Source organism: Lissotriton helveticus, chromosome 1_2 (genome assembly GCF_964261635.1).
Source record: "Lissotriton helveticus chromosome 1_2, aLisHel1.1, whole genome shotgun sequence".
Classification (NCBI taxonomy): domain Eukaryota; kingdom Metazoa; phylum Chordata; class Amphibia; order Caudata; family Salamandridae; genus Lissotriton; species Lissotriton helveticus.
In genome coordinates this window covers 424,997,911-425,069,999 of record NC_136058.1, presented here as the reverse complement: position 1 = coordinate 425,069,999, position 72,089 = coordinate 424,997,911, and the positions used below count along the sequence as shown (strand labels likewise).

General features: G+C 45.1%; 1 long non-coding RNA gene across 1 annotated transcript; it reads right to left on the bottom strand.

Annotated features, from left to right (window-relative positions):
* Positions 1–26,167: 26,167 nt before the first annotated feature.
* LOC144807997 (uncharacterized) lies at positions 26,168–63,009 on the bottom strand. The gene is made up of 4 exons (XR_013606558.1): positions 62,969–63,009; positions 45,945–45,995; positions 42,339–42,457; positions 26,168–26,821 (listed from the first exon to the last, which is right to left on the bottom strand). It is a non-coding gene; the product is annotated as an uncharacterized LOC144807997 (long non-coding RNA).
* Between the last annotated feature and the right edge of the window lie 9,080 nt (positions 63,010–72,089).

Here is a 72,089-nt window from a genome sequence, read left to right as displayed (position 1 = left end):
ATATTTACTACCCATGATCCTTGGAGAACCTTCCTTAATCTTGCAGTCATTTTTATATACAAAGAGAACATACCAAGTTTATATCTCCAGCCATCAGTTCTGAGAGAAAGACAAGCCTTGTACTGCATTTATCATAGAAATTAAGAGAGTTTACGTGGCTGCTCCAGAAGAAGGCGCTGGTTCGCCGAAACGCGCGTAGAGATTCATTGTGCCACTTAGATTTTTTAATCTTTTTAACCTGTGTTCATATAAAATGTTTAGAATGTTTGATTTCCATTGACATTGAATAATATATGATTCTAATTTTGTCATTTTGTCGTTTTTAATTGCATTTGTGTCATTGATTTTCTTAAATGTTTAAAAACCAATAATAAAATAAGTGTTTTTGCAATAAGCTGTAGCCAATTGTCCTTATATATTATATTGTTGTATGTCTTAAAACATTAGTTGCCTAGGTTGGTTTTTGTCGAAAGCCAAAACAGATCAAGCCATGTCTCTGTAGGCCAAGAGGCAACAGGGACCTCGCACTGCCAGCTACACATCAGTGCATCAGCAAGAGAAACGAGCAGGGCAAAGTATCCAGGATATTAATCTCTGCTCCATGTTTGAGAGAACAAGACACCATGCCAAAATCGCCGCCGAGGTGTATATCCATCCTACCTGTCCGTCGGTACCCCAAGCTACTCCTGAGCCGAGGGAGAGGTACCAGACGGAACAGGAGGGCAGAATATATACACATCGTAATTAAGTGTGTGGCGGACCAAAGAGGAACCCCATCCGTAACAGGAAATGCTTCACATGCACTTCCCGTTACGTCTGCACATGCGCAGCTGTTCGATTCGCCAGGCAACAACTTTGTTACATGCGCAATTAGAATGCGGACCTGAAAGGGAACCAAAAAGGTGTTTCTAACAATTGCGCATGTTCACGAGTGTAGGCGAAGACGGAACAGGAAACCCTCTGTGTTGTTTTAATGACAACCAATCCATGGGGCGCAAACCGGGGATTGGAAGCGGACCAAATAGAAAACCATTTTACAATGTAAAATACAGAGGAATATTGTGATAAGCAAGGGGTAAGGGGCAGCGCGTTTATCAACTTATCTTTCTAATTGCGCGCCCTAGGCGGAGTGTTCGAGGAACAGGAAACCACTCTGTATTTGTTTAGGTATGGTATTCGTAGCACACAAACTACAGTTAGGAAATGGACAAGAGAGGAGTCAATATCAAATAGTTGTGATACAGGGAGATGTTTGTAGCTCAGATATAAAAGATATAATGGACAGCATTGCCTCATGTATCTAGGTCCTGCCACACGCCCTAAGCGGAATAGTTAGGGAATCTCTCAAGCGGAGTTGCTCAAGCTTGTCACACTCGGCTACACCGATCTACCAATGGGCAATTGCGCCGATGTAAGTCAGTTATTACTAGGGTATTCACTATTTGTATTGGATCCACTGGAGTATCATCCAATACAAATAATTTCAGGCCCTGCAAATGTATACATGCATAAGATCAAATACCCTAACTGAAGGTAACGTATTGGGACTTGACAAATACTCGATCATAAGCAGCCTCGATTCGGGGTAGTCAGTGAGTCTGCCCGCAGGGATAGACAACAATTAGTATAAGTGTAGAGTAAACAACAAGCAGTTATATAGGTGCGGATCAAATCATGACTCATGGAATGTCATCATTTAAGCCCTCTGTGTCATATTTAAGCTTATAAATCAATTTTTGTTTTTTCAAAAACAGATAACGTGTGACATCACTGATGTGCTGAGGGATAAAGGGCTGTTCCAGAACCACCCATTTCATCTCTTCTGCTTTGTGTTTTTTGTTTAAGAAGTGGCTAGTAAGGCGTGTTGCTTGTTTGCTACACCTTATAGTACTCTTGTGTTCATTAATTCTCAATTTGACCTTTCTGGTCGTCAAGCCAACATACTTTAAGGAGCATGGGCATGTGACCATGTAGATGACCCTGTTGCTGTTATGGTTGGTATGCTTCTTCAGGATCCACGGTCTTCCAGTCCCTATATCTACTGTAAGGGTTTTCTGTGTCTGAGGGCATGCCGTGCAGGAACCACAAGGATACTGTCCTTGGACAGCCGGAAGGCTCCACAAAGTGTTAGTAGATTCTTGAATCTGCTGTCTTGGTATTGTATGAACCAAACTATCCTGTAAACTCTGCCCCCTTCTGAAGGAGAAGAGTGGCATCTTGATAGTTGTGCCAGCTACATTTAAAATACGCCAATTCTTGCGAACAGACTTCTGTACCTGGGTAGATAAAGTACTAAAGGTGGTAACAAATGTAAGCCTATCCAAGGGAGTTTTCTCCACTGGAGGGCCCAGGAGAGCATCACGATGATTGTTTGAGGCTCTCTTCAGAGCTCTCCGTACTAAGCATTTTGGGTAGTCACGTAGTCTCAACTTCATGGACAAATCCCTGACGTGCGTGTCAAAATCCTGTTTCTCAGAACAATTTTGTCGGACATCCCTAAACATCATTCGGTTTCTTCCTCCCTTAGGGTGCTGCAGTGGCTCCCGGTGGACCACAGAATTTTGTTTAAAACCCTCTGCCTCACTCACAGCGCATACTATGGCCTGGGCCCTTTGGGCTTAAAGACCATTTTTCAACAGTATGTGCCGTCTAGAAACCTGAGGTCTGCAACTAAGAATCACCTTGTGGTTCCTAGGGTTAAAAAGATGAGATGGGGCAGAAGGGCTTTCTCATTTGCAGCTGCAAATGTTTGGAACTCTCTCCCGAACTCCCTTTCGGGACAACAAGAACATTCACTTTTCCGCAAAGCCCTCAAGACATGGTTGTTCCCCTGAAGATCGGTCTATGTAGGATTCGGTTCTGTCTGTAGGATGTCTGTCTCAGCGCCTTGATGCCCTTGGGCTAAGTTTGCACTTTAGAAGTCGCATATTCATTCATTCATTCATTCATTCATTCATTCATGCAAGGTGAAGTGGACGCTATGGGCTGTGCATGACAAGCAGGCTTACACATAGAACATACTCCCCATGGTATTGAGCTTAACTCCATCTTGCTTGAATTTGTTCTAACATTTGTAATGAATAAGCTGCCTCCGGGTAAAACAGACATTACTCCCACCTTAATTGGGTGAGGGTGTGAGACCTTTATTGATTTCACCTTTGTATCTACCCACTTTTACTCTCTGGTTACCGAATTTTCTATGCAGGCGAGTGAATGTAGTGACCACAACCCCATTTGTGTCTTAACAGGCTGGACCCGAACACTCGGGCACCAAGGTGGGTGGGGGGCTGGTGTCCCCCTTAAAGCGGTGGAAACTGGAAGGAGCGTAAAATGGGGGTGTATTTTCCCAGAGCTACTCTACGAGTCCCTTTTAACTCAGTGTTGCAGCGAGTTTGCCACCTGTCTCGACGATGAGGCAAGTGCTCCGGACATCATGGATGCATTTGGATCCATGTCTACTGTCATAATGAAGTTACTACGGGCCCCGGGTGGGGGCCGTTAGCAAACAGGTCCATGATGGTTTTACTTGGCGAGATCCCAGGAACCTGAGACAGGCCTTGGGTGTTAAGCCCCAAGACCGGGTGGCGGTCAAAGGTCTACGAAGAGCATATAAGGCTGCTCTAGCAACTCGCAAGTCTGTCCTGAGGGAAGAGGCCTGGATCGATTTAGTGGAGGCTAGTACAATGCGTAATGGCTCAAAGTTCTGGGGCAATATTAAATGCCCATTTCTATCTGGAAATAAGGCTAATTTACTGGATGCCCATATCACAGAGGACGATTGGGTACATCATTTCGAGGGTATCTTCCAGTCGGAAACACCGCACACTGAGGGGCAGGAAAGGGTGGAAGGCAAGAACTTATTTTCACCACACAAGGTCTCTTCTAAAAAGAAGGCCCCCTGCGCCAGATGGGATTCCTCCCGATCTCTACATCGCCCACGTAGAAACCTGGGAGCCTGTCCTCACAGCTGTTAGCATTGATGCAGTCCAGGTTGGGCGCCCGGATTCTTGGGCTTTATCGATTATAGTCCCAGTATTTAAAAAGGGAGATCGGGACAGGACGTACTGTTATAGGCCCATTAATCTTCTGGACTCTGTGGTGAATGTGGTGACACACTTGGATCCTGGGTTGATGAAAACAACTTTTTATCCGATTTCCAAAACGGCTTTCGCTCAGGGCGTTCCACTGGGAACAGTGTTTAAACCTGTACATGGTTCTGAACAAATACACTGTGGCTTGTTCCAGCCCCATATACCTAGCCTTCATGGACCAGTTCTCAGCATTCAACTGTGTCAATAGGTCCAAGCTGTGGCAGTTGATGTCCTCCATTGGCATTGACAGTAACAACATTTTATTTCTGAGGGATCTTCACAGTGATTCAACCGCGGTTGTCCGCTATTCAAAGGATTTGAAAGTGTCCAGTCAGCTTGACTTCAAGAGAGGGGTGTGTCAGGGGTAATTTTGGCACCCTTTCTTTTTAACCTATATATTAATTCCTTAGAGAAGGCCCTTTTGGCCACAAATGCTGATTGTCCCCAGGTAGACGAGCGTAGCCTGCCAGTCCTATAGGAGGGCAGCTAGGGGCCTACAACTTCTTCTGAATTATTTTGCCCTTTTTATGGAGGACTTGGACCTTTCGTTTAATCATGCCAAGTTGTTCATTATGCAGGTGGGACATCGTAAACCTAAGCAGTTCACTTTTAAACTCAGACTTTTGTCAATGCCGAAGACCAATGTTTTCTCCTATTTGGGAGTTGTGTTTGACGATTCTCTCAGTTGGAGCCCTTTGCTTACTTGGAAGAAAGGGGATCTAGGGAAAGCTTTTGCAGCTGTTTTTAACTTTGCCAGCAGAGGGGGAGGGAAGCCAAAAGGGGCTCTTTTGAAGATATATGAAGCCAAAAATATCTCAAAGGTTAGCTATGGGCTTGAGATATTGGGCCACATTGGGGTAGGGGCAGTACAAAGTGCTGAAAACTCTTTCCTGCAACGACCCTTTCTGTCCCACAAAGCACCCTATTTTATGTCGCGCACAAAGAATTGGGGATGCCTTTCCTATCAGATTTACTGGCTTTCCGTCCCCTGGATTTGTGGCTTAATATTTGGGCTAAGCAAGAAAATACGCTTAGTAAAGAAGTCCTACATGGCTGCCTTTCACTTGACCATGTCTCAAGCATCCAATGGCTCCAGTATATAAGAGTTGGTCTCTCCAGGGTAGGTGGGAACTATTCGTTAACCCTAAGCGCATATGTAAGAGGGACCTTTCTCTGGTCAAAGAGTGTTTTTTAAGAATGAGCCGCTGTGATAGAGAGGGAAATGAGCTGTGTAAGCCTAGTGTGCGTAAGTACATTGTGTTAAAAACTGTACCAACCAACAAACCTTATCTTCTACGGCTTAAAAGCATCCATGATCGTTTTCTATTGACCCGGTTTCGGCTCAACCTCTTCCATTACCTCAAGGCACACCCTCGTGGCTCCCAGAGAGGCCAGTGCCTCATGCCCTGTGGCTGCAACAGTGAGTCTCCTCAGGACATGATGCACGTTATAATGTTTTGTAGTTTTAATGCTGTCCCTAGAAAGTTATTTATTATTCCCATTCTCAAAAAAGTGGGTTTTAGGCGGGTGAGACCAGCTCTTATATTTTTACAACTCGTCTCTAATGACACTGTTTTGCCTACGCTTAACTTTTTTCGGGTCGCTGTTAGGCTCAGGTACTTCTGTACTGTAATTCATAAATTTTTATCTTGTGTTCTGATTAACTTGGACATATTATATTTGTCAATCTGGAACTTGGAAGATGTTTTATCATTTTATGTATGACTTTTATGGTTTTCTTTTATAATACCGAATAAAGTTTGTTGATAATAATCACTAGGGGATTCATTTACAGGGTAGCATGATATCCCTCACAATAACTCCAGGAGTCACAGTCCACACAATGTACATGCTTTGTTCCCCCTACTTCCAACTTTACATGTATCCCCAATCACATGCCCAAACCTCTCCCTGCTGATGCCAATGTGGTCCTCCGTCATCCCGCAGACCATATTTCTGGCCCCTTTGAAAGCGCCCATACAATAAAAATGCTGCAGTTGTAAATGCATATCAACAACCATTTGTTGTGTTTGAAACATTTTATTGAATAATAAGACCTAATAAACATTAGCTGATTATTAAAGCAAAACAAAACATCAGTTGCTATGCACATAAGAGACAAAAGTTGTACATAAAAATCAACATACTGTTACACAGCAAAGTTATGTAGAGCACAATTCTTAATTTCGGGCAATCTTTAAAGTTCAACAACAGAAACGTTCATAAAAAACAGGAAAGGAAAGAAGGTGGGATACAGTGATTTCATTAATGTAATGCTTCCTACATATAGAAAAACAAATACTAATTATTTTCCTTAAGCAATAAAATCCTCACATTAAAATACTAAGAGAAATATATTGAACATCGAAAATTTCATATGTAATTAGAATTCAATGTGAATATTTTAACCTCCTCGGCATTATTTGACTCATGATTACAACCTGAATGCTTTCTGGAAAGGAACCACCTCATGGGGCTCAAAATCATATATTTTGCAACAATACGATTCAAATGATAAACTTGAATTTCAATTCAAGTTATTGATTTAGGCCTTTTTGGAGATCAACAATTTTAAAACTAAACAAAATCCATAAATTTTTGTGAAATTGTCACCTAAACTTTAATTCAATCCACCTTTTGATTAAACACTTCCCATTCCAGCAAGCATCACAGGACCACTTGTTGTAATTTTCCTAATTAGTGATAATTATACGGATGGCTGGGTGCACCCTGATGCCTCATTATGTACGAGGGCCTTTGGTGTTCGTCTGTACTAAGCGAGTGACAGAGTTAGTGGAGTGTTTATTGCTCTCTATGTCACTCTACTTCTGAGCACCTAATACAGCTTGTACAGTGGTTACGGTCATCTGGTCACCTATATTATGCTTAATATAAATAGTGCACTATTTAGGTGTTTGTGTCTGCCTACAACGTGGACCTGATACGATTAGTAGTACCTACAAGGTGGATGGTACAATTCAACAAGAGTCTAAGATACTTCCGCACAACTGACTTTGCATCAACATTACATGGCATCAGTCTTGCTGGCAAGCCAACTTAAAACTTATCAGTATTGTATACATTATTATCAGAGACTATACTTGCCTCTTGGATACCACTTTACAACGGAATTTTATTAATTTTCGTACGGTTGTGTGTGTATAATAAAACAACCTACCCACCATAAATGATCTATCTATTCATCTTTTTGGATTCTGGAGTAGCATGCTACTTGCCGAAAAGCGCTTCAACAATTCATCAGGGGTAGCAGGCGCTATATAAATGCAAACCCTTCCCTCTTCTATCCCTCCACTATCTTTTTGAACCCAACTAACAGACCAACAGACCAACATGTCCAGCTCTAAAATTAATTTTATATTTCCTTACACTAATTCATCACTAACCATTTTTGGATCCTGGAGTAGCGTGCTACTTGCCGAAAAAGCGCCTCAATGTTCGTTATATAATTGCCAATACATTACAATTTCTGTTTGCATCGGGCTGCACTAACATGAGGATAGAAGTAGAGAGGGGCTTAGAGTTGATCTGCCCCATAAAGTAGCATACAACAGAAAGTGTGTGAACAGTCTATATGTTGTGCGACTGGCAGAGAAAAACACAGCATACAATATCTATCGAAGAGTCTATTGGCTCAGTCAAGGCTTGTATTTTTAATACAATTAATGTTCGCAAGCACAAGGATAGGAAAAAAGCTTTCTAAATATACAAAAGAAAATTGGATGATTTTTACACTCCTGGCCAAACCCATCTCCCATGTAGCAGGAAGGATACACTGTGAATGCGATATCCTTTGTGGAAATGTGAGCCTCTACAGGAGTTACATCTGAATTATCAAAAACATACCTCCCCCCAAAAAGAAAATGTTACTGGGGCAACTGGAAAGTAAATGTAAAGGAATAAATAGGCACTGTATCAATACTTAAGGCATTTTGGACAAACCGTGGTTAAAAGTTTCAGATGGCAAATTCGAGGAACCAGGCTACCAAAGCACAGAAATGCGACGGGAGCCTCCAGCTCTGGGTCAGATTCCTGGAATGGTGCACGCGCCGCAGGGAACAGATTTAGGGGGCACACAGCTTTCTCTTAAACTATCTTGACTTATATGGTGCAAAAATCTAGGCGCTTTCATTATTTGGTATTACAACGCATAGATATAGAAAACAGATCCCACGCTCCGGACTTCAAAAGAATGGATTCTTAGGCATTCTGAAATTTTTTTGTGCAATTCATGTTCGCAAGCACAAGGATAGGAAAAAAGCTTTCTAAATATACAAAAGAAAATTGGATGATTTTTACACTCCGGGCCAAACCCATCTCCCATGTAGCAGGAAGGATACACAGTGAATGCGATATCCTTTGTGGAAATGTGCGCCTCTACAGGAGTTACATCTGAATTATCAAAAACATACCTCCCCCCAAAAAGAAAATGTTACTAGGGCAACTGGAAAGTAAATGTAAAGGAATAAATAGGCACTGTATCAATACTGAAGGCATTTTGGACAAACCGTGGTTAAAAGTTTCAGAAGGCAAATTCGAGGAACCAGGCTACCAAAGCACAGAAATGCGGCGGGAGCCTCCAGCCCTGGGTCAGATTCCTGGAATGGTGCACGCGCCGCAGGGAACAGATTTAGGGGGCAGCACACAGCTTTCTCTTAAACTATCTTGACTTATATGGTGCAAAAATCTAGGCGCTTTCATTATTTGGTATTACAACGCATAGATATAGAAAACAGATCCCACGCTCCGGACTTCAAAAGAATGGATTCTTAGGCATTCTGAATTTTTTTTGTGCAAGGAGGGATTTAAAATTAAATATGTTGCCTGCAAAAGGTCAGAGGGCACGGCGTGCCCCGGAGTGTGCATGATTTGGTTCCCATAACTCCTTGCAGGAAGGAGCTCGTGAATTTGAGTCTCCACAGATCTGCCGTGGGATCTCTGACGGGTCAGTTTATCTCTCCAAGCTATCACGCAATTCATTTCTTCTTGGTTACTGCTCAGAAACCGTCAGACGAGGTCCATTTTTCATGGGTTTGTTGTACTCCAATCTGCCATAGCTTCTGGGCACATGGTGATAAAACAAAACGCCTTATTAAAAGAACAAAGATCGGTCAGCAGGTTTTACAGCTTTTTGTTAACCATTGAAAAGGTCTCAAATCAAGAGAGGGAAAGGCAGAAAAGGAGAAGGTGATAAAGAGAGACAGCAAGGATAAACAAGCACACGCACAAACACAAGCATGTGTTCAGAGTTTAAAGCCCTTACTAAAAGCCTCGCAGAGCAGCGCATTCGGGCTGGCTCAAGCGAGACCTAAAAATGGTGTTCGAACCAATATAAGTATAAAGAAGGGTTTTAATATACAAAACCATCCAGTGATCATATTAATCTTCATAGAGTGGTGAATTCACTGGTGGTACCTAAACGAATACATACATAGGAAATATAAGAATGGTTTGAAAAATCTAGGTCAGACATTTGAACAACTGTACTAGCGTTACATTTCAAAGCTATTCAGTCCAGGACATACAAACCTGTCCGAACGGGACACAACCATATAAGATTCACTACAATAACAATATACTGTAGAAAGTGTTAATCCGCTGACGTGGGGAAATGTGCCTCATCTCACAGTGGCAGGCGGCTCATGGTGACTCTCTGCCCAGTAAAAGAATTATATCAAGTGGAGCATGGTAAGAAAATAAGTCTTAAATAGTTGGAATGGCTTTTGGTTGAATTTTATAAAATGTGCAGCAGGTGTCTTCAACCAGTCGATCGCGAGCTACCAGTAGCTCCCAGACGCCACTGGATTATCTCACAGCTTTGAGTTCATTTTTAAATAAGAACAAGGTCATATTTTCCTTTTAAAGTTAAGGGAAGGCTGTGTTTATTTTATATTATTATCATCAGGCTGCAGCTAGCAGAGTCTGAAAATGTAAATGTTAATTTTTTTATCAAGCGCACGATTACCAAAAAGGCATCTTGGCACTAGTGTCATTTGAAACCTGACAGTACGGGATATAAAATACCTAAACATTTGCCTAGCAGTTAGATGAGAACATTAAACTCTAGCCTGAAAAGAAACGTCTTAAGTTCCTTCCTGAACTTCAATAGTTGAGGCTGACCTCAAATGATTGGATAGAGTTTCACCATTTGGAGGTGGAGTAGGAGAAACATCTTCCTACCCAATGGACACTTTTTATTCTGGGTAAACATACCTGCCTAGTATTGCTGGACCATAGAGTACGAGAAGGGGCATGTCATTTGAGCATCTTGTAGGAAGCGAGGGCCAACCTGATGCAGTGCCTTGTGGGCACAGCATAAGGCTTTGAATGTAATTCCTGTCCTAATGGGCAGCCGATGGAGGTCTTAAATGGCTTCAAAGGCTGAGCAGAATTTGGGGAGGTTCTTCATCACTCTTGCTACCACATTTTGGACGGTTTGCAACCTATTGAGCCCATATAAAGATCAATGAAATAATCTATTTTTGATACGACAAGAGCCAGGATAACACTTTTCCTAAGCTTCATGGGAAGGAAGGGCAAGATTTTCATTGAGTGTTTTAACATAAGGAAACAGGAAGAGGTTACCTGATTGTAGTGGTCAATAAAAGTGAGGTTTGAGTCAAGACGACTACCCAAATTTCTAGCCTTCTGGACTGGGAGTGGAAGGGGCTCAAGACTGTGTGGCCACCAAAAGGTGATCCAGAAGGAGGAATCCTTACCAAATCGCATCCAATTAGCGATGCTAGTCATACTCGTTCTAAAATCTTTTGCAACTTTTTCAGTTCTACAGTAACCAATACCACTATTTGGTTATCACTGGCATAAAAGAATGTAGAGAACCAACAGGATCGAACTAGTTAAATAAATTGAGTGCTGTATGCATTAGGCAAAGTCAGCCTTATTGAACATCCCCGAAACCCCACAATGAAGTGAAAATGGAGCAGAGGTCAAATCTTCCAAAGATACCAATTGCTCTCTGTTTGACAAAAAGAACCTGGTCAGTTTGATCGCAGTACCGTTGATGCTTACACTTTCTAAACGGCTTACCAAAGAGAAATGGTTAACCGTATCAAATGTGGCCGAAAGATCCAATAGGATCAAGGCTGCATTAATCTCCTCTATCCACAATGGATCTGTTCTCTTCAGTTACCGCCGCTAAGGTTGACTCTGTACAGTAGTAGGGTCTAAACTCTACTGTTGAGTAGGATCCAGAAAGTCAGTATTTTCAAAAAAGGTGGTGATCTGATTCATGGCCTTTTCTTTAATTTCATAAGGAAGAGGAAGGACCAATTTGGGTCTGTAGTTCTTTACATCTGAGGGATCGAGGGAAATAGTCTTTAGAAGTGGCAAAGTCAAAGCCTTTTTCCAAGCATCTGGAAAAAAGACGGACTTGAGCACCATTGTCATAACAAAGGGAGATGAGCAGAAATGCTAGCTGAAACTGATTGTAGGGCAAGAATCTACAGGGCTCCAAATTTCATAGTGTTGATAAGATTAGAGACTTTGTCTTCAGAAAGTGGGGTGAATGTACTCATTACCAGAAAATGGTAAGTTAGTTTACTCACCATACGTTACTCCACTGCATCTGTCCCTAAAGATTATCAGGTGTTATCTTAAAATTCAGGAATATTTTATTTACTTTGGAAAAAAGAATTTGGTTAGTTCATCACAGCTTTTTGGCTGGGAGTTGCTAAATGTTTATAAGCAAATGATGAAAGTGATTTAACTGTGTTTGAACAATAGGCTGTAATTCTTCCTCCAAAATTGTTATTGGTGCCTACATTTTCTTTTACATTTCTTGAGATCATAGGAGTACCGTGGCGCGGAAGGCGCAGACAGATGATGGGTCTTCAATCTAAAAGGCCCAACTTGACAAACTGTCTGATAACAATGCGCGAGATGATTAGCCTTGAGTAGCTCAAGACTTTCACTGATCAGAAGTAGCTCTCACTTCAGAAAAGGTTGAAGACTCCTGTTGTAAACACTTAATATCCCCAAAATCAAATGATTTGAAAAATGCAAAAAAAAAACAGAAATGTGCTACAAAACAAAGAGTTTCCGTTGGGCCAGTCCTGTGAAAGGGGGCTCGTTTTTACACTTGCAATAATTGTCTAGGATAGATAGGACAGGCATGATGCAAATTGTGAAAGGGAGATGGGCACACGTTACTTACACCCTTTTCAAGTGGGAGTTCAAAAATATGGATCCAGCCCACAAGGTTATGAGTTTCCCAGAAGTGTACTGAACCTTAAAGCAGCAAGAGTATTTTGTAGATACCAGACAGCCCAAGAGCTCTAGAACCAGCAGAATCTACCCTCCAAGACTCTACACAAGAATAACAAGCATTGAAATCAAGGACTGTCTGAGTGCAGTCTTTGCGTGGTTTCAGCGGCACAGCCTGAAATGCAACTCAGACAAGTCTGAGCTGCTCTTTTTCGGCTGTGCCCCTGATCCGGGTTGGAAGACATGGTGGCCCCAGGACATGTTCCCCCCGAGAAACCATCTTCTCAGGTAAAAAATCTTGGAGTGGTGTTTGACGATGATCTTTCTTTCCGTCCACACATTCTGGGATTAGCAGGGAAATGCTTCGGCATCCTTAAGATGCTTAGGAAATTCCTTCCTCTGCTTTCACTGCAGTATCGTAGGAATGTAGTCCAGGCGCTTGTGGGATCCCGCCTGGACTATGCAAATGCGCTTTTTGCAGGCCTTCCTAAGTATCTGTTATCCAGACTGCAAATTGTCCAGATTTCGGCAGCCAGAGCCATCTATGGCCTGCCCAGGAGAGCCAGCGCCTCTGCGCTCCTAGCTAGGTTGCACTGGCTGCCAATCTCTGGGAGAACCAGATTTAAACTCCTCACTCTGGCGTTTAAAGCCCTCCATACGATTGGTCCCAACTATCTGAGGAAGCGTATTGCTTTCTATGTGCCACGGAGGTCGCTGCGGTCAGCGGACCTGGCCAAAATGGAGGTGCCTGTGGTCAAACGTGTCCGGATGGGAGGTCGATCCTTCCAACACGTGACAGCTTGCTTGTGGAACGAGCTCCCACTTTCTCTTCGGAAAGCGAACAACCTCCTGGCTTTTAGGAAGGAGTTGAAGACTCTGCTCTTTACCAAGTAATCCGCTGTGACTGTAGTGTGTATGCCTTTGGTTTCTTGTTTCTCTGGGCCTCTTTGCTAAAGCGCCGGGACACCCTTTTGGGGTAGCCGTGCGCTCAAAAAGTTCGGCTTAACAACATTAACAAAATGCAATAGGTCTCGGATTTATTTGAGTTAGAGCAAATGGCATTGTAAATGGCAATGTCTTTTAGCCATGTGTTATGGAGTGTATGCATGTGGTGTGTAGTGAAATTATGTGGGTTGGATTGGAATTGTTAGTTGTGGAATTGTGTGGCGTGAAATTGGTTCATTGCGTACAAACCATTTCAGTATGGCATCTGTGTCCACAATTTCGATGAAGTGCAATTTGTATAAGCAGGTTAGTCAAAAAGTCCACCCAGGTGTGGATATCCGATTATCAAGTAGTTACATTCCTAAAGGCAGGGGAGAGTTCACCCAGTGCAATGCAATAGGTCTCGCATTAAGTTTGAGCTATTGGCATTGCAAATGTGTATTTATTTTTGTAGCAATGGTGGCATGCTGCTCTTTAGATGAATATGTTTAAAAGTAAAGTGCGCCATACTGCGATTGCTACAATAGTTAATTGTGGATGTGTTAACAAATGATGTGTGCACGGATGGCTGGTGGTGGGTGTGCCTGTAGAAATTGTGCACTGATGGCTGGTGGTGTGTGTGCCTGGTGGAAGTGTGCACTGCCGGCTGGTGCTGTGTGTGCCTGGTGGAAGCGTGCACTGACGGCTGGTGGCGTGTGTGCCTGGTGAAAGCGAGCACTGACGGCTGGTGGTGTGTGTGCCAGGTGAAAGCGTGCACTGACGGCTGGTGGTATTTGTGCCCAATGAAAGCGTGCACTGACAACTGGTGGTGTGTATGTCCGGTGAAAGTGTGCACTGACGGCTGGAGGAGTGTGCCTGCTGAAAATGTGCATCGCCTAGAGCACGACTCAACCCCCAAAGCCTACATCACCACTCAACCCCGACCGCGTTCAGCACCGCTCAACTTCCAACACCTACAGCACCGCTCAACCCCACCGCATACAGCACCAGTCAACCCGCAACACCTACATCACCACTCAACCCGCAACGCCTACAGCGCCACTCAATCTCCACTGCGTACAGCACCACTCAACAAACAACGCCTACATCACCACTCAACCTGCCACGCCTACATCACCACTCAATCCCCACCGCGTACAGCACCACTCAACCCGCAACGCCTACATCACCACTCAACCCGCAACGCCTACATCACCACTCAACCCGCAACGCCTACAGCACCACTCAATTCCCACCGCGTACAGCACCACTCAATCCCCACCGCGTATAGCACCACTCAACCCGCATTGCCTACATCACCACTCAACCCGCAAAGCCTACAGCACCACTCAATCCCCACCACGTACAGCACCACTCAACCCGCAACGCCTACATCACCACTCAACCCGCAATGCCTACATCACTACTCAATCCCTACCGCGTACAGCACCACTGACACTTTATAGGACACCTGTTCTTTCCTGCCCGAGGGTCTGGACAAAACCAATACATCACTAGACAGCGTCTCTGGGCTGTTATCTTACACTGTGTACACAAAAATGAAAGCGGAATATTGGTTTCTCCCATGCTCTCCAGACCGCCATCTTTAGTTGGGTTACGTTTGAAATGCTGTTATGCTAAGATCAGAAACATGTTGAGCAAAACAATGAAGAGCAAAAAGATGGCACTGCGAAAGTCACATAATAAGGCACAGGGAGGCTATTCCTAGCTATGATTTGACTGCATTGCCCTCTCTGACTCCAACAGCTTAAACAACATTGCATCACTTGGCTAGCATCAGTCATTGAAGCTCTGCCCTGTATAATGTTAGGTTACAGTGATTCATACAGCACACATTCTGGTATTTTCAATTTAGGGAAACAACGGCTAATCTGTATCGAGAAGTGAACTGCTGTGATCCACAGACAATTAAAACCCAATAGCAAAGAATAACTAAACAGAGAATATATATATATATATATATATATATATATATATATATATATATATATATATATATATATATATATATATATATATATATATATATATATATATATATATATATATATATAAATATATATTACCTACTGGCGATCGCCAGTAGGTAGTTATAGTTAGGATCTACTTTCCATAGGAAATCCGCAACGTTCTATTGGGAATAACTTTGGCACCAGTGGACGAATCTTTGCGAATTTCTCAAAGTAGGTGGCCCGCTCCGCTCCGCTCCTTCCCTGAAAATGTGGGGGGGATTCGTCAAGCGGGGGCCGAGATAAAAGGGGGGTCCCAAAACGTGTTTTCTCCGTGTTAATTTCCATAGGGCGGTCAAACTCACTTTTAGCCCGAATGGCTGAATGGATTTCCACCAAACTTGGCAAAATTGTAGGGACTGGTAGCCCGATGTACCTTTGCTATGTCTCAAGATATATGCTCCAGTGGTTTTTACGAAAATTAACTTTGAAAAAATATATATTGGGCTACATTGGGCTATATATATGTTAGAGCCCAAATGTAGCCCAATGTAGCCCAAAGTTGGCCACCAGAGACAAAAAAAAACAAATGTAGCCCAAATATCAGCCATATGTAGCCCAACTATAGCCCAATGACAGAATGTCCCAGAGTGTTCTAAAGACCAACTAGAGCGCTAACAGTCTTACTTATAAAGTGAGATTTATAGTTAGGAATTAGCATTTAAAAAACCTTTGAAATTCACTGAAAAAAACCATAGGTTTCACACCAGTTATAGTTAGGAATTAGCATTTAAAAAACCTATTAAATTCAATGAAAAAACCATAGGTTTCACACCAGTTATAGTTACCTGGAAATTTTACTGACATAAAACCATTGAAATTCCCACGTTATAGTTAGTTGGACTCAATATAACTTGCGCGCCTGCAATGCACTGCTGATGACGTCACATATTACATCACTCATGACATGGTCAGTGACATCACTCATGACATCACTGATGACACCATCCTTGTGAGAAAGTGACAGATATCCTTTCAGTGTAATGTAACCCTTGAAACACATATTCAAAAATAGAAACTAACATTTTCAAAAAAATGGAGATACCCATACCAGTTACAACAACCAATTCAGTAATTCTACCACGTATATACACATCCACTCATTCACCAACAGTTCTATATAGTCACTCATACATATACTCACTCATCATATGTAGTGATACACCTATACATCCTGTTACACACCGACAGTCATCCAAAAGTTACTCACACATGCAAATAAACTATTGAACATCCATTTATTTGCATATACAACTATACACACACTACCACCTTACTTCTAAGGAAACTTACACATACTTACTCACTTAAACAATCACTTATAGAAACACATACTTATTTAAACAGGAACTCTTACAATCACTCACTCTCTCATATACTCCCTTATATACATCAATACTCACATATACTAGATTAAAACATATCTTGTTACTGATAAAGACACTAGTGAGACAGTCATTCACTCACTAACACACACATATACACACTCATCCACCCATACAGTCCTGCACATATGCTGTCTTCAAAACACATACAAACAGTGAGTCAGTCACCAACCCATGCAGCTACTTATACACAAAGTGAAACACATACATATATTACAATATTTAAACGTTACTCGCTAATATATGTATTCACTAAGATACACTTAATAAGGCAGTTAACCAATCAATTCTTTAAAAAAAAACATCCATTTACACACTTATTTAACCATTTATTCTTCCATCGTCCTTTACAAATACATATATAAAACATATTTATTTTTCAAAAAGACACACATTCACTGGATGGTGTCATGAGTGATGTCATGAGTGATGTCACTGACCATGTCATGAGTGATGTAATATGTGACGTCATCAGCAGTGCATTGCAGGCGCGCAAGTTATAGTGAGTCCAACTAACTATAACGTGGGAATTTCAATGGTTTTATGTCAGTAAAATTTCCAGGTAACTATAACTGGTGTGAAACCTATGGTTTTTTCAGTGAATTTAATAGGTTTTTTAAATGCTAATTCCTAACTATAACTGGTGTGAAACCTATGGTTTTTTCAGTGAATTTCTTAGGTTTTTTAAAGGCTAATTCCTAACTATAACTGGTGTGAAACCTATGTTTTTTTCAGTGAATATATATATATATATATATATATATATATATATATATATATATATATATATATATATATTTATACATATATATATTCACAGAAAAAACCATTGGTTATAGACCATATATAGTTAGGGATTAGCATTTACAAAACCTTAATTTACTCGCATAAAACCATTGAAATTCCATATATAGTTATAAGCGCTAACTATATATCGCGCACCCGCAATCCACTGCTGATGATGTCACATATTACATCATTCATGACATGGTTAGTGACATCACTGATGACATCACTGATGACATCTCAAATGACATCACTGAAAACATCTCATTTGACATGACTGATAACATCACTGATGATATCATTCATGTGATAATACCATGAACCTCTTCAGACTCTAATATAACCTTAGATACAATCAGTGTAAACAGACAGTCACAGACTGTCACTCATCCATGGAGTTACTCACACACCTAGTCAGTTATGCCAAAAATCAATCACACCTCCATTTTCTCAACTATACAGTTATACACACCTTACTTATTCAAACATATACTAACACATATTTACTTTACTCTCTTATACAATCCCTGATACAAGTTCACAATGATCCATACAGCCACTCACACATTCACTGACTCTTATGCACAGTTATTTATATATGTCAACTCTCACATGTACTGTGTTTTACATATGTACTTACTTTGACATGTAGCACTGAGATATCCATTCATTCACCAATACACTCATGCACACAGTCAACCGTCCATACAGCTGTTTCCACATGCACTTTTGAAACCATACATCTAGTGAATCAACTGCTCACACATCTATGCACAGAGTCATACACCTCCCAGCCACCCACACACACACTCAGTCTCCAATATAAATACTTGGGCAACCAATCAATAACCCATATAGTTACTCATATAGCTACTGATCAACACATGCAGCAGTTTACAGAACAACAGACATAATGATGCACAAATTAAGACAGTTTAGTCACTAACCCATGCACTCAGTGAGACACATTTAATCACTCACTCATACAGTCAGATATGCACCTACTAAATCCTTCATCCAGACACTTATACATCCACTCATTCTTCAATATGTAAGACATATTTTTACTTTACAGAAACATACAGTCACTGGATGTTGTCATCAGTGATGTCATCAGTGATGTCATTTGAGATGTCATCAGTGATGTCATCAGTGATGTCACTAACCATGTCATGAATGATGTAATATGTGACATCATCAGCAGTGGATTGCGGGTGCGCGATATATAGTTAGCGCTTATAACTATATATGGAATTTCAATGGTTTTATGCGAGTAAATTAAGGTTTTGTAAATGCTAATCCCTAACTATATATGGTCTATAACCAATGGTTTTTTCAGTGAATTTTCAAGGTTTTGTAAATGCAAATTCCTAACTATATATGGACTATAACCTATGGTTTTTTCATTGAATTTCAATGGTTTTTTAAAAGCTAATATCTGTAGCTGTAAAATATATTCTTCTTTAAATCTTGAAATATATTTTTCATGTTCTTTAGACAATTTTTTTAAAACATTTAGAAATGGAGGTGGTCCAACCAATTTTGTCCACAAATTGAGAAAGCGAGGAAGCATGTAAACAAATCTGTGTCAGCTTTCATGAGAGACCATGGAATGGGCTCTCTGTACAACAATAACTTGCGTTACTACATGTAAGATATCTACAGAGGAGATGGAGTTCACTTCTCAGATGAGGGCAACAGAATTTTCATTCTGAATTTAAGACTGTGCATTGGTACCTACTTATAAGTACCTAAATGTACCATAAACCCAAAAGCTCTTCTCAGAGCTACCCTTCATCTGATCACACACTTTTATTATTTTTTTTCTAACTTTTTTCTGTAATTTTCAACAAACTACGCTTAAAGAACGCTATCCGGTACGTGAACTGGAAGCTAACCGCGCAAAATTTCAAAAAAAAGGTTTTTTCTTCGCAAATATAGTCCTCCTCAGCCACCCTCAAAAAACGTAGGGGGGCAAAATACTTGTACCATGCCCCCTTCTACCCATTCAGAACATTATTTACCCTCCATTTTATACCTTGATTCGACCGAAACACAAAATGGTGGACTCCCGTTACGCTCCTAGTTCGCGGACCGGACCGCTTTCCGGGAAGCGGTCCAAAAAAAAGGTGGGAAAGTAATTTACAGAAAAACGACTACAGACACTCTCACCAAATATAAATTAGCTCATACTACATAACAATCCCTTTCATTCTCACAAATTTGATTGAAATTTCATTTAGCCATTTAGCCTTTAGACCTCTCCAAGTACCGTGAGGTAAATTACTTCACAAAACACATCTGAACTGTTGGAATTGACAACCAATGAAAATGTTACTTTCATTTTCTACTTTTATTACCTGACATTTGATTGGTTATATACTTGAATATATATAAAGGAAGAGAAGAAAACACAGCCATTTTGACTACTACTTCTTGTTGTACATCTCATTTCAATAGCTTCCAACAACTTCAACTTCTTTGTGAAGGTAAGATATAATTTTTAAAAACGAAATATATTGTACACTATAACTTAATATAATAGAATTTTTCTGCTAGATATACACTATCCCTCTGTAGTAGTAATGTATTTAGATAGACTTCTCTGTTATAGTTATGAATGGAGTTAGGCTTGTCTTGGTTAAATCACATACACTTTTTTATAGTCCTATTTCCACTCTGATACTATACACTGCCAAAAGATAAATTCACTGATAAAAACTACCTATCTAAAATTAATCCCAACAGTGTCCTATCTCTACTAATATATATTTTTTTAATCCAAATTTCAGGCAAAATGGAAGGCGAAAACCAAGTTTCTTTTGAAATGGACCTGCAAGAAAGCAGCCAGGAATTGATTGAACAAATTGACATAGAATTTATGGATGAAAGCTTGGATAATGAACTGCTGCAATGTGTCCAAGCAGTAGATGCCCTCCTTGCAAATGAGGACATTTTACAACCTCACAGATTGCAAACAATATTTCAAGAAAATAATGACATTTCAGACACTGAAATGTTAGAAAGTTTAATAAATTATGAAAAACAATGAAAATAAAAAAAAAAATTTAAAAATAAAGAAAACAAAAAAAAAAAAAAAAAAACAACAAACAATTAACATACAGTCTTTGAAAAGTGTATCATTCTATTATCCTTATAGTACGCTGCCTAGAACGCTTTCCGGTTCGCGTACTAGGCGCTCATCGCGGAAAAAAAAATATATATATTTTTTTGGACCCTGCTGGGCCCTTTTAAAACCTCCACATAAAACCTAGGGGGTCAGGGAGGATCTACTATGCCCCCTTATGGAAATTTCCCCCTTTGTTTTGGCCTCCTCTTGTCTCTCGATCCTACCGAGAGACAAGATGGCGGCTGCACCGGACTGTTTAGAATGTTGACAGACACCGAAGAGCCAATCAGCTTTCCGTGCGCAAAGTTCCGTTACGCGAAAAGTACGCGAACCGGATCGCTGCCCGGACCGCTGTTACAGATATATATCTTGATTTAAACGTTAATTTCTCAAAATCCACTGAAGCACATATATTGAGACCTAGCAAAGGCACATCGGGCTAACAGTCCCTACAATTTTGCCAAGTTTCGTGCAAATCCATTCAGCCGTTCGGGCTAAAAGTGAGTCCAACCGCCCTATGGAAATTAACATGGGAAAAACGCGTTTTGGGACCCCCCTTTTTTCTCGGCCCCCCCTTGACACCCCCCCCCCAAATTTCCAGGAGCTGCTCAGAAACAAAATGTGCCATTTTCCTGAAAATTTCAGCCAATTCCGTCCACAAACGCCAAAGTTATTAGACATAGAATTTTCAAAAATCCCATAGAGAAAAAATCCTAACTATATATACCTACTGGCGACCGCCAGTAGGTAATATATATATATTATATATATATATATATATATATATATATATATATATATATATATATATATATATATATATATATATATATATTGAAAAATTGGTGTCTGCTGTGAAGAGTGCTGAAAATAACATGTCACACAAATAGATATATTTTATGAAACACAGATGCCACATTCACAACCACGTGGTGCTCTGATTCCAAAGTCGAAGATAAAAAATAATTAACTACTAAAACGCTTTGTGAATCAACAAACCTGAAGAGTGTTATTTTCAGCTTCGTTATAACTTAAAGAGTTTTTAAAGGGTACTGAATTAAAGAAGGCAGGGCACAAGGATATGGGTTCCTTTCTCAACATAGCAAATTGTTGTGTGCCACAAACCCATACAAATCCGGGGGGAGGAATTTCCGAAGTACATGCTTAGTAACATTTTCACAGAATGTTTCAAAAAATGACAGGCCAGTAGGCAAGTTTCATGTTCTATGACAGTCCACACCACACTGGATGATGAAAAGATATTTTGAATCGGCACGGGTTTGTTTACAAAAATGTAAATAAACTGATGCCCTGGTCTGGTTTCAGGGACCGAGGAATGCTGACAGACCCCTACAGGTGAGCAATAGATTTGCAAATCATGGTGGGACCCACGAAACCTGCACCTGCTACACCGAAGACAAGATTCCCATCACTCCTCCCCCCAACCCACCCAGCGCAGTTGGATCCGAACTATTTTGTTACAGCCAGAATTGACAAGTCTCTCATTATTAGCATATATCTGCCTTGGTAGAATAAACTAATGTATACACTACTAAATACAATAATACATCTGTAACCATAAAAAGGATATTTAAAATCAAATAGCAGCCCTTCCGTTCATTTGATGTCAACAGGTTCCATAATTCAGAATACAGGTTCAGCCACCTACAAAAGCTTTCAAATACAAAAGGCAACACTTCCGCTGATTACATGACAATATACGGGACAATGGGCGTATGCCTGGGGCAGGGAAGAGTCAGCATAATGTGGGTTACTGTCCCCCGCCCTCCGAACTCACAATCACAGAAATCAGTCCTACGGTGGCAGCTAGCAGCACACTTGGCCAGGAGCACTCTGGTAGGGAGTATGCCCAAGCAAAAAAGCAGCCAGCAGTCGGAACCGAAAAGAGCCTGGACCCTAGCAAACCAGGAACAGGTACAGTAGTTTTATCTCTGCAGTGGGAGGGGCTATCTTCCAAAACCCACAGGTTCAAATCTAGTCGGGTGGTGCGGACCCTGCAGTGTTTTTGCTATTTCGGTTTCATCCCATAGTATATATTCCAATTGCACATCAGGCACGTGACATCCTCTGCAGTGACACTGTACTAGCATGATGTAAAATCTAAAACGCATTTTTAAGTCCTATAACGCACGAAAGAATCTCTCACTTTGAGCGACGGACAGAAGCTGCCACCCAGCACGGCCGGAGTGGAGAAGCTCACACGAGTCAGCCCAAGCCGGGCCTCCGCCTCCCTCCAGCGTAGCAGCTATCTGAACCCATCAAACCTCGTACACTCACAGCAGCTTAATAAACACAGATAGGCAGTAAAAGCCACCATCTTGGCTGCCAGCAGCTGCCATCAAGACAGAACTGTTTGTTTAACCCGGCTGGGACCCCCGAGAGCTCTGACAGCCCGCTTTAGATCAGAGCCACTGCACTCCCTGCACTGCTTTTATGGCATAAGGATTTTCTCGAGTGTGGAGTTTCTCATGGTGAGATAGCGTTTTTCTCTACAGCTGTTCTGGCATTCAGAACACTCATGAGATTTTTCATCAGTATGGAGCCGCTTATGGTTAGTGAGGCTGTGCCAATTAAATAGGAATTTCTGGCATTCACAACAGAAATTGAACATGAACAAAAATTAAACAAGGCAATAAAATCATTACAAATGGTGAAGCGTCCTGTGAGGAAGGAAATGCGTATCAGTTTGATACAATCGGCAATACGGGATGGGGGAAGCAAGGGGAATTGCAAGCCAGGAAACATTATAGCTGAAACATTAGTAGGAATGTCGGTTCAGGGGGAAGGTGGAGTATCCGAGACGTCTGTGAAGGGAGGTGTACATATTTCACCACAATAGGAGTTCCACTGGCCCCAGACTTTCCCCCATTTTTTGGGTCTGCCGCGCGCCACATATACTGTCTTCTCTCTTAACATGCACCAGTCCATATTCACCTTCCATGCCAAGATCGTGGGCGGTCTCCGAGATCCCCACAACTGTGCAATATCTCTCTTGGCAATCATATTCCCGAGGGTCACCCACTGAGTCTGCGCCACATCATAATCAGTCGGCTCCCAAACATTCAACAAACAACGCCTAGCTTCAGGCAACAAAGCAACACCCGTGACCTCCATCACAGCATGCACTCGACTCCAGAACCGCACAACCGCCGGGCACTCCCAGAGTATATGGAGGAAAGTGCCCGTTAGGCCGCATCCAAGCTTACACAACCCATCCAAAGAGTATCCCATAAGAATCAGGCGAGGACCAGTCACATAAATCCGGTGGAGGACTTTAAGCTGTACGAGCCGGAGACAGCACTGAATAATTTTGATGGTGTATTTTCTTATGGCGCTTGTAACCATCTCTACCTCTGAAACTTTTCTGGCATTCAGAGCACTGATAAGGTTTTTCCCCAGTGTGGGTTCTTATATGCTGAGTGAGTCTCTTTCTTTCACTGTAACATTTGTGGCATTCAGAACACTGATAAGGTTTTTCCCCAGTGTGGGTTCTTATATGCTGAATGAGACAGCTTTTGTCACTGAAACATTTCTGGCATTCAGAGCACTGATAAGGTTTTTCCCCAGTGTGGGTTCTTATATGATGAATGAGACTGTATTTTAGACTGAAACATTTGTGGCATTCAGAGCACTGATAAGGTTTTTCCCCAGTGTGGGTTCTTATATGATGAATAAGACTGTTTTTTTGACTGAAACATTTGTCGCATTCAGAGCACTGATAATGTTTTACCCTAGTGTGGAATCTGACATGTGCAGTTAGAAGTGATTTAAGTTTGAACTCTTTTGGGCATTCAGAGCACTGATAAGGTTTTTCCCCAGTGTGGGTTATTGTATGTTGAGAAAGACTTCTTTTGTCTCGGAAACATTTCTGGCATTCAGAGCACTGATAACGGTTTTCCCCAGTGTGGATCTTCATATGATGTGTGAGACTCCTTTTTTCACTGAAACATTTGTGGCATTCAGTGCACTGATAACGGTTTTCCCCAGTGTGGATCTTTATATGATGTGTGAGACTCCTTTTTTCACTGAAACATTTGTGGCATTCAGTGCACTGATAACGGTTTTCCCCAGTGTGGATCTTTATATGATGTGTGAGACTCCTTTTTGTACTGAAACATTTGTGGCATTCAGAGCACTGATAAGGTTTTTCCCCAGTGTGGAATCTCAAATGTTCAGTTAGAAGTGATTTACAATTGAAATGCTTTGGGCATTCAGAGCACTGATAAGGGTTTTCCCCAGAGTGGATTATTCTATGCAGAGTGAGATTGTGTTTGTAAATGAAAGATTTCTGGCATTCAGAGCACTGGTAAGGTTTATCCCCAGTGTGGGCTCTTCTATGCTGAGTGAGAATGTTTTTTTGACTGAAACATTTCTGGCATTCAGAGCACTGGTAAGATTTTTTGCCAGAGTGGGTTATTACATGTCGAGAAAGACTTGGTTTGCTCCAAAACCTTTTCTGGCATTCAGAGCACTGATAAGGTTTTTCCCCAGTGTGGATTCTCATATGAATAGTGAGATAAGATTTACGGCTGAAACCTTTTTGGCATTCAGCGCACTGGTAAAGTTTTTCCACAGAGTGGGTTAATGCATGTCGATATAGACTCGCTTTGATACTAAACTTTTTCTGGCATTCAGAGCACTGATAAGGTTTTTCCCCTGTGTGGATTCTCATATGCTCAGTGAGATAAGATTTACGCCTGAAACTTTTATGGCATACTTTGCACGGAGACGTCGGAGAGTGATTTCCCTCAGTGTGGATTCTCATATGCTCCGTGAGATAAGATTTACGCCTGAAACTTTTTTGGCATACATTGCACTGAGAGTGGTTTCCCCCAGTGTGCATTCTGTCAAATTCTGTGAGATAAGATTTATAGCTGTATCTTTTTTGGCACAAGTAACTTTTTTCCCCAATTTCAGTTATTTTGCCTTGATTGAGGCGGGTTTGAACACTGAATGTGTTCTAACAGTGTTTTTAGAAGGTGTATTCCTAGGGTTAATATCTCTATGTTTAGTTTTCTCTTACTATTATGCCACGGTAAGAGTGAACCTGATTTTAGAGTCGGGCTTGTTTAGATATTGTTCAGCATTTATCTCTAAAAGAAATTGCGTGTAATCTTCTTAACACTTGAATTGAGCAAAATATGTCTGGAAGCAGCCCTGTAACACCTGTTGAAATTGTTCTAGTAGATAATAGTCTTTAGGTAATAGCCTCTCCAGCAGTAAATTATTTTGTGACTGATGTTTCTCTCCAATCTATTTGTATAGGTTCTTAGCAACGCAGTAATGAGGTGTTGGTCTGATATTTAATGATTAAACTGATAAGTACCTTTTTGCACTGACGTAAAGGTAGTAACTGAGGGTGTTAGAACATGCACAGTACTATTGTGGATCACCAGTCGCAGAACATCAGTTCCTTTTATCCTTTCTATGTTTGGTGTAAGGTTAAGGTTTGTAGTTTCGAAGATGAGGATTTATTTACATTACCTATAGCGCAACGGTGCTCATCTAATCCATTTTTATAATTAACAGTTTTACATATCACTCATGCACAGCAGATAATGTTGAGGCGATTTACATAGAATTACAGAACAGTACACAATAAAAAGGAATCAATCTGAGATGGTCATGAACACAATAAAGTGGTGAATTTTTAAGGTTTTCCCAAGAGTGAGCAGAGTGGGCCGTGGTGTTCTATCCAGAGGCAGATAGTCTCAAACTTGTGTAACTAGTTAACAATGGTTGTTGAACAAAGGTGATTTTTCAATCTTTTGCTTGTCAATGTGTCAGCTTCAGAGTCTTCTTTCAGCGTCTTTTCTTTGATGGTATGCAGAAGATACCTTTTGTTATAACTTTCTTTTATGCAGTGTGTGCTTCCTCTCTAGAATTACAAGATGCTTTAGATGAACGTTATTCTGCAATGCTGAGGCAATTTGTCTTTGTGATAATATTTCAGATGAGGATGCTGAAGTGGTCTTTCTACATTATTTCTGATGCTGTGTGCACAGATATGGTTTTGCTCTGGGTTAATGAAATGCAAAATTAGAGACTTCACTTACAGGTATAGTACTTTCCTCGCCACACCTAGATTTTTGGAAATTATTTAAACGTAGAATGCTGGATGTCCTTCAATTTTTCAAAATAATCCTTCTTATGGCACTGACATTCAGTTGCTTATTGCTAAATCTTGCTTTCTTCGTCCGTAATTTCAATCACCTATAGTATTAAAATGAAATAGTTAATACATGTACATTTCCAAAAATATAATTTACAAGCCAAATTAATGCAGAATTTGGAATATGCTGAGCTGTTTTTCAGACAGAGCAGAGTGTAGAATGGTAGCATGAGAGTACTTGGATGTAGGAGGGAGGATTTGTAGAATTTTCAACATTTTATTAAGCTCACAAAGGATACATATACCCTATGAAGTTGTAACATAGAACCCCAAAGGCAGATATTAAAGTCATATGGACTGGCACCAAACAGCTAATATAAAAATATATACTATTAATTAATTTGTAATGCAGATTTCTGGGAAGGGAATGACTCCTCCACGGGCAACAGGCGTTTTCCCCTGCCCTGAGTTACCACCTACTTGTATCTGGTTTCCTGACTTTTGAGTTTTGGCCTCTGCCTCAAGCAAACCTATTGTGTGCTGTGAGGACTATGCCTAGACCAATCCCTCAAATATGGTCCAGAGTATGAATCAGTAGCATTGAAATGAAGCCGTACTTTCATGTGTTCATTTTATTCCACCTGATTATCAGTTGTTAGGTTTTTCTGCACCTGGATTTACTGGGTGCAGAAAACCAGGACACCATTTTTTTCCAGACAGAAAAATTAGACTGCAAAGACGCATAAGACTCTGGGTGCAGCAGAAGCAGCCAAGACTTAAGCTGGTTTTTTTACTAACTGGGAGAAACACACAATTCTTCCCTCTGTTGGTGTTCACAGTCGTTGTCGGCCTGTGATTCGGCATTGAGTGCAAAGCGTACCGAGTATTGCTGAGGGGCCGAGCCGAGGGGGAGTTGACGAGCAAGCGGAGCAGAGCCTGGGACGACTGCCCGCATTTGTTTTGTGACCGGTTCCTGCTCCCGAAGGTTTCTCCCACTTCATTTGCGTCCTGTTATGCGGGCGCTTTAAGTTCTATGGATCTGCTGTGGGGGCAGGAACGGCCGCTGCCGGCACCGCGGTGCTAAGGCGCTGCTAGTGCTGCTGGTGCGGCGGCCGCTGCAGAGGTCAAAGGAGCCTTGGCCTGCGGTGCTGCTGGTGCGGTGGCTGCAGAAGGGCACAGAGGAGAATAGAGGAGCACAGAGGAGAATAGAGGAGCACAGAGGACCCTTGGCCTGCCGCCTGATTTTACGTATTTACTAAGCATTGAGCAGAGCAGACAGTGAGTGGAGGGAAGTGCCCACATCTGCCGTCTGTAGTGGGACTAACTCTGGATTCCGCTCTTGCTCCTGAACGATTGCCAGCATTCTCCCTTGTACTCTTGTCAGAGATGAATAGCAACGAACAAGCAATGAACAGTGAGTGGTGAGTAACAAGTGGCAAGAGGTGTGTGGCGTGTGACGAGTAGCTAAGATTGATCAGTCCCTAAGTCGCTGAGCCATTGGAGTCTGTAATAGGTCTGTAATACAAAATCTGAGAAATTATGGAAAGGGGAAAGTGACAATAGACTTAGACCCTCTTGAAGCACCCCTCGGCCCCTGAATTACTCTGCATACCTAGACTACAGCCCTACCCGGTGCCCGGATGTTAATCAATCGGTTAATTAATTAATTAACTAATTAAGTAACCAGCAGTACCGGCGGATTCTGTACGGAGGTGTGCTTTGTGGGTGTTTTCCCTTGGAGGTGTTTGGTGGTGTTTTTGTCCTATGAAAGCACCCTTTGGTCTTGTCACTGGCCCGTTTGAGTCTCTGAAAGGAGCAAGACTTCTCCTTAGAGGGTGTATTATGAGCTCAGGAAAGGAGCGGCCACCTTTCCCTCCTATCAAAAGGAAAAGAAAAATACAACAAACACCGATATTAGATACGTTTAAAATAAAACAGGCAGTTGACATATAGTCCTTTAAATCATCTAAGGTCCATACATTTGGGAAACTGGGAAAGTCGCTGTCAAAGTTTGATTTTATGAAAGATCCAACAGATGCTATGCTAACATTGCTAACTAACCCTTGTGATCTTCAAACTCCAATTAAACCACTGAGTAGAACAAATATTATATCCCCTAAGCAAGGAGTAAGTGAACTAGGCCACCCTAAATGGAAATGTAAATGTACAGGAATTTATATAGCGCAAATCACCGAGCGGTTTCTAAGCGCATGCTTAGGGAACCCGTCCTGGTATTCCCCTGTGAGATAACCCCGGCAGGGTATCCGCAAGGTGAAAGCCAGGCATCCCGCCGCGAGGGGGCGTTGTGGAGATTAAGCAAGCTATTGCCCAGAGTCGCAGAGTGTGAACCCGTGAATCGAATAGGCACCGGAGCGAGAATTGTCGAGTCCATGGACATTTTTAGGACTCAAGACCCCGCCGAGCTGGGAATTGAACCCTGGTCCCGGGCTGACCTCTGCTTCCAGGTCTGCCTCCTCTAACCAGTGAGCCACACTTCTCCACTAAAGCTGAAGTCGAACAAATGTCAAATTAAACTAAGGACCAAGTCAACCATTGGGGTCAAATAACGGACCTAGAGATGTTAACTATTCCACTTACTGGTCGTTCACAACAAAAGGACCCAAAATACACAAATCTAACAATGGGAGATACTCAGCAATTACTACCAACTTAGGCAGCCAATGCCAATAGAAGTGCAAGTAAAAATCAGAAAAGCTAACGGTATAGGGAAACCATCTAATCTGTGCCAAATAAATCAACCAGACCAAGAAACTCCAAATGAACTACATGGTGGGGTGAAAATCATAAGGGAAGCCAATACCCCACTGAAATCGGATCTTACTCTGTCTAAAATGAATTCAGTTCAGATATTTTAACTAGTCCGTGTTTACCTGCCCAGCTCACACGCGCTGACACATCACCCCACCCACCTCAGCAGACATCTTGAGTGAGGGAAGGGTGGCGGTGCAGTGATTCGAAACCTCACGCCCTCCCTCTTGCCCCATGCATAAAAGCAACACATCTTCCCGACCGCGCAGCGGGCGGGCGCAGCGGGCGCGCCGGCGGCGCGCCGGAGGCGCGCCAGAGGAAGCCCGTCTGCGCCCGTCCGCGCCGGGACCGGGCCAAGGGCCACAACCCCTGCCCAAAATTTGTCTGGAACCATTAAAACATTTTCCAGCCAAAGCCTACTCGCGCTTCGACCACCCATCATGGCCAATTGCTTAGACATTAATCCTTCGGAGATCCACAAGGATTCCGCCACCTCCTGTCCCTGCTGTTTTGATACCATTCCTCTCATATCCTCCAACAGCAAAAGCACTACAACAAAACAGGAGTTGGGAGCTGCAATCTCAATAGCCCTCATAAATGCGTGTTCTCTCGGTAAGCATAGGCAGGAAATCCACGATCTAATAACTGATTTTAAATTAGATATATTGTTTATTACCGAAACCTGGACGGATGACACTTCACAGCCAGACCTAGTCATAGCAGTCCCAGAGGGATATAAAGCCTACTGTCAGGACAGGCCCAAACAAAGAGGGGGTGGGCTGGCCATTATTGCCAGAGACTTGTATCCTGTCAGAACAACCTCCATTCCATCAACCTCCTGTGAGGCTATGCAATTTGCCATTAACGTTTCCCCTTTGTTCAATTTTAAGGGAATACTAATATATCGCCCTCCAGGATCCAAGACGGCTTTCCTATCCAGTATTAACACCATGATGGAATCCGTAGCAACGGAAAGCACCTTTACGGTTCTAGGTGACCTAAACTTCCATCTAGATCAAGGTCACCTTACCGACTCCGCTGCCCTCATCTCTGATTTAGATACCCTAGGGCTAAGACAATTTGTAACGTCCTCCACTCATCAAGCGGGCCATATCCTGGACCCCATCTTTTCTAATTTAGAAGGCCTACAAATTACCAACATCCTCCCTATGACGTGGACTGACCATTCTGCAATTTTCGCAAACATACCCATCAATAATTTGGCCAGCATCAATCCATGTCCCACGCCCAAACAGTCTTTTAAAGACTGGAAAAACATAAATCATGATGAACTGCAACTTATATTGGAACAAACCCGTCCCGCGCTTGCCTCGGACCCTAATTTAGCTCTCCAGCAACTCTACGACTGGTTGAGCCAGGCCACGGATCAATCTGCTCCCTCCAAAGAACACTCCAAAAATAGATCTAAACCTACTGCCCCCTGGTATAACGAACAACTAAGGGCACAAAAACAGATTAATCGTAGCAAGGAACGAAATTGGAGAAAAGACTACGACACAGCCAGTAGACTAGTCTACAAGGAAGCCCTGGCACTTTACAAAGTCATGATAGCAAAAGCCAAAAAACAATACTACAGTGACCAAATTGAGAGAGCTAAGAACTCCAGTAAACAACTTTTCCAAATCACCAAAGCACTATCAGGGAATTCCCCCGACCTTACCCCCCCTCCGTCGCAACTTATGTGTGACTCTCTTGCTTCCTTTTTCTTCACTAAAGTAGATGATATTTATCAGGCTTTCTCCACCAAATCACCTCAAATTGTAACTACACCCACTATTCCCTCTGCTAATATGTTTCTCACTTTTCAACCAGTCACCCCTGACCAAATAAAAAATATATTATCCACCATCAAATCAGGATCTTCTTTGGACCCCTGCCCTCTCTCCGTACTTCGACCGGTCATGGACTCTATCATACCGGCAATCACGCAGGTCTGCAATTTGATTCATTTGTCAGGCAATTACCCGGATCCCCTCAAAAACACCTTACTAAAACCCCTGTTAAAAAAACCTTCCCTAGACAAAAGTGAGCTAAAAAACTATCGTCCCATTGCTAGCCTCCCTTTCATGGCAAAGGTGACTGAAAAAATCATGAACATCCAGATTTCTGAATTTATCGAAAAACACCAGCTCCTTGACAGCACGCAGTTTGGGTTCAGGAAACATCATGGCACAGAAACAGCCCTGATCAAAGTGCCGACGACGACATCAGGGTAATCAGGGACCAGGGTGGCACTGCCATACTGGTTCTGCTAGATTTATCGGCGGCCTTCGACACGGTCGACCACAACACCTTGGTCGACCGTGTCCAGGGATGTGGCATCGGCCACACTGCCAAAGACCTAATTGCGTCCTTCCTTGACAAAAGAACACAGGCTGTCATTCTAGGTCCCTTTCAATCGGCCCAACTCTCCGCTCCCTGTGGAGTTCCCCAAGGCTCATCCCTGAGTCCGACACTTTTTAACATCTATGTGTCGGACCTTGCCAATACCATCAAGGCACATGGGATGAGCCTAACTTCCTATGCCGACGACACCCAACTAGTGTTGGCAATCAAAGGGAACGGAGAACAAATAGCCGATAAATTTAAGAAGGGGCTCCTAGACATAGGCGAATGGATGGCTACCAACTGCCTAAAGTTAAATTCAGAAAAGACCGAGGTACTCATTTTTGGACCCCTGTCACCAGCCTGGCCAACCAGTTGGTGGCCTGAAACCTTTGGTACCCCTCCCACACCTACCACCAAGGTTAGGAACCTCGGAGTCATCTTTGATGACGGTCTTATCTTCCTGGACCATGCTAATAAAACAGTGTCTACGGCACACCTTAAATTAAAAATGATCAGGAAGATACGTCCTTTTCTCCCTGATTCTGCCATTAAGACACTAGTCACTGCCCTTGTCCTTTCATCCCTGGACTATTGCAATGGGCTATTTCTTAATGCTCAAACCAGAGTAATCACAAAGCTACAAACAATACAAAACGCAGCGGCAAGCCTGCTCTCAGGCAAAACAAAGTTCGAATCCATCTCCAAAAATATAACAGACTTTCACTGGCTCACTGTACAAAAAAGAATTCACTTTAAATCTCTCTGCATTGTGTTTAAAGCTCTCAACAATCAAGGACCACACTTTCTCAAGGAACAATTGCAACTCCACAAACCCACCAGAGCTTTACGATCAGCCACTCTTCATCAACTGGTTGTACCTCGCACCAAAACCGTTACCTGGGGAGACCGTCGGTTTCTGGTGGCGGCCCCCAGACTCTGGAACACCTTGCCTCTCAACATCAGGCAAAGCACCACCCTCCTTCAGTTCCGTAAACTCCTGAAGACCTGGTTGTTTATTCAATAACTATATCACCTTGCCAGTTTGCTTCTTCATCCGGTCCTAAGCATCATGCTCCGTATGTAAACAAATGATTTATTAGCGCCAAGACGCCCAAGGGTATATGCTGCGCTTTATAAATATTAAAAATAAATAAATAAAATAAATAAATAAAACAGGACCAGCCGAAATGTAATCAAAATAACGGATCTCAAATTAATAAGGACGAATACACCAGCAACCCAGAAACTCTGCAGCGTTGAAGTACTACGTATGAAAAAGACGTTTTGAATAGTAGTCCACAATTCATTAATTCTTGTGACGAGGGACATGATTTTCAAGGACCACAAAAAGAGAAGTATAAGGACCTATCATTCATAAATGGGCAACACCATAACCCAGGTACTCAAGTACCAGGAAGTGGGAACGCAGCAGCAATTGGTATTTATTCTTCAAAACCTCGCAATTAACTCTGGAAGCTTTAACATATCAGTCCAACAAAAAGGAGGTCCAAATAGATCTCTTGAGCGCTACGGCATCCTCTGTTGCTGGAACTGAGCAGAAGATAACAACACAAAATAATCTAATAGTAAGGGCACAATCTCAGCCAATATCTACGTATGCAGAGTGTAGTTGTGCCCAACTAATTAAACTGGCTACCATTCCGGATATTTAAAAAACAATAATTGACGATGTAAAAGTGAATTTTCCTAATGTGGGAATTCAACCCATCAAGACCGACTGCCCCCTAAAGATACAATAAAATGTAAAGACAATACTGTTGTTGTTGAAGAAAAAATAGATGATAAAACAAAAAATCAAGAAGTGATAAACCTATGCTCGACACAATCTACAATGACAGACGCAGCTCCGGAAGTTCATCTATCAAAAAGACAGAGGAAAAAACAACAGAAAGCAAGAAATAAAGCTTCTAAACGTTTTTAAAAAAACAAATGCATCAGATATAGTGAGATTGAACACTGGAAACAACCTTGACTAAATATCATATTGTGATGGTGAGGGTAAGCACATGTCTCCAACAAAACCCTTTTACCCTCTATTTAATAAGGATCTATCGGAGGTACAAGCAGTTATGAAAAATAAATGCCTAAACAAGCAAGCTGATAGTATAAAAATTATAGAGAATGGGAACCTTCAGTCCTTAGAAAAGCTGCAAGTGGAGGAATGTAATAAACAGGTGGAGAATAAGCCATCACAATTGGAAACAAATAGAGCAAAGAGTGAGAGTATCAGAGGGGATGAAACGAATAGAGATTTGTTAAAAACCTGGAGGATATTAAATTACCACAAGATATGGGAATCGAAACGAAGCAGTTACATAAACATTGACAATTATGGTCTCAAACTGTTAGTAATCATTATGGAAGGTTAATTGAGCATGCTGAAGGTGAAAATAGCCTGGAACAAATTAAATTTAATAACCCAGTTCAAAAAGAAGGAGTGGTGCAGGTAATTTTTGCAATGGAATATAAATCTAGGGGTAATAATGATATCTTGACTCGTGGAAAACATATTAAAATTGTGTAATGGAGTACCCTCATTAAAGGAAATTAAATGTACCGACATAGAATCAATTGAATTCCTCACAATCAAGAATAATCGTGAATAGACATTAGTAATTTGGACATCTTCTACTGCCGCCAGCCTTATTATGCAAGAACATAATCGCTTTCAGGACTGGGGAATAAAAATAACAACTCCCCCTGCAACGTCCTTTTGTTTCAACAAAATTACAAAATCATAACCAAATGAGAACCGAGAATAATAAGAAATACTCAACATTAAAAAAAACATAGGTATGACCAACGGTCATCTTTTAAAATCATTAGAGGAACAAATAGGAGACCTATTCTTTGACACTGTCAAATTAGGTTGGCTAACAGCAGCCCTCCATAATGTCAGGCAGGATTGACATCTACAATCTGAAGTTTCTTTAAGGGGGCCAACAATTATGAATAAAAGGGTCAGATTATGTTCGTGGAATATAAATGGGGTTCAAGCAAAGATTCAGAATAACCAACTCGCTACTTTGTGCTGTTTTCAAATCATTTGTTTACAAGAGACTTGGGCTTTAGTTCCTTTTAGATTGGAAGGGTATAGGGTTATTACTCATTAGCTAAGAGAACAAGTAACTATGGCAGACCTTGTGGGGGTTTGGCTATTTTTATATCAACTGAGCTAAAAATGGAAAGTGAAATGGACGTCCCAAGTCAAAACGATTATCTAATTGTCAAAATATGATACAAAGAACAAAATATAATTAAATCTCTTGTAGTAATCAACATATATAATTACAAAGAACAATGGCGACCAATTTGATAATTATAATTTTGCAGCAACTGGACAATGACACCCAACCTGAGATTATTATTACCGGTGATTATAACATGAATATGCTATGATCTTACGATAGAGATGTTGAAATACAATGGAAAAATTACTTATGGTCAATTCCAAGTTTTTTATCAACTATGGGTATGAGGGAACAATAGATGAAAACATCAGCAAGACTCTTGTAAAAGAATGAGAAACCATTGGTCTAAGAGTCCTAAATGGGCGATTTCCTCAAGATTCGCCACCAGCATGGACTTTTCAAGCAGGGGATCATAGGTCTAGAATAGATTATACCTTAGCATCGTTGAATCATTTTCATTTTATTTCTATCAAGGAAATCAACTTGACACTGGCAAATAATGCAAATGTTTGGATTTTACTGCAATAGTATCCTAAACAGACACACTAGTTGAGCTTACCTTGCGCACGATCTGTAGCACACCTCTGGCATACCGCAGGCACTCATTGAAATAAACCCGAGCCACTTTAAAAACGGCATTAAAAACTCACAAGCAAATATTCCAAGCTTTCTAAAATCATGAAATTTACTTTGTTTAATTCACAAGTTTTATACAGCTCCTGTTACAAAATGCAACAATATTCACTGTCCACGTCCATCTATTTGCCCTTTAAAGCCCACAGCTCTGACACATAGATAGTCTGAAAGAACCGCGATCAAACAACATGGAGGAGGTAACAAAGCAGTTGCAGTGAACAGATTAATGTAATGTTAGGAGTCCCTTTGGGAACGAGCAAACTCTCCTTTAAAAAATACAAATACAAATTAAATTCCAGTGCTTCAAATCAACTTGTTACAAAGAGAAAACCCACAGTGTTCTGGCAAACTCAAATCTTTCATTTTATGATAAACAGAAAGTACAAACCTGATACACTCTAATACAGTCAACATTACACACATTTTTTATTCAAATAGTTTGTTGACTTGAAATTTTAACCAGTGGTTTCAATCTCAACCATGTGTAAGAACCAGAGTTCAACAGAATAATTTTATATTTTTTTATCATACTCCGATGTGTGTCCAACTTGTTATCAGACTTCATAAATAATGTTTTTGTAAGCTCCTTGGCATGTTTATATTCCATATAAATCCTTGGTCATTGAAGTACCCTAATTTTATGGAAGTTACAACTATGGTGAGTGAAAGGATATCGCTAGTACACTGTGGACACTGATGGAAATCCACGCCCATTTTATTATTTGTTTTTAATATTGTTCACCTCTACCCATTACAACATACGTTATAATCTAAAGCGGAAACACATTTTAGAAACTGAAACAGAAATTTGAGGAATAGAAACCAAATAAAATATACATTATATCAAATATTTCAGTTCATGGCGGCTAAGGCTGTGGTGACACTTGAGCCTTTCTCATAGACCTCAAGGCCTTTTCTCGCAGGTGTTATTCTAAATCATCATGCTTTTCCTCACCATCACTTTCAGAACCCTTTATAGGTAAATTATCATCGTCCATTTCTCCTCTTTCCAACAATGAAGCAGGAGGGCTAGGTGCCCTCTCTGCATTAGAACCCCTTTCTTTCTTGTGCTTCTTGTGTTTCTTGTGCTTTTTAACCTTCTTTTTCTTCCTGCCACCTTCTTGGTCAGAAGTCCTTACAGGAGGCGGACTTGGTGAAGCACTTTGAGCTTTCTTTGCTGGTGGTGCGGGTGACCACGTTGGCGAGGGAGATCGTGATCTGGATGGTGATGGGTGTGGGAGCATCATTTTAGGTGGTGGCTCTGGTGATCCTGAGACGGATCTAGACGAAGATACTCTCCTCACAGGCAGCGGACTAGGAGAAGCTCTTTTAATCTTCTTAGGTTCATGTGTCCATGACACTCTCCTGATGGGCCTAGTGATTGGAGATGGTGATTGCTGTCTTCTTGGGGGTGAAGGAGAAGGTCCTCTGCGAAGAGGGGGAGGAGGAGTTGGAGAGATACGGGGAGGTCTTGACCGAGGGGAAGGCGAATGCCTTTTGTTCTGCAGTGGGGATCGCATTTCACGGTTTGACCTGCTTGGAGGGGATGCTTTTCTATGTTTTGAAGATAACGAAGGAGAGTGTCTCTTTGCCACTAGAGAAATTCTTTGTTTTGGAGGTGGAGATCGAGAAATGCTATGTTTTGGAAGTGGAGATGAAGATAGTCTTCTTTTAAGAAGTGGTGGAGGTGCGGGTGTAACAGTTCTTCTTTTGGGAGGCGGTGAAGGAGTATACCTTCTCTGTATTGGTGGAGAATACCTTCTTGGAGAAGGGGAGCACCTCCGTGGAGGAGGAAATGGTGTCCTGCACCTGAGAGGTGAAGGTGATCAACGTTGTCGTGGAGGAGGTGGAGGTGAAGGAGTTTGCTTCACAAAGCAATTAATTACCAGTCAATCTCAATAATATGCTAATAAGGGTCAGTGGAGGAAAAAAAACAGCATGTTCATTGGTGAAAATGTTGTTTGAAAGCCATCAATTCAAAAAAAAAAATTTAACAGAATCATGAGATTGGTAAAAAAGTTCCCAGTTAATTTAATTTACAGAGTAAAGCTTAAAAAAATAAATACAGGAGTAAGGAGAATGGTCTGGAAGGACAAAATGAAAGAAAAGCAATAGTTGTGGGCAAAAGCTATATATGCTTGCAAAAGGAGTAATTCAAGTGCCGCTTGTGTGGAGGGACGAGAGGACCAGGGGAGTGACAAGAAGCCCTCCGCCAGCCTCGACCCAGAATGTGACGTAGGTGGTCCGCCGACCCATGTGGCGCCGCCAGGGCTGATAGACCTCCGTCGAGGCAGCCGCCTGCGTGGAGGGCCGAGAGGGGAACAAAGGGTCCCCGTCCAGCCTCGACCCAGAGCGGGACGTGGGGGTCTCCTGACACCTGTGGCGCAGCTCAGCCATGGACAAGGCCGTCGCCTGTCTAGAGGGCCGAGTGGGGCTCGGGAATGTGACCCGAGCCCCGCGGACCTCCCGTGACACTACAGGGACTCCCACAGGAGTTTGAGGCGAGGCAGAGGTGCCGTGGTCTGAAGGAGGGCCCCCCGAAGGAGCCGAGCCAGTTGGCACTGGGGCGAAGCGGAGGGCCCCGCGCAATGCAAGGGATTCGCCGACGTCCCAGAAGGGGAAGGAGGAGGAGACGCCAACGAGGCCTGCAAAGCCGCTGTATATGTCTCCATCTGGGTTCTCGACGCCCCCCTCACCGGGAAACGGTGGATAGAAGAACGACACGCGGGCCGCATCACCAGCGGAGAGCCCACGCCCCCGGCAGGCCGAACACCAGCCCCCGGGGACAAGCTGCGACACTTATCCACCGGGGAGCGACGCTCGTGCGACATCGGAGAGGGTTGAGGATGCTGATGAGGACGGCCGCTTCTGAAACCGTCTGCGGAGGCTGATCGAGGGGATGAAGCCGATCTTGAGAGATGCTGCCGAGAGTAGTTGCTTCCAGCGCTCCAGCCGCGACTTCTGCTTTAACAGTTGGCACGCCTCACAATCAGTGGTGCTGTGATCTTCCCCTAACTCCACATGCATCCTCAGCCTCCTAAAGCATTTTATTCATTCATTTGTATTTCTTTTTTCCTGTCATGGGGATGACTGCTCAGATATCCTAACAAGTAGGATCTTTTGAATTCTGCATGAACCGATTTACTAATGTTCCTAGTTGAAAATGTCATTTAGAAGTTAAATATATGTTTCTGATGTGAGGTAGGGTGGGTATGTGTGAGAATGCGTGCGACAGAGAGTGTGAGTGTCTGTCTGTCTATGTCTGAGTGTGTGTGAGTACTTGAGCGTGGAGAGCCGGCTCTCACTATACTATACCAAAAAGAGGTATAGTGTGCAGAGAGTCCAGTGGATGACCCAGAGATTTTACAGAGGCTAAAGTAGATAATATTGTCTCTCCTTAAGGATGAATACAGGTACTTGGCCCGTGATAATGCTAAAACACAATTGGCCAATACCCAGAGTAGAATATATGAGCATGGTGATAAGGCGGGGAAGCTGATTGCTTGGTTGGAGAGGGGGGATTGGGCGTCCCGGCTAGTTCTGGTGCTGCGGTCCCCCGGGGCTGACAGGGTCACTGACCCGCAAGAAATTGTGGAGGTCTTCGGCAGATATTATGAGAAGGTCTACGCGGCCGAGTGTCCTTATTCGGAGGCCGAGAAAGCAGATATGATTAGGGATATCCCGATGCCTATTCTTTCAGACGACGACAGGGGATTCCTCGATTCTCCCCTCACCAATGATGAGGTGGCGCAGGCGATCGTGGGGGGTTCGTTCAGGTAAAGCGTCAGGCCCGAATGGGCTTCCTATTGAGCTTTACAAAGTCAATGCGAATAAGCTGGCTCCCTTTGTCAAGGGTATGTTTGTGGAGAGTAGGGGGAGAGGTCGGCTTCCATATGATCAGCGTGTGGCGAATATTATTGACCTCCATAAGGAGGGTAAGCCGAGGACTGAGTGTTCATCCTACAGGCCAATCTCTTTGTTGAATGCCGAACCTAAAATGTTGGCGAAGTTGTTGGCAAACCGCCTGGTTAAGGTGATTACTACACTGGTGCATCCCGACCAATCAGGTTTTATGCCCTGCCGTAACACAGCTCTCAACTTGCGCAGGTTACACGGGGTAATTGGTGGGGCTTCGCAGATACACGAGCCGACAATATTGCTCTCTTTGGATGCCACTGTGGCCTTCGACAGGGTGGAGTGGCCTTATCTGTTTGCTGCCCTTGGTAAGTTGGGGATAGGCCTGGAGTTCATTTCTTGGGTTCGCCTCCTGTATTCTGGTCCACTGGCCCAAGTAGTCATCAATAATCACACGTCGTCAGATTTCGTGTTGGTGAGAGGCACCAGGCAGGGCTGTCCTCTCTCCCTGTTGCTTTTTGCACTGGCGCTTGAGCCGCTAGCGGCCTGGGTTCGTTGGGATAGGTCGATCAGGGGGCTCCGATGGACGCCAGACTGGGAGGACAAGATATCTCTCTATGCAGATGATATTCTTTTGTATTTGTCCTCTCCTCGAGTTTCGCTTTTGGCATTTCTGGATGTCCTGGAGGTTTTCAGTAGGTACTCAGGCTTTTCTATTAATTGGACGAAGTTGGTCCTGTTTGTATTGAGCGGTGATCCCCCGGAGGTCCCCCCGCGCTGTCCGGTTAAGTTGGAGGGTGCGGGTTTTAAATATCTAGGCATTTTTATATCATTGGACCCCCGTAGCAGGTACTCTAATAACCTGTTGCCTCCGTTGGTTCGGCTCAGGTGTGATGTGGAACGCTGGAGGTCACTTCCTCTTTCTGTTCTTGGCCGAGCTGTTTTGTTCAAAATGATGGCTCTTCCTCATTTTCTTTATGCACTCCAGAATTCTATGGACCCGGTTCCGTAGTCGTACTTTAAGGAGGTCGAATCTCTCCAGAGACAACTTCTCTGGGAGGGGAGGCCCCGAATTGCGTATGCGAAATTGACCCTGCCGTGGTATAATGGCAGGATTGGCCTGCCCAATATCAGGAAGTATTATTGGGCGTCACAGCTGGTGGCGGTTAACCAGGCTGTGTATGGCTCGCCACTAGACCCCGGCTACATTATGGACCGTGGCCAGATTCCTGGAGGGGACTTTACTAGGGCGCTGTATGCTAGGCGGGGACGTTTTCCGACGGTGGGACCAACGGCGGTGGCTGTTGGGGTCTGGCATGAGGCTAACCGCTCCCTTGGGTGGGAGGGGAAGATCACGTTGGCAACACCCCTCTGGAACTCGGAACGTTTGGGCAGCCTATGGAAATCAAAGGGTTTCGATAAATGGGACCTAATTGGGATCTCCTGAGTTGGGGATCTGTGGGGAAAGGATGGTATCCTCCCATTTGAGACCCTGCAGGAACGATATCAGATGCACGGGAGCGAGAAGTTTCGCTATCTTCAGATTAGGCATTTACTGCTAGCTAATATCCCCCTTGGCGTGGCGCCTCCGGAGGCCTCCCCGCTGGAGGATCGTGTACTAGATGGTCATCTTCCGACGAAAACGATTTCTCTGATCTACAAAAAACTAATTAACCATGCGGAGGAGCCCTTGGTGGCCCTGAGAGACCAGTGGACGGCGGATGGTTTGCTCCTGGATGATGAGGACTGGAGGGAGGCAGTGGCCTCTCCGAGGGTCGTTGCCATTCAGATGAGGCTTCGGCTGGTTCAATTAAAGATTCTCCATCGCTGTTACGTGACCAGCCCCCGGTTGGTAAGAATGGGTTTGGCTGTGAGTGGCGAGTGCAGGTGAGGGGGTGGTGAGTCAGGAACTTTTTTTCATGTATTGTGGGATTGTGCTCTCATTCAGGGGTATTGGTCAGCTATTCATGCCAAGGTGAGGGAGGTGTGGGGAGTGGGGTTTGAGTTGGAAGCGAGGCGTTGCATCCTGAATGTCTGGGACCCGACTGATTTTACGTCTTATGGAAAGACGTGGGCCACACTGGCTTGTAGTATTGCGAAGCGTAATATAGCTCAGCTGTGGGGGGGCGGTTCAGAAACCGACAGTCGGGAAATGGATGGATGATTTGGATTGGTGCATGTTCAGAGAGCGGGCTGTGGATGTGGCACGGGGTAGGCCCCAGAAATGGGGGAAGATTTGGGGGCCCTGGAATGCTTACAGGGGTGAAATATGCACTCCCCCGGTGGCCATGGAAGACCCGGAGGTGCTGGTGGATCTCTGATCCCGAATATAAATCTTATTGTTGATCCTTATGGAACGAGAAGATGTGAACAGATTTGTAATGCAGATTGCGGCTCAGTGCATTTATTGTAAGTGTATTACTTTTGTTTGTGTTTAATAAAAAGAATTAAAAAAAAAAATAACATCTGCGACAAAGTGCCCTCTTGTGGTGCCCGCCCGGCATTGTAGTGGTGGTGAGGAGTATAGCCCAATGATGAAGCATGTCACCTTCAGGTGAGTAAACGCAACTTGTCTTAAAAGCACATGCTTCCTAGGGTGTCTGCGTTCAGTTACGGATAATGTCTCTGGAACGAACCTCCGGAACAGTATACTGTAATTTGACTGTTTTATTTTAACAAATGTACATAGCAGATATTGGCCCTTCCTTGTTTCACAAAAATGATCGGATACCTGCCTCCGAGCGCACTTCTTACAGACGAGTATGGGGTTATCATGTTGCTGCTACAAGCTCCTTACCTGTGCGAGTTATCAGGATCAATGCAGGGAGCAGACCCAAACTAGCCACACATGGAGATCAATGACAAATACTGAAGAATTAACCGAGCTTCCTAGCTGGTGACCATTACATAATTGACCTTGAAAATAAAAGACACGTTTTTAGTATTCTGGTGACTCATGACCATAAAAAACAAAGGTTATAAATTCAATATTGTGTCAAATACTTAAAAAATGAAACTGGGTGTGCTGGATCGGATGTTGTCCCAGGTCATGTGTGACACCTTCCACCACTATTGCTTATGTGAGTTGTATTTTTTATTTATTTATTTATTTATTTTTTAAAAGTTTTATATAGCGCTGGCTAAACCCGGAGGTATCAGAGCGCTTTACATGAGCATCAGATCATAGTTACAGGTTACATCATTACAAAGGTTACACAGTTCTTAGAGAATGGCAACATAGTTACATGTAAGGTCGAGATAAACAACAAGCACAAATACGTAAGGGGAAAAGCAGGCAAGGTGAGAGATTACGGGGAGGGGGGGTTGGAGCACGGGAAGTAGACAGATAATGAGGACGGGAAAGGGGAGGGGTGGGTGAGAGACACAGCATGGGAAGAGGAGAGGAAGGGTGTTGGGGACACAAACCGGTAGACGAGTCAAGGCAACGTCCAAAGTCCAGTAAGGTGTGATCCCAGGGCAGACAAGGGGAGAGATTCAGGGGAGAGAGGATAGGAGCTAGGGAAGAGACAATAAGGAGAGACGAAAAGAAGTCTGCCTAAAGACCGACTGGGTAGGTGACGACCAAGGAGGGAATCCACGGCCCATCTCCTCTATAGCTAAACCAAGTAGCTCCATCGGGCGTCAGACAAAATAGTTCAGTCTCAATACATTGAGAGAGGAGGGAGGAGAGACATAAATAGAGGGAGGATGCGGTAGGAGACGACAGGAGAGACGAAAGGAAGTGTAACTATGTGGTTCAACAATAAACCAGAAAAGATCAACAAGTAAACATTATATCAAACAATCAGCAATACAATTAGGGGAGGAGAGAAAGGAGAGAGAAAGTAGTGGGGGGTAGGAGAGGTGAGAAAGTGAGGATAAGGGAAGAGACAACCGTAGAGACGAAAGGAAGTCTGCCTAAAAACCGACTGGGTAGGTGACGACCAAGGAGGGAATCCACGGCCCATCGCCCCTATAGCTAAAACCAGGTAGCTCCATCGGGCATCAGACAAAATAGTTCAGTCTCAGGTGGCGAGGGAAGAGGTTCACAGAAAAACAGGGTGGGGACAAAGGACAGGCGCAAGCGAGGGCAGAGGACAGAAGCTGGACAGAGTAGGAGCGGAGGGGGGGAAGGTTGGGGGAAGTGGGAGCACATATTTCAGCAGCCGCAGGTTCATTTCTTTTATATAGCGGTGGCTAGACCCGGAGGTATCAGAGCGCTTTACATGAGAGTCAACAATGTAACAGAAAAAGTTCAACAATCACACAAACCATTCAAAACATAAGCAATACAATTAGGAGAGGAGAGAAGAGAGAGGAGAGGGAAAAGTAGTGGAGGGGGCAGGGGAGGTGAGGAAGGGATGATAAGGAAAGAGACAATAAGGAGAGACGAAAAGAAGTCTGTCAAAAGACCGACTGGGTAGGTGACGACCAAGGAGGAAATCGACCACGGCCCATCTCCCCTATAGCTAAACCAAGTAGCTCCATCGGCATGAGAGAGGAGAGAAGGAGAGATATAGATAGAGGGAGGATGCTGGAGGAACCGACAGGCGGGAAGAAGGAGGTGCAACAATGTGGTTCAACAATATACCAGAAAAAGATCAACAAGTAAACATAATATCAAACAATCAGCAATACATTAGGAGAAGAGAGAAAGGAGAGAGAAAGTAGTGGGGGGGTGGGAGAGGTGAGAAAGTGAGGGTAAGGGAAGACACAACCATAGAGACGAAAGGAAGTCTGTCTAAGGACCGACTGGGTAGGTGACGACCAAGGAGCGATGTTGGTTAAAATCAGAGGCCTGACGGAGGATGAAGCATGACACTGCTCTGCTTAGCAGTGAGATGAATGACAGTTCCCCAGCCCTTCCATTTTTTGACCTACAGAGGCTCGTTGGCCATTCATATTTTTTTGCAACGACAAAGAAACTTATATTGCAGCTTGTGTCAACTGAAGAGATAAAACGTCTGGGCGTGTTTCATTAACTACTGACAAACATGAACAATCAAGAACATGAGTTTCTGGAAAACTATCAAGCACCCAATCAGAATCAGCCACCTTCACACTCAGGAATTCCTGAGGCTTTGGAGAGGGTGAATTGCACGTGGTATAAGAGGAATACTACATGACTCAAAGCTCACTTCTCAGGGATGTACTGAAATGCCATCCTCAGGGCACACTTAGCCAGCTTTTCACCTCCTCCTCCTCAAACTGTTGACCAGCTATCAGGGCAAATGAGCCTGCAGCAAAGCATCGCTGGCTTGGTTCCACAACGGACCAGGCAAGGTGGTCAACTCCATACTCCTCCAAGTCAGCAAGCACTCTGGTCGAGCCAGTCCTAACCCCACATGAATGTTCCCCATCACAACTATTTTAATGGTACTAAGTTATGTTTCTGCCAAATGATTGAGTCAAAAATTGAAAGGTTTTACTATGAAGAGCTGAAAGAGAAATCATGAAGTTTGTCAATATTTCTGAGTCTGCAACAGTACACAGGAGCATTATTTCTCTACAGCAGCAAATCATGTATGTGCCCTGTAGAAAGCATGTTTGAATGAAACATTGAATGCATTGCAGCCAAAAATCCATGCAACAACATAGAGTGCAAGATAATTTGTGTTATTATTCCAGCAGAACGAAATGCCATTCCTAATGTGTACGTAATTTTAAAGACAACCCCAGATAAATGTAGGGTCAGTGTTGTTCTTCTGCCTGTTAAAAGGCGATCTCCATTAATGTGCCACGAAATAAAACACTATGAGAAATCCTACTCTATGGCAGGGTGCTGCCTGCTACTATATTGCAGGTTACTTCCAACATAATCTGATTTATACATACATACTCCAGGGTGCTGCCAGCTATCGGGTCTGCACACAGCAGACTGGAGCCACTCAGGAAGGAGGTAGGCTCTACATTTCATCTTAAGCCCTTAGGTTACATTCACAGCCTGATGGATCCGGAGAACTTTTTTCCTCGCTCTAACTGCGCCGAGCAGATGGACTTAGCCCAACATAGGCTGTGCTGTGTGCTGGGTGATGCCTGGCATCTTATTTTCGTTGGCAGGAGGATGAAGCTCTGATAGGAGCTACTACAAGAAGAGCAGAGAAACAGGACCACAGATCGCCACAGAGCGACTACTGCCCAGAAGCTGAAGAAAGAACTGTGAAACAGCAAAACCTCCTCCACCCTGGAGATTCTCCAGGGTAAGCAAATGATGGTAATGATGGTGATGAAATGCAAACTGCAGCATTAAGGTCACACACGACAACATCGTTCCCTTTAAACCACAGGTAACAGCCTACAAGAAAAAACTAAACAAACAGCAACAAAACTAGAAAATGCATTTCCAAATACTGCAAAAGAGAAACAGTTAATACAAATGAACAATATTAAACTTTGTTGGTACCTTAGTAATGTGCTCACTTCTTGGCTTCACTCCATCTGCAGTGATAACGCTCTGAAAGGAGAAAATACTGCTGTGAGTCTCAGAGTCTTCAGTGTTACTGGTCTCAGTCATGAAGACTGTGGTGTCGGAAGATAACTTTCTCTTATTTGGCTTTATAGTTCCACCAGTCACGCCATCGCTTTTAGCAGACACGCTACTGTCAGCGGCATCATAACTTCAGGCAGATCAGCAGAGCGGATATCACCACTCACATTGGGTGAACAGACTCGTCTCTGCTACATACATCCACTCAAATTTGCTTGGGGCTGTCAAAATACAAAGAGCTGCAATATATTCTTCACACTTTTCCTGACTACCTTGTTTTAAAAGGGTGTGACATTCAAGCGTGATTCTTGGTTCATCTGCAAGCTGAATATTTTGTAGAGGTTCTATTGCCACACAATACTAGTCCCACATTCCAGTTTGTCCACAGGGTGTTTCAACCCTGGTAGGTTATCAACTGCCTGTATTGCAGATAATTTCAGATAGTTTCTGTAAGAAACTGAATTATTATTTGTCGTAGATGAGGAACAATCACAACCATTGTCAGAGTGAACTTTCAAAGCCGTTCAATTAATCTAGGATCAACCCCCTGGTACCTAAGCACCGAACAGGCAGGCTTAACTTAAGGTAATATGTAAAATATTTATGCAGAAACCAAAAAAGTAAAAGTCAAAATGCAAAACAATAAAAAACCCAAACAGAAATAGAAAAATTTAAGTAAAATGTATTGAACAAAATGACACTAAAATGACAAAATCCATTAAGGGGAATGAGATATGTAACGCTGTAAGAATCACAAGATGCCAATGGATGAGGGGCCCGGGCATGGATTAGTCACTCTGGAGTTGACTGCCAAGTCAGAGGAAACCGGAGGCCATGGCCTGCAAGCACAAAGTGCAGGAATTAGACGCAGTGGTCCAAGAAGACATCTAGTGCTCCAGGCTCAGATAGGGCTGCTGGCCTACAGGGGGATTTACGACAGGTTCGGGCGCAAAGTACTTAGACTATTGAGAACAAGCAGCAGATGCCCAGCAGGGCAATAGCAGATGGTCGAATGCAGCAAGGCCCAGGCGAGACTGAAAGGGAGTGACACCTCTGGCCCTCACCATCATGCAACAGTGTATTGGAGCTCAGCGGAAGGACAAAACCCGATGACAGCTACCCACTGGGGCTGGGACCCCCACAACAAGGCAGGCCGGTCTGGTGGTGTGGTAAGAGATATAGCAGCCATGTCCTCAGAGAGAAGCAAGAAGGATCAGAATCTAAAAAATATGCTGACCAAGCTCCTGATGACCGGCAGAGGAGAAGGGAGGATCTCCCCAATGACACAAATCAGCCAAGATGCAGACACCTCTGAAGCCCCAGTTACCCACGCCTTTTTAGAGTCGCTATTGGTGCATTACAAGGCGACTTGCAGACGCTGAAAAGGGAAATAGCGGGGGAGATGAAGGAGATAACCGATGGAGGCCACACGTTACCAAACGGCATCAACGTCCCGCCTTATGATAAGGTGGGACGCCGATGCCATCCGGGACCGCGTGGACTCCACTGAGGATCAGGAGCAAGCCCGGGAAGAGGAGATGGAGCATCTACAGCAAGAGACACTTGGGCTCAAGGCTCAACATAGCGATCTCCAGGCACACACAGAAGACCTGGAGAATCGGTCTTGGCGAAACAACATCCGCGTTAAGGGAGTTCCCCCTAAAGAAGAAGGGCCAGACATCACACAATACCTGCAGGGTCTCTTCAGGAGCATACTGGGTGCCCCCACAGGATATGTTGGCTTACATTCCAGACTTTCAACTAAAAGAGTGAATACTACGTGCTGCCAGGGACAAGCAACCACTAAGATATTAGGCCGACTCCATAGCTTTGTACCAGGACCTGGCTCTAATACCCCTTCAAAAGTGTTGGGTGTTCCGAGTGGCAACCACGCGTCTTCGAAATCAAGGAATACCGTATTCTTTGGGTCACCCTTTCCGGCTGATTTTCATATGGCAGGGCAAACTCCTCCAGCTCAGATCCATGCAGGACACTTGCCAGGTGCTGGGCATCGAGAATCCAATCCAGGAGGAGACAGAGGGCCCACAGACCAAAACTCCTCGAGAAAGATGGCATAAGCTCTACAGGAGGCGTAGCACAGAGCGAGCGACGAGACCGGACCCCAAGACCATGGCACAAGAAAGACTGGTAGTGCTGGAGACATTGTCGAAGGAGACATTCTCTCATGATGACACCGTGAACGACTGAGGGATAGATAAGTGACATTTGTAAGGCTGGGTGGGCGGCGAAGAAGTCTGCGGGGAGCGTAGAGACAGGGGGAGTGTAGAGACACGGGGAACTGGCCACACACGTTCCCAACTATTCCGACTTCCAAGGACGCGCACGCATGAAAGGCGGGCCCTGGACAATTTGAGGTTAATGGGTTTCTAAGTTGGGGTTAGGGAGGGGAGGGTGGAGAACGGGTATGCAGGTTAAAGGCATTGAAGAGAGGATCAAAGTGCAATGAAGGCCAGGCAGACGTTGGGAGCTCAGGGGGAAGAGGGATCACAGGGACCCAAATACTGGCCAAAGCTAGTGCACTCACTATGACACGCTATTTCCCAGCCCACACTGAAAATTCTCACTCTCAATGCGAGAGGTCTAAACAATCCCAATAAAAGGAGGTCCATCCTTTCCTACCTGGATAACATGGAGGCAGACGTGTGCCTCCTCCAGGAGACACAGCTCCTCTCCAAAGATTGGCACAGGAACTATCTTGCTGGTTCTGGGAATTGGCTGAACCACAAGAGTCAAAAAGAGGAACTATCTTGTGTAAAACAGAGACCATCTGCTCTCTGGCTTGCAGTCAAGGACAAGTGGATGAGAGCAGCAGATCAGCACAGGAGAAGAGAACAGGGAGTTAGAGAAGGAGTTGGGTGGAAGAGAGCAGCAGATCAGCAGAAGAGAACAGGTAATTAAAGGAGGAGGTGGGGTGGAAGAGAGCAGCAGATTAGCACAGGAGAAGAGAACAGGGAGTTAAATAAGGAGGTGGGGTGGAAGAGAGCAGCAGAACAGCACAGGAGAAGAGAACAGGGAGGCAGAGAAGGAGGCGGGTTGAAGAGAGCAGCATAACAGCACAGCAGAAGAGAACATGTAGTTAAAGAAGGAGGCGGGTGGAAGAGAGCAGCAGATCAGCACAGGAGAAGAGAACATGGAGTTAGAGAAAGAGGCGGTGGAAGAGAGCAGCGGATCAGCACAGGCGAAGAGAAGAGAACAGGGAGTTAGAGAAGGAGGCAGGGTGGAAGAGAGCAGCGGAGGGCATGAGGGTGGTAGAGTGAGGGCGGTATAGTGAGGGTGGTAGAGTGAGGGCGGTAGAGTGGTAGAGAGGGTGTGAGGGCGGTAGAGTGAGGGCGGTAGAGTGGTAGAGTGAGGGCGGTAGAGTGGTAGAGTGAGGGCAGTAGAGTGAGGGCGTGAGGGCGGTAGAGTGGTAGAGCAAGATCGGTATAGTAAGGGCAGAGTGAAGGTCGTAGAGGTCTAGAGAGGGCGGTAGAGTGAGGGCGGTAGAGTGGTAGAGTGAGGGTGGTAGAGTGAGGGCGGTAGAGGGGTAGAGTGAGGGCGGTAGAGGGGTAGAGGGAGGGCAGTAGAGTGAGGGTGGTAGAGTGAGGTCAGTAGAGTGGTAGAGTGAGGGTGGTAGTGTGAGGGCGGTAGAGTGGTAGAGTGAGGGCGGTAGAGTGAAGGCGGTAGAGTGAGGGTAGTAGAGTGGTAGAGTGAGGGCGGTAGAGTGGTACAGTGAGGGCGGTTGAGTGAGGGCGGTAGAGTGGTAGAGTGAGGGCGGTAGAGTGAGGGTGGTAGAGTGGTAGAGTGAGGGCAGTAGAGTGGTAGAGTGAGGGCAGTAGAGTGAAGGCGGTAGAGTGAGGGCAGTAGAGTGGTAGACTGAGGGCGGTAGAGTGAAGGCAGTAGAGTGAGGGCAGTAGAATGGTAGAGTGAGGGCGGTAGAGTGGTAGAGTGAGGGCGGTAGAGTGGTAGAGTGAGGGTGGTAGAGTGAAGGCGGTAGAGTGAGGCAGTAGAGTGGTAGAGTGAGGGCGGTAGAGTGGTAGAGTGAGGGCGGTTGAGTGAGGGCGGTAGAGTGGTAGAGTGAGGGCAGTAGAGTGAGGGCGGTATAGTGGTAGAGTGAGGGCAGTAGAGTGGTATAGTGAGGGCAGTAGAGATGTAGTGTGAGGGCAGTAGAGTGGTAGAGTGAGGGCGGTAGAGTGGTAGAGTGAGGGCAGTAGAGTGGTAGAGTGAGGGAGGTAGAGTGAGGGCGGTAGATTGGTAGAGTCAGAGGTGTTGGTAGGGGTACCTGTCAGACAGTGCTTTATGAGTTGAATATGCGCTGAGATTGTTTCCTGAGGTGGGAAAGCTGGTATGTGTAAAGCAGTGTCCCCCGAGATGGTAATGTGGCACGTGTGAAGCAAAGCTTCCAGAGTGACATTTGTGGTTAAGTTGTACCCTTCTTCACATTACATAGTGCTTTGCTTACATTTTTGTCTCTTGTGGTACAGGATGAATTCATGAAAAGAAATCGTGAATTGGATCACCTCCATCGTAACAAAATGTCAAAAATAAAACTCAGGAGATTAACAACATCCACGAAACCAACAGAGTCCTGAGAGGTTGGAGAAGTTTTTGAAAAGAAATGAAATGTGAATAAACAAGGGAGGGTTAGTAGTGTGTTGACGAAGGAGAAGAGAAGTGGGGGCAGAGCGTTGAGTAGGGCTAGCAGCAGTGCGAGGAGGAAGGGGAGCAGTAGCACATGGAGGAAAGGGGAAAAGCATTGCCACTAGGTGTTGGAGAGCAACAAAGGAGACGGTGGGGGGGAACAATGGTTAGTCGGCGGGTGAGGGAACAACCGAGGTGCTTGAGACTGACCAGCTGCACGAAGAGGAAGAAAGTATTCGCAGAACTTTAAAAACCGTAACATGCTCCTTGGAAAATGCATTTACAGTGAAGAAATTTGTGAACGTGTTGGGTTAAGTTTTAAGTGAATTTTACGTTACCCTACAGTGAAGTTACTGACCTTGTAGAATATAAGAGAGCCAGACTGCAGAAAGAAATAAAACAAACAAGTGGGGGGCTGCTGGTGGAGCACTCATGGAGTGCTTAAACAACAAAAAAAAAGTGCTTGGCGCGGCACAGCCTGCAGTGGCCCGGAGAGGACAAGTAGTTCACGCAATCTGAACACTTACAATATTAAATGTACAAAAGCAGCAAGTGTCAGTGTTCATACAACAAAAAAAAGTGCTTGGCGCGGCGTATCCTGCAGTGGCCTACAGTGGCCCGGAGAGCACAAGTAGTTCACGCAATCTGAACACATACAATATTAAATGTAGAAAAGCAGCATGTGTCAGTGGTGTTCATACAGCGTGCTCAGCTGTCTACTGCATGCAAATGAGATATGCGTCACTGTTTCCCTTATCAGATCAAGAACATCGCCGAAAGAAAAAACAAGAAAGGCCAGAGCTGCACAAAAAAGCGAGTCTAACAGAGGGCAGAAGGGCAGAAAAACAGGAAAAAACTAGTCCAATAGGGGCAGAAAGGCACTAAAAGCTAGCCTAACAGGGGCAGAAAAAACGCAAAATGAAAGCCTTTGATGCAGCAGGGGGTGGAGCGGATCCCTTTGAAGTGAAGCTGCTGGCGGCACCACGCTGGGGAAGCAACAGATGGCTGGCTTTGATGTGGTGATGCCAGGCAGGCAGGCAGGCGGATAGAAGTGCGTGCACTGGACACATGCACTTCTGGAAATCCGCATTTTTGAGAGCTTAGTTTAGCTCTTAGTTTAGCCCCAATAGTCTCGTCCTATTCATTCCTTGCGGAATGGAATAGGAAGAGACCTAAAAAACATTTGTTTCAAAAAGCTTTACATTTAAAATGCGATTGTCTTAGAAGCATTCAGAGTAATTTTAAAAGCGATACATCAATCATTCAAAATACTCTGGCTTAAAGAGACTGTGCAAACAAGCAAGTTCTCAGTTAGTATTCTCTGGTACCGTGGGTCTGACCTGTGTTAGTTTCTCTGATTCTTCCTGTTTCTCTTGCTAAGCCATGGCAGCTTCTTGAGCTGTGCAGGGTGTGGGCATCTTGAAGGGCAGCCCCAGCTCTACCCCTCCCACCCACCCCAATGAACGCGCTACGGCTTAGCAAGAGAAACAGGAAGAATCTGATCTGAGCCTCTTGTCACCATACATTAGAAATAAACAGACTTGCTGAATAAATGTTGCAAAAATGTAACAGACTCACTCAGTAACTCGAATGACTCAGCGAGCCTGTCTGCTCTGACACTTCTGTAAAGTTAGGGAAGGATTAGCAGAATGAGCAGCTTCTACTCCCATGGGACCACCGAGAGCAAAGGAGATACAGTGGCCCCGGCTCAACCCTGACCCCTTTTTGAAGAATATTGAAATACACATGTAGCTGGGGCGGTTAACAGGGAGGATCTAGATCAGTGATACTCACAGTACGGCCAGGGGGCCGCATAAGGCCCTCCAGGTCTTTACATGCGGATGCCTGGGCAGCACCAGCACTGGGCTGCCGTTTACTCGACTGAGCACTAACTAGAAAAAAAAACGTATGTATACAGCAAACACTTATTTAAAGGTTAATTGCAGGTAGGAAAAGGAGGTAACTAGGCCTTTAACTTTAGGAACACTTTCATTCTGGCATCAGTGCGGGCCTCGGTCACACCATAGACCAAACTTTGCGGCCCCGGGAAAATGTTTGTGAGTAACCGTGACCTAGATCATCAAAAGGCGGGAGTAGTTAGACAGGAGGACAAAACAGAAGCATGCATCTCTAAAAGGCACAAACAGGAACCAATGAAAACAAGCATTGGCATAGCCAATAGGTTGCGCCTTTGGGACCTTATAATTGTTTAGCCATGCAACAGTTGATGTTGTTTCACCAAGGATATTGTGCTGGATAACTAAACACTTATTAGGTCCCAGAGGCGAGACCTACTGGCTATGCCAATGCTTGTTCACCTGATGGGCATTGGCTGACCGCTACCTGGTTACTGAGGCCCTAGTGAGGATGAGGCATATTAGGGGGAGTTTTAGCCACATCAGATGATGCTGTGCAGGCCCAGGCCCAGGTACAATGAGGCGCAGTCGCTGCTGCCTGGGAGTGTGTTCTTTCACTTTCAATTGACGGGGCTGCCTCCCTTTACTCTGGCGAAAGCCAAAAACGGAATTCAAGTCGATCTTCTCCAGTCCTGTCAAGTATCACGCATCACATGTGACACTCACGCATTTCAGAGTGGTGTTCCGCAACACCGCACTGAAATGCATTGTCACGTATTTACAGCTCGCCAGCTGTGTGCCACCGGCGTCGCCTGTGCACGCACCTGTGCGCCGGCTCTGCTTCTCTGAGAGAGGTGGTGCCAGCCAGCAGCTGCTTGCTGGGCTCTGAGTAGAATTCATAAATAGTTAAAGAAGATCCACTGACAGCTCTCAGCTCTGGGGCAGCTGCGAGCGCCACAATGTATCTGCCCAGGAAGCTTGTGCAGTCTCGTGCCTGGCTCCAGGCAGGCTGCATTGTAATTATCTCCTGCGGCGCCCCGCGGCTAAACGGACACACAGTGCGCTGCCAATTACCGGCGGGCAGGGCCTACCCTCAGCAGTCGTTGCTCCTGGCTGTCATTCATACTGCGGCACTGTGGGGGGTGGCCGGGATAATTATCCAGATGTGCCGCCGTAGTCCCAGTGGTTGCTCCTGCTGTGGAATATCCGGATGTGACATGCTCTCTGCCTCGGCTCCCTCATGTCCTGGGACACAGGAGAAAGGAAGTGAGGTTGGTCAGAAGTGGCGGGGGACTCGAATCTGAGTCGAGTGAATCCTGCAGTGTCTGCGCGTATTTGTTTGCAATGGTAGGTGACCGTAGAGCCTGAGGAGGAATGGACTCGAATCTGAGGCGAGTGAATCCTGCAGCGTCTGCGCATATTTGTTTGCAATGGTAGGTGACCGTAGAGCCTGAGGAGGAATGGACACGAATCTGAGTCGAGTGAATCCTGCAGTGTCTGCGCATATTTGTTTGCAATGGTAGGTGACCGTAGAGCCTGAGGAGGAATGGACTCGAATCTGAGGCGAGTGAATCCTGCAGCGTCTGCGCATATTTGTTTGCAATGGTAGGTGACCGTAGAGCCTGAGGAGGAATGGACTCGAATCTGAGGCGAGTGAATCCTGCAGGGTCTGCGCATATTTGTTTGCAATGGTAGGGGACCGTAAAGCCTGAGGAGGAATAGACTCGAATCTGAGGCGAGTGAATCCTGCAGCGTCTGCGCATATTTGTTTGCAATGGTAGGTGACCGTAGAGCCTGAGGAGGAATGGACTCGAATCTGAGGCGAGTAAATCCTGCAGCGTCTGCGCATATTTGTTTGCAATGGTAGGTGACCGTAGAGCCTGAGTAGGAATGGACTCGAATCTGAGGCAAGTGAATCCTGCAGTGTCTGCGCGTATTTGTTTACAATGGTAGGTGACCGTAGAGCCTGAGGAGGAATGGACTTGAATCTGAGTCGAGTGAATCCTGCAGGGTCTGCGCATATTTGTTTGCAATGGTAGGTGACCGTAGAGCCTGAGGAGGAATGGACTCGAATCTGAGTCGAGTGAATCCTGCAGGGTCTGCGCATATTTGTTTACAATGGTAGGGGACCGTAGAGCCTGAGGAGGAATGGACTCGAGTCTGAGGCAGCTGCGCATATTTGTTTGCAATGGTAGGGGACCGTAGAGCCTGAGTAGGAATGGACTCGATTCTGAGGCGAGTGAATCCTGCAGCGTCTGCGCATATTTGTTTGCAATGGTAGGGGACCGTAGAGCCTGAGGAGGAATGGACTCGAATCTGAGGCGAGTGAATCCTGCAGGGTCTGCGCATATTTGTTTGCAATGGTAGGTGACCGTAGAGCCTGAGGAGGAATGGACTCGAATCTGAGGCGAGTGAATCCTGCAGCGTCTGCGCATATTTGTTTGCAATGGTAGGTGACCGTAGAGCCTGAGGAGGAATGGACTCGAATCTGAGGCGAGTGAATCCTGCAGCGTCTGCGCATATTTGTTTGCAATGGTAGGGGACCGTAGAGCCTGAGGAGGAATGGACTCGAATCTGAGGCGAGTGAATCCTGCAGGGTCTGCGCATATTTGTTTGCAATGGTAGGTGACCGTAGAGCCTGAGGAGGAATGGACTCGAATCTGAGGCGAGTGAATCCTGCAGCGTCTGAGCATATTTGTTTGCAATGGTAGGTGACCGTAGAGCCTGAGGAGGAATGGACTCGAATCTGAGGCGAGTGAATCCTGCAGGGTCTGCGCATATTTGTTTGCAATGGTTGGTGACCGTAGAGCCTGAGGAGGAATGGACTTGAATCTGAGGCAAGTGAATCCTGCAGTGTCTGCGCGTATTTGTTTACAATGGTAGGTGACCGTAGAGCCTGAGGAGGAATGGACTTGAATCTGAGTCGAGTGAATCCTGCAGGGTCTGCGCATATTTGTTTGCAATGGTAGGTGACTGTAGAGCCTGAGGAGGAATGGACTCGAATCTGAGGCGAGTGAATCCTGCAGCGTCTGAGCATATTTGTTTGCAAAGGTAGGTGACCGTAGAGCCTGAGGAGGAATGGACTCGAATCTGAGTCGAGTGAATCCTGCAGCGTCTGCGCATATTTGTTTGCAATGGTAGGTGACCGTAGAGCCTGAGGAGGAATGGACTCGAATCTATTTGTTTGCAATGGTAGGGGACCGTAGAGCCTGAGAAGGAATAGACTCGAATCTGAGGCGAGTAAATCCTGCAGCGTCTGCGCATATTTGTTTGCAATGGTAGGTGACCGTAGAGCCTGAGTAGGAATGGACTCGAATCTGAGGCAAGTGAATCCTGCAGTGTCTGCGCGTATTTGTTTACAATGGTAGGTGACCGTAGAGCCTGAGGAGGAATGGACTTGAATCTGAGTCGAGTGAATCCTGCAGGGTCTGCGCATATTTGTTTGCAATGGTAGGTGACCGTAGAGCCTGAGGAGGAATGGACTCGAATCTGAGTCGAGTGAATCCTGCAGGGTCTGCGCATATTTGTTTACAATGGTAGGGGACCGTAGAGCCTGAGGAGGAATGGACTCGAGTCTGAGGCAGCTGCGCATATTTGTTTGCAATGGTAGGGGACCGTAGAGCCTGAGTAGGAATGGACTCGATTCTGAGGCGAGTGAATCCTGCAGCGTCTGCGCATATTTGTTTGCAATGGTAGGGGACCGTAGAGCCTGAGGAGGAATGGACTCGAATCTGAGGCGAGTGAATCCTGCAGGGTCTGCGCATATTTGTTTGCAATGGTAGGTGACCGTAGAGCCTGAGGAGGAATGGACTCGAATCTGAGGCGAGTGAATCCTGCAGCGTCTGCGCATATTTGTTTGCAATGGTAGGTGACCGTAGAGCCTGAGGAGGAATGGACTCGAATCTGAGGCGAGTGAATCCTGCAGCGTCTGCGCATATTTGTTTGCAATGGTAGGGGACCGTAGAGCCTGAGGAGGAATGGACTTGAATCTGAGGCGAGTGAATCCTGCAGGGTCTGCGCATATTTGTTTGCAATGGTAGGTGACCGTAGAGCCTGAGGAGGAATGGACTCGAATCTGAGGCGAGTGAATCCTGCAGCGTCTGAGCATATTTGTTTGCAAAGGTAGGTGACCGTAGAGCCTGAGGAGGAATGGACTCGAATCTGAGGCGAGTGAATCCTGCAGCGTCTGCGCATATTTGTTTGCAATGGTAGGTGACCGTAGAGCCTGAGGAGGAATGGACTCGAATCTGAGGCGAGTGAATCCTGCAGCGTCTGAGCATATTTGTTTGCAATGGTAGGTGACCGTAGAGCCTGAGGAGGAATGGACTCGAATCTGAGGCGAGTGAATCCTGCAGGGTCTGCGCATATTTGTTTGCAATGGTTGGTGACCGTAGAGCCTGAGGAGGAATGGACTCGAATCTGAGGCGAGTGAATCCTGCAGGGTCTGCGCATATTTGTTTGCAATGGTAGGTGACCGTAGAGCCTGAGGAGGAATGGACTTGAATCTGAGTTGAGTGAATCCTGCAGGGTCTGCGCATATTTGTTTGCAATGGTAGGTGACCGTAGAGCCTGAGGAGGAATGGACTCGAATCTGAGTCGAGTGAATCCTGCAGGGTCTGCCCATATTTGTTTGCAATGGTAGGGGACCGTAGAGCCTGAGGAGGAATGGACTCGAATCTGAGGCGAGTGAATCCTGCAGGGTCTGCGCATATTTGTTGGCAATGGTAGGTGAACGTAGAGCCTGAGGAGGAATGGACTTGAATCTGAGGCGAGTGAATCCTGCAGGGTCTGCGCATATTTGTTGGCAATGGTAGGTGACCGTAGAGCCTGAGGAGGAATGGACTTGAATCTGAGGCGAGTGAATCCTGCAGGGTCTGCGCATATTTGTTTGCAATGGTAGGTGACCGTAGAGCCTGAGGAGGAATGGACTCGAATCTGAGGCGAGTGAATCCTGCAGGGTCTGCGCATATTTGTTTGCAATGGTAGGTGACCGTAGAGCCTGAGGAGGAATGGACTCGAATCTGAGTCGAATGAATCCTGCAGGGTCTGCGCATATTTGTTTGCAATGGTAGGGGACCGTAGAGCCTGAGGAGGAATTGACTCGAATCTGAGGCGAGTGAATCCTGCAGGGTCTGCCCATATTTGTTTGCAATGGTAGGTGACCGTAGAGCCTGAGGAGGAATGGACTTGAATCTGAGGCGAGTGAATCCTGCAGGGTCTGCGCATATTTGTTTGCAATGGTAGGTGACCGTAGAGCCTGAGGAGGAATGGACTCGAATCTGAGGCGAATGAATCCTGCAGGGTCTGCGCATATTTGTTTGCAATGGTAGGTGACCGTAGAGCCTGAGGAGGAATGGACTCGAATCTGAGGCGAGTGAATGCTGCAGGGTCTGCGCATATTTGTTTGCAATGGTAGGTGACCGTAGAGCCTGAGGAAGAATGTACCGTTTTTTTTGGGGCTGGTGGCTGTATTACGTTCAAAATAAGGTTGACTTGTTCTGAGAGCTTGTAAGTGAACGCAGTGCATGGTCTTGTACGTTTTTTGCAAACTGCATTAGGACTAAGCATGGCAGTTATTGTGTGTTTTTTTGGAGGTGTAGAAAGTATTGTTGCTTTTTATATTTGTATGTTACGGCGTTGTGATCGGTTGCACGTTGTTGGTAGTGTCTCACAGAGAGCAGTTAATAAAAGCAGATTCGCTGCGTTTACCTAATCGGCTTTGACCATATTTAATCACACTTACACGTCTATCAGTTAGCCTCAAAGATCCCCGTTTTTTTCGTTGCATTCTTCCTCTTCTTGGAACTAATGATCATCACCCGGCTCTAGATGGGAGAGGGAGCAGAGGGCTCTAGATGGGAGAGGGAGCAGAGGGCTCTAGATGGGAGAGGGAGCAGAGGGCTCTAGATGGGAGAGGGAGCAGAGGGCTCTAGATGGGAGAGGGAGCAGAGGGCTCTAGATGGTAGAGTGAGCAGAGGGCTCTAGATGGGAGAGTGAGCAGAGGGCTCTAGATGGGAGAGGGAGCAGAGGGCTCTAGATGGGAGAGGGAGCAGAGGGCTCTAGATGGTAGAGGGAGCAGAGGGCTCTAGATGGTAGAGGGAGCAGAGGGAGCAGAGGGCTCTAGATGGGAGAGGGAGCAGAGGGCTCTAGATGGGAGAGGGAGCAGAGGGCTCTAGATGGGAGAGGGAGCAGAGGGCTCTAGATGGGAGAGGGAGCAGAGGGCTCTAGATTGGAGAGGGAGCAGAGGGCTCTAGATGGGAGAGGGAGCAGAGGGCTCTAGATGGGAGAGGGAGCAGAGGGCTCTAGATGGTAGAGGGAGCAGAGGGCTCTAGATGGAAGAGGGAGCAGAGGGCTCTAGATGGGAGAGGGAGCAGAGGGCTCTAGATGGGAGAGGGAGCAGAGGGCTCTAGATGGGAGAGGGAGCAGAGGGCTCTAGATGGTAGAGGGAGCAGAGGGCTCTAGATGGGAGAGGGAGCAGAGGGCTCTAGATGGGAGAGGGAGCAGATGTGGCTCTAGATGGGAGAGGGAGCAGAGGGCTCTAGATGGGAGAGGGAGCAGAGGGCTCTAGATGGGAGAGGGAGCAGATGTGGCTCTAGATGGTACTCTAGATGGGAGAGGGAGCAGAGGGCTCTAGATGGGAGAGGGAGCAGAGGGCTCTAGATGGGAGAGGGAGCAGATGTGGCTCTAGATGGTAGAGGGAGCAGAGGGTTCTAGATGGGAGAGGGAGCAGAGGGCTCTAGATGGGAGAGGGAGCAGAGGGCTCTAGATGGGAGAGGGAGCAGAGGGCTCTAGATGGGAGAGGGAGCAGAGGGCTCTAGATGGTAGAGGGAGCAGAGGGCTCTAGATGGGAGAGGGAGCAGAGGGCTCTAGATGGGAGAGGGAGCAGAGGGCTCTAGATGGTAGAGGGAGCAGCGGGCTCTAGATGGGAGAGGGAGCAGAGGGCTCTAGATGGGAGAGGGAGCGGAGGGCTCTAGATGGGAGAGGGAGCAGAGGGCTCTAGATAGTAGAGGGAGCAGAGGGCTCTAGATGGGAGATGGAGCAGAGGGCTCTAGATGGGAGAGGGAGCAGATGTGGCTCTAGATGGGAGAGGAAGCAGAGGGCTCTAGATGGGAGAGGGAGCAGAGGGCTCTAGATGGGAGAGGGAGCAGAGGGCTCTAGATGGGAGAGGGAGAGGGCTCTAGATGGTAGAGGGAGCAGAGGGCTCTAGATGGGAGAGGGAGCAGAGGGCTCTAGATGGGAGAGGGAGCAGATGTGGCTCATTTGCTGCCACATTCACAGCGGTAGTTGTTGACCCAAGCTCTGGCTTTGGTCAACCACCACAGCTGTTCAATGTGGCTGCTTAGAAAATAAACACACTGCACCCAAATACCTTAACTGTAAAGTAGTGTTTAAGACGTTTTTCATCTGTGACGAACACTTGCTCTAATATATATGATTACGATTTTAGCTTTAAGAGTTTACCCACAGGTGTGTATGTATGATTGTGTGTATATCTATCTCCTACTGGCGGTCGCAAATAAGTTAACTGTGTAGCTTCGGTGAGCCGGACCATTACACTGTGGCTGCTGAATGTCTGACATAATATCGACAGACAGAATATCGAAATACAAATATATCGGCACAAAAATATCGACATCAAAAATATCGGAGTCATATCTTCATAAAGGTAAGTACAAAAATATCGAAAAAATAATATCGTAGTACAAAAATATCGAAATTAAAAATATCGTTTTTTAAAATGTATTAATAATAATGTAAAAATAATTTTAAAATACATATAATTTTACAAATATTAAATAAAAATATTAAAACAAAATTAAAACTAATATATATATACATTTAAAATAAATAAAACACTTAATAATTTAATGTAATTTTCTTTTTTTTAATTTCATTTAATTGATTTAATGTAAAAAAAAAATATTTTTACCCTGTACGCCTGTACCCCAAAAACCCAAAACTGAACCCTAAAAATACCCCTTTACCCAAAAACTGAAAACTGACCCTGAACCCTAAAAATACCCCTTTACCCAAGAACTGAAAACTCACCCTGAACCCTAAAAATACCCCTTTACCCAAAAACTGAAAACTGACCCTGAACCCTAAAAATACCCCTTTACCCAAAAACTGAAAACTGACCCTGAACCCTAAAAATACCCCTTTACCCAAGAACTGAAAACTCACCCTGAACCCTAAAAATACCCCTTTACCCAAAAACTGAAAACTGACCCTGAACCCTAAAAATACCCCTTTACCCAAAAACCGAAAACTGACCCTGAACCCTAAAAATACCCCTTTACCCAAGAACTGAAAACTGACCCTGAACCCTAAAAATACCCCTTTACCCAAAAACTGAAAACTGACCCTGAACCCTAAAAATACTCCTTTACCCAAAATTAATTAATATTATTTAATTACCAATTAATTATTAATTAACAACAACAATAAAGTAAATATATTAGCACATTAGCTGTAATTAATTAAATTTAATAATTAATATTATTTTTCCAAATTAATTAATTAAGAATAACAAAAAATTATATATAAAAAAATTACTCTAATTAATGTAATTAACTAATTAATATTAATTAATTACCAACTAATTAATAATTAAAAATATGTACAAAATTATATTAATTAATTAACTAATTATTATACATTAATTACCAATTAATTATTAATTAAAATATGTACAAACATATATTAATTAATTAATTATTATTAAATTACTTCCCACCCTATTCCCCTATAAACCCATAACCCGCTACAGAACATATTTATCAATTAATCAATTAATTAAAATTAATTAAAAATTAATTCTCAATTAATTATTTAATAATTCCTACTAATTAATAATTAATTTAACATAATTAAATTACTGCCCACCCTATTCCCCTATAAACCCACAACCCGCTACAGTAGTAAAAAACAATATTTAATTAAATTACATTAAAAATAAATAATAAAACATAATAAATACAATATAATATACAGTAAATTTATTTAAAAATTGATATTAGTAACATCGAAGTTATTATTTCGATATTATTGACATCGATATTTAAAACTTCGATATTACTGATATCATACTAATATTGATATTAAGACTGTCGATATTACTTACCTTCGATGTTTTGTCCCATCGATATTTAAACTTCGATATAATTGTATATCGAAATTTAAAACTCGATATTTTGTCTGTGTACCGTGGCTGCTCACTTTACTGGTGTGACTTTTTAAAGTAATACTGCCTGCTGTGCTGTGATCGCTGTGTGTGTGTCGCAGCCTCTCATGAGGCTTGCCCAGAAATCAGGCTTCCATGCCACTACTGACTGCGTCGGCCAGAGTCCTAAAGTCAGCTGACTAATTAATTTATGGTAGAGGCCCGACGCAGCTGAGCTCTGTGTTAAGGCCTCTCACATCCTGTTGTATAGTCCTGTGATTCGGCCGTCTAAACACAAGTCCTTGCTCTTGTTTGCTGGTAATTCTTAGCGGAGCCATGTGAGTCCTGCTTTCTAGATGTCCGCATTTTATTGTTTTCTAGTGGTGATGTCTGAGGCTGGTATTAGTAGTTACTTCACAAGCCTTACATTAATCCTGCTTACAGCATTCGCCTATGAATAAGGTTGCCCCTGCAGTGGCAGCCTTACTACCTCTGTTCTTCACCCCACTCCAAGTGACCTATCATGTACAACAAACACCACCCCATAAAAGTGTTTTGTTTTATACTCCTTGTTTCACCATGCTCCTTATCTTTTATTTTGGCATTTTTCAGCCTTTTTATCCTTATTCGCCTTATGTGCCATCCAAAATTCACAAGTTTATTATATGATCAGCATTGTACAAGAGAAGCAATTAAATAGCAATACAATAAAACACATACTTCCTATCACTTTTATGAAATATGTAAGTAAAGAAGACTCGGTGTCAAGAACAGGAGAATGATCACGGTCTTCAATGCTATGTCATGTGAAGTGATGCCCGCCCTCTTTCATAGCAGCCAAGCGTATGTGTGACATTTTGATAATGTCATTATAATTATGAGTTACCCACGCAGGCCTTTCTTTCTCATTGCTCAAAGAGGTCTAATTTCTGATATTTATACGTTTCCCTCGTCCTCATGGCTTGATTATTTTGCTCGCAAGAAAGAGTCACTCATAGTTGTTGAAATGTCACTCATAATCATCCCGAAGTTATGAAAATGTCACACATAGCAGTCTGAAACCTTGGCAGCTATGCTTCTCATCACAGGCTTTTCAGGCGAAACAAATGTCACCGTTTGCTGAGGCCTTGAAAAGAGTGACCCAACTCCAGCAGTGAGGGCCAATGAGCATTGTTGATACAAAATAATCATCGATCGATGCAGACAACAACAACAGATGAATCCCGTACAGCAGGCTCGAGACCCTCCCAGCCCCAGACAATCTTTGTATCTCATGGCCTCACCTGGGGTTCAATGTGGGGCCTGTTGTGCTCCCTGCTGTGGTTCTTGACCTCACCTGGGGTTCAATGTGGGGCCTGTTGTGCTCCCTGCTGTGGGTCATGACCTCGCCTGGGGTTCAATGTGGGGCCTGTTTTGCTCCCTGCTGTGGGTCTTGGCCTCACGCGGGGTTCAATGTGGGGCCTGTTGTGCTCCCTGCTGTGGGTCTTGACCTCACCTGGGGTTCAATGTGGGTTCTGTTGTGCTCCCTGCTGTGGGTCTTGTCCTCACCTGGGGTTCAATGTGGGGCCTGTTGTGCTCCCTGCTGTGGGTCTTGACCTCACCTGGGGTTCAATGTGAGGCCTGCTGTGGGTCTTGACCTCACCTGGGGTTCAATGTGGGGGCCTGTTGTGCTCCCTGCTGTGGGTCTTGACCTCACCTGGGGTTTCCTGTGGCTCTTATGCTCCCTGCTGTGGGTCTTGACCTCACCTGGGGTTTCCTGTGGCTCTTATGCTCCCTGCTGTGGGTCTTGACCTCACCTGGGGTTTCATGTGGCTGCTGTGCTCCCTGCTGTGGGTCTTGACCTCACCTGGGGTTTCCTTGGGGCTTGTTGTGCTCTCTGCTGAGACTGAGGCCAGGACTGAACCATGAGCGCGGGGTTCAAAGGGGGCCTGATCATAGACACCTGCGCATGCGCTGGGGATAGACACTGCTTCCCACAGTGCAGTTTAAAGACATTGGATTAACTGCGCATGCGCTGAGGACAGACAGGTGTAAGAAAGATTCTTTTGTTCGTCCACAGCACAGTAGGGCGACAGCTCAGCGCCAGCACAGGTCCGCGCGGGGACACAATGAATGAGAGACAACAACTGCCTCCCGCCACGGAGCACGAGGCGCCTCGCGCCACAGCACGCGCTGAGATGTATTTCAGTGCAAAGCTCCTCGGTTCGACTCCTTTATGTGGGGGGAAGTGTCTGTCCTCTACGCAGGCGCAGTGAGACTGAGTATCCTCTGTCAGGGCTGTTCACAGTCCGTTCTCCGTGCAAGGACCTAACTCGGCGCCCGGAAGTAGTGTCTTCACTTCGCAAATGCGCAGCTGTGGCGCGCGGTCCTGGTGTGATGGATGTTATTTATTTATTTATGCATTTTTATATAGCGCGGACTTTACCCGAAGGTGTCAGAGCGCTTCACATAAGGAACAGAAATGAACCATAATGGGAAACATTACATAAGAACAGATTGCAAACGCATACGTTACAGTACATAAGGTAATAGTGACATTTGTGAGCAAACAAAATACATGAGGTAGTAAAAATTGTGAGCAATCAAAAATACATGAGGTAGTAAAAATGTTGACTTCGCGCGTGCGATGGTGGCTCGTGGGGAATAACACACCGGGCCCCACACACTCCTCACAGGCATCCGGGCCCCCGGTGCCGGACTCAGGTAGGCTGCCCCCCTCTCCCCCAGGCCCTGCAGCCCCCACGGAGCGGTGCTCAAGCAGAGGTGAGGGGGCCTCTGACCCCGCGCGCTGCATGTCACATCCAATGTCCAGACGTTGAATGAAGAGCATCAATGCAGCTGCACCAGCAGGGGGAGCTGCACTGAGGGCGGTGGAAGCTGAAGGGGATCCCTGCAGGGTCTGTGTGTGACCTCGAGGATGCATTGGTGACCAGGAGCATGGATTGAAGCGCTGTGAAGTCCTGGCCTCTGCAGCACTATGAGCATGCATTGCGCTATTTCAAATAGTAATAGTAAGAGAGGCCACCATAAGAATGAGCACAAATAACCAGGGACTATAACAGCACCCTCCCCGACCACAGAGTGGAAGAGAGGCCACCATAAGAATGAGCACAAATAACCAGGGACTATAACAGCACCCTCCCCGACCACAGAGTGGAAGAGAGGCGACCCCCCACCCACAGAGTGGAAGAGAGGCGACCCCCCACCCACAAAGTGGAAGAGAGGCGGCCACAGAAATGTGCTCAAATAACCAGGGACTATAACAACACCCTCCCCACCCACAGAGTGTAAGAGAGGCCACCATAAGAATGAGCACAAATAACCAGGGACTATAACAGCACCTCCCCGACCACAGAGTGGAAGAAAGGCGACCCCCCACCCACAGAGTGTAAGAGAGGCCACCATAAGAATGAGCACAAATAACCAGGGATTATAACATCACCCTCCCCACCCACAGAGTGTAAGAGAGGCGACCGTAACAATGAGCACAAATAACCAGGGACTATAACAGCACCTCCCCGACCACAGAGTGCAAGAGAGGCGACCCCCCACCCACAGAGTGGAAGAGAGGCGGCCACAGAAATGTGCACAAATAACCAGGGACTATAACAGCACCCTCCCCGACCACAGAGTGGAAGAGAGGCGACCCCCCACCCACAGAGTGGAAGAGAGGCGACCCCCCACCCACAAAGTGGAAGAGAGGCGGCCACAGAAATGTGCTCAAATAACCAGGGACTATAACAACACCCTCCCCACCCACAGAGTGTAAGAGAGGCCACCATAAGAATGAGCACAAATAACCAGGGACTATAACAGCACCTCCCCGACCACAGAGTGGAAGAGAGGCGACCCCCCACCCACAGAGTGTAAGAGAGGCCACCATAAGAATGAGCACAAATAACCAGGGATTATAACATCACCCTCCCCACCCACAGAGTGTAAGAGAGGCGACCGTAACAATGAGCACAAATAACCAGGGACTATAACAGCACCTCCCCGACCACAGAGTGCAAGAGAGGCGACCCCCCACCCACAGAGTGGAAGAGAGGCGGCCACAGAAATGTGCACAAATAACCAGGGACTATAACAGCACCTCCCCGACCACAGAGTGGAAGAGAGGCGGCCATAAGAATGAGCACAAATAACCAGGGATTACAACAGCACCCTCCCCAACCACAGAGTGTAAGAGAGGCGACCATAAGAATGAGCACAAATAACCAGGGACTATAACAGCACCTCCCCGACCACAGAGTGAAAGAGAGGCGGCCATAAGAATGAGCACAAATAACCAGGGATTACAACAGCACCCTCCCCAACCACAGAGTGTAAGAGAGGCGACCATAAGAATGAGCACAAATAACCAGGGACTATAACAACACCCTCCCTACTCACAGAGTGTAAGAGAGGCGACCATAAGAATGAGCACAAATAACCAGGGACTATAACAGCACCCTCCCCAACCACAGAGTGTAAGAGAGGCCACCATAAGAATGAGCACAAATAACCAGGGACTATAACAACACCCGCCCCGCCCCTAGAGTGTAAGAGGCGACCGTAGAAATGTGCACAAATAACCAGGGACTATAACAGCACCTCTCCGACCACAGAGTGGAAGAGAGGCGGCCATAAGAATGAGCAAAAATAACCAGGGATTACAACAGCACCCTTCCCACCCACAGAGTGCAAGAGAGGCCACCATAAGAATGAGCAAAAATAACCAGGGACTATAACAACACCCTCCCTACCAACAGAGTGTAAGAGAGGCGACCGCAACAATGAGCATAAATAACCAGGGACTATTACAGCACCCTCCCCAACCACAGAGTGTAAGAGAGGCCACCATAAGAATGAGCACAAATAACCAGGGACTATAACAGCACCCTCCCCGCCCACAGAGTGTAAGAGAGGCCACCATAAGAATGAGCACAAATAACCAGGGACTATAACAACACCCTCCCTACCAACAGAGTGTAAGAGAGGCGGCCGTAGAAATGTGCACAAATAACCAGGGACTATAACAGCACCCTCCCCGACCACACAGTGCAAGAGAGGCGACCCCCCACTCACAGAGTGGAAGAGAGGCGGTCACAGAAATGTGCACAAATAACCAGGGACTATAACAGCACCCTCCCCTCCCACAGAGTGTAAGAGAGGCCACCATAAGAATGAGCACAAATAACCAGGGACTATAACAACACCCTTCCCACCGACAGAGTGTAAGAGGTGACCGTAACAATGAGCACAAATAACCAGGGACTATAACAGCACCTCCCCGACCACAGAGTGAAAGAGAGGCGGCCATAAGAATGAGCACAAATAACCAGGGATTACAACAGCACCCTCCCCAACCACAGAGTGTAAGAGAGGCGACCATAAGAATGAGCACAAATAACCAGGGATTACAACAGCACCCTCCCTACTCACAGAGTGTAAGAGAGGCGACCATAAGAATGAGCACAAATAACCAGGGACTATAACAGCACCCTCCCTACCCACAGAGTGTAAGAGAGGCCACCATAAGAATGAGCACAAATAACCAGGGACTATAACAGCACCCTCCCTACCCACAGAGTGTAAGAGAGGCCACCATAAGAATGAGCACAAATAACCAGGGACTATAACAGCACCCTCCCTACTCACAGAGTGTAAGAGAGGCCACCATAACAATGAGCACAAATAACCAGGGACTATTACAGCACCCTCCCCTCCCACAGAGTGTAAGAGAGGCCACCATAAGAATGAGCACAAATAACCAGGGACTATAACAGCACCCTTCCCACCCACAGAGTGCAAGAGAGGCCACCATAAGAATGAGCACAAATAACCAGGGACTATAACAGCACCCTCCCTACTCACAGAGTGTAAGAGAGGCCACCATAAGAATGAGCACAAATAACCAGGGACTATAACAGCACCCTCCCTACTCACAGAGTGTAAGAGAGGCCACCATAACAATGAGCACAAATAACCAGGGACTATAACAACACCCTCCCCGCCCACAGAGTGTAAGAGAGGCCACCATAAGAATGAGCACAAATAACCAGGGACTATTACAGCACCCTCCCCAACCACAGAGTGTAAGAGAGGCCACCATAAGAATGAGCACAAATAACCAGGGACTATAACAACACCCTCCCCGCCCACAGAGTGTAAGAGAGGCCACCATAAGAATGAGCACAAATAACCAGGGACCATAACAACACCCTCCCCGACCACAGAGTGTAAGAGAGGCCACCATAAGAATGAGCACAAATAACCAGGGACTATAACAACACCCTCCCTACCAACAGAGTGTAAGAGAGGCGACCGCAACAATGAGCACAAATAACCAGGGACTATAACAGCACCCTCCCCGACCACAGAGTGCAAGAGAGGCGACCCCCCACCCACAGAGTGGAAGAGAGGCGGTCACAGAAATGTGCACAAATAACCAGGGACTATAACAGCACCCTTCCCACCGACAGAGTGTAAGAGGTGACCGTAACAATGAGCACAAATAACCAGGGACTATAACAGCACCTCCCCGACCACAGAGTGAAAGAGAGGCGGCCATAAGAATGAGCACAAATAACCAGGGATTACAACAGCACCCTTCCCACCCACAGAGTGCAAGAGAGGCCACCATAAGAATGAGCACAAATAACCAGGGACTATAACAGCACCCGCCCCGCCCCTAGAGTGTAAGAGGCGACCGTAGAAATGTGCACAAATAACCAGGGACTATAACAGCACCTCTCCGACCACAGAGTGGAAGAGAGGCGGCCATAAGAATGAGCAAAAATAACCAGGGATTATAACAGCACCCTCCCTACTCACAGAGTGTAAGAAAGGCGACCGTAACAATGAGCATAAATAACCAGGGACTATTACAGCACCCTCCCCTCCCACAGAGTGTAAGAGAGGCGACCATAAGAATGAGCACAAATAACCAGGGACTATAACAACACCCTCCCTACTCACAGAGTGTAAGAGAGGCCACCATAAGAATGAGCACAAATAACCAGGGACTATAACAACACCCTCCCTACTCACAGAGTGTAAGAGAGGCGACCGTAAGAATGAGCACAAATAACCAGGGACTATAACAGCACCCTCCCTACTCACAGAGTGTAAGAGAGGCCACCATAACAATGAGCACAAATAACCAGGGACTATTACAGCACCCTCCCCTCCCACAGAGTGTAAGAGAGGCCACCATAAGAATGAGCACAAATAACCAGGGACTATAACAGCACCCTTCCCACCCACAGAGTGCAAGAGAGGCCACCATAAGAATGAGCACAAATAACCAGGGACTATAACAGCACCCTCCCTACTCACAGAGTGTAAGAGAGGCCACCATAAGAATGAGCACAAATAACCAGGGACTATAACAGCACCCTCCCTACTCACAGAGTGTAAGAGAGGCCACCATAACAATGAGCACAAATAACCAGGGACTATTACAGCACCCTCCCCTCCCACAGAGTGTAAGAGAGGCCACCATAAGAATGAGCACAAATAACCAGGGACTATTACAGCACCCGCCCCGCCCCTAGAGTGTAAGAGGCGACCGTAGAAATGTGCACAAATAACCAGGGACTATAACAGCACCCTCCCCAACCACAGAGTGTAAGAGAGGCCACCATAAGAATGAGCACAAATAACCAGGGACTATAACAACACCCTCCCCGCCCACAGAGTGTAAGAGAGGCCACCATAAGAATGAGCACAAATAACCAGGGACTATAACAACACCCTCCCCGACCACAGAGTGTAAGAGAGGCCACCATAAGAATGAGCACAAATAACCAGGGACTATAACAACACCCTCCCTACCAACAGAGTGTAAGAGAGGCGACCGCAACAATGAGCACAAATAACCAGGGACTGTAACAGCACCTCCCCGCCCACAGAGTGTAAGAGAGGCCACCATAAGAATGAGCACAAATAACCAGGGACTATAACAACACCCTCCCCGACCACAGAGTGTAAGAGAGGCCACCATAAGAATGAGCACAAATAACCAGGGACTATAACAACACCCTCCCTACCAACAGAGTGTAAGAGAGGCGACCGCAACAATGAGCACAAATAACCAGGGACTATAACAGCACCCTCCCCGACCACAGAGTGCAAGAGAGGCGACCCCCCACCCACAGAGTGGAAGAGAGGCGGTCACAGAAATGTGCACAAATAACCAGGGACTATAACAGCACCCTTCCCACCGACAGAGTGTAAGAGGTGACCGTAACAATGAGCACAAATAACCAGGGACTATAACAGCACCTCCCCGACCACAGAGTGAAAGAGAGGCGGCCATAAGAATGAGCACAAATAACCAGGGATTACAACAGCACCCTTCCCACCCACAGAGTGCAAGAGAGGCCACCATAAGAATGAGCACAAATAACCAGGGACTATAACAGCACCCGCCCCGCCCCTAGAGTGTAAGAGGCGACCGTAGAAATGTGCACAAATAACCAGGGACTATAACAGCACCTCTCCGACCACAGAGTGGAAGAGAGGCGGCCATAAGAATGAGCAAAAATAACCAGGGATTATAACAGCACCCTCCCTACTCACATAGTGTAAGAAAGGCGACCGTAACAATGAGCATAAATAACCAGGGACTATTACAGCACCCTCCCACCCACAGAGTGTAAGAGAGGCGACCATAAGAATGAACACAAATAACCAGGGACTATAACAACACCCTCCCTACTCACAGAGTGTAAGAGAGGCCACCATAAGAATGAGCACAAATAACCAGGGACTATAACAACACCCTCCCTACTCACAGAGTGTAAGAGAGGCCACCATAAGAATGAGCACAAATAACCAGGGACTATAACAGCACCCTCCCTACTCACAGAGTGTAAGAGAGGCGACCATAAGAATGAGCACAAATAACCAGGGACTATAACAGCACCCTCCCTACTCACAGAGTGTAAGAGAGGCCACCATAAGAATGAGCACAAATAACCAGGGACTATATCAGCACCCTCCCCGCCCCTAGAGTGTAAGAGGCGACCGTAGAAATGTGCACAAATAACCAGGGACTATAACAACACCCGCCCCGCCCCTAGAGTGTAAGAGGCGACCGTAGAAATGTGCACAAATAACCAGGGACTATAACAGCACCTCTCCGACCACAGAGTGGAAGAGAGGCGGCCATAAGAATGAGCAAAAATAACCAGGGATTATAACAGTACCCTTCCCACCCACAGAGTGCAAGAGAGGCCACCATAAGAATGAGCAAAAATAACCAGGGACTATAACAACACCCTCCCTACTCACAGAGTGTAAGAGAGGCGACCATAAGAATGAGCACAAATAACCAGGGACTATTACAGCACCCTCCCCTCCCACAGAGTGTAAGAGAGGCCACCATAAGAATGAGCACAAATAACCAGGGACTATTACAGCACCTCCCCGACCACAGAGTGCAAGAGAGGCGACCCCCCACCCACAGAGTGGAAGAGAGGCGGTCACAGAAATGTGCACAAATAACCAGGGACTATAACAACACCCTCCCTACTCACAGAGTGTAAGAGAGGCCACCATAAGAATGAGCACAAATAACCAGGGACTATAACAGCACCCTCCCTACTCACAGAGTGTAAGAGAGGCGACCATAAGAATGAGCACAAATAACCAGGGACTATAACAGCACCCTCCCCAACCACAGAGTGTAAGAGAGGCGACCATAAGAATGAGCACAAATAACCAGGGACTATAACAGCACCCTCCCCGCCCCTAGAGTGTAAGAGGCGACCGTAGAAATGTGCACAAATAACCAGGGACTATAACAACACCCGCCCCGCCCCTAGAGTGTAAGAGGCGACCGTAGAAATGTGCACAAATAACCAGGGACTATAACAGCACCTCTCCGACCACAGAGTGGAAGAGAGGCGGCCATAAGAATGAGCAAAAATAACCAGGGATTATAACAGTACCCTTCCCACCCACAGAGTGCAAGAGAGGCCACCATAAGAATGAGCAAAAATAACCAGGGACTATAACAACACCCTCCCTACTCACAGAGTGTAAGAGAGGCGACCATAAGAATGAGCACAAATAACCAGGGACTATAACAGCACCCTCCCTACTCACAGAGTGTAAGAGAGGCGACCATAACAATGAGCACAAATAACCAGGGACTATTACAGCACCCTCCCCTCCCACAGAGTGTAAGAGAGGCCACCATAAGAATGAGCACAAATAACCAGGGACTATTACAGCACCTCCCCGACCACAGAGTGCAAGAGAGGCGACCCCCCACCCACAGAGTGGAAGAGAGGCGGTCACAGAAATGTGCACAAATAACCAGGGACTATAACAACACCCTCCCTACTCACAGAGTGTAAGAAAGGCCACCATAAGAATGAGCACAAATAACCAGGGACTATAACAGCACCCTCC